Below are 72,089 nucleotides of genomic sequence, written 5' to 3' on the forward strand. Positions count from 1 at the left end.
TCCCATGGTTTTATTCATGCTAGCAAAAGGCAAGTAGTGCAACTGTATCCAGAAAGGTTCTTCGTTGAAAGTTATATCCTTAGGAGCCAAGCAGCCTTCACAGTTAAACAAACAGACCAATGATCTGTCAAAAGACCAGGGTCTAGCCTCTAATACTCGTTCATTTTCCTTAGGACTTTGAAACTCAATTAAAAATCTGTTGGAACCAAGGTTCTTAAATGAAGTCTGGCCCTCCACTTTCCATGCCTTGCTCATAGTAGCCTAAAAAGCTCCCCTGTTAACTTCTTTTTCTACTACAACGAGGGCAGCCAAGCATTTCTTGCTCTTTTCAATGGAGATTTGGACTTCCTCTGATGGTATGCAAACTTCCTATTTTTCCTCCTCCGTGAGGCAAAGGCCCTCATAAAGGCTCGATAACTCTTCCACCATGCACGTTACAAACTAACAGTCAAAATAAAACCACACTAAGCCTCTTCGAACTAAGTTCAAGAGAGAAACCTCTACGTTCTAAAGAACAATAGAGAGAAAACCCCACCTTTTAGAAGAGAGAGGGGAGAGAAGGATCTACTCACCTATTAATCAACCTCATTGACTTTTCTTTATATCTTGAGGAATGTAATGCCAATTTGGAGAAAATATAATATTGTAATTGTTGAGGGTCGGTTAAATGTTGTAATTTTGGTTCGTTAGGAAAGACAAGATATCAGTGTGATATGATAATGATAGAAGAAGTTGAATGTTGTGATTAGGGGTGTAACTGGTCCGGTTCGGTCTAGTTTTGTATAAATTTTAGGATTGAATCGATATGCACCGGTTTTATATTTTTAAGAACTGATCATAGACCGATTACCCTCCTAAACCAGTAATTTCGATTTTACAGTTTCCAGTTCTATTAGGTCTAGTTTTTTAGTTTTAATAATTAATTAAAGTAAAATGTAATTAATATACTAATGTATACTAATTAATTAAAACAAAATTTAATTAATAAACTAATGTATATTAGTCATACTAATGTATTATATATTTATCAAAAGGAATATGTTGAGAATTTAATAGGCTATAAAATATAATTAATATATATTTATATCAATAACATTTGATCAATCAAATGTTCATATTTAAAATTTAAATTTTTTGTTATAAATTATAATATAAAATTATTTTATATATAATTATATATATTATATATAAAAATTATATATATATAATATTTTATATAATATTAGAATTTAATTTTTTGATATATATATATATTTTATAAACCGGTCCAATGTCGAAAATCCAAGAACCAAAGCCAGATAGGATTTAGCCGATTTTTAAAATGTAGGATCCAGTCCCGGACCAACTAGTTCGGTTCTTCGATTTTTTTGTTTAAATTTTTATCCCTAGTTGTGATAATGGAGGAGGATTTATAATTTGAGAAATAGAGGAAGGAGAAACCACCTTAGAATAGGTTGTAATGGTGGTAGTGATCTTCGCATTCTAAGATAACGTGATCCTGCATCCTCGTGAAGCCTTCAAGGTGCCCATATGGCCAAGCCTCATCACGAACATAGAGGGCCTTCCCCAGCTGATTGCTTACCTAGGTGGCAACCTCTTACACCTGAGTCAAGTTGCTCTGAAGGTCATTGATGACCACGTCCTGGGCAGCGATCCTCCTTTAAGCCTTCCCCAACTCTTTCAGTGCCTTTTCCGACCTCGCCTGGGCCTCCCAACAGCGAGTCTTTTCGACCTTTCAAGGCAGCCGATAGGGACGAGCACTCCCCTTCCAACAGCTTGAACTGCCAGGTGTTAGAATCCCAGAGGCCTCTCAGTTCCTCATTCTCCACCTGAAGATGGTTTAATGACTCCTGAGCAGACACAACCCACCTCTTTGCCATTGCTAGCTCCTCCAGGCAACTTCTCTCCTCTCTCTCCCCACTTGCATAGTGGAGAGTTAGAGCGAAGCTCCCGATTCTCCTTCTAGATTGTCTCCTGGCTACTCACAATGAAGTCAGCCAACATGTCAGCTCCCTACAACCTACCATGACAAGCATTTGAAGCGTTAAGACACAAGACAAAGAGAGACGAACAAAACAAGAAAAGAGTTAGTCAGAGTGAAGTAAACCTCATAGAAAAAGCCCCGCAGAGATCTGGCTACCTGCTCCAAAGCCTTCGCTCACGTGCTCTCGACTTCTAGATGAGGGGATGCAGGGATAGCCCTTGCCGAGTCACATGCAAAAGGTGATTGCTAGTCCACCCCACCGCTCCTAGCGTCACCCAAAGCCTCCTTGTTTGGCCCACCAGTTGAAGGGTAGGCGAGACTCCCAGTTGGGGTAAAGAGTCCCCCTAGGAAAGCCAGTGATCCTTCCCTTCCCCCAAGGTGTGCGAGTCAAGCTCCTCAGGCCTCCCAACAGCGATCGCGATCCCCCCGACTGTCTGCAGTGTAGGTATGGAAGACTCAATGATCAGTCGAGAAGCCTCCTTGACAGATCCAACGGTTGGCCCTGCTTGAAGATGAGCAGTAGTGATTGTGACAATGATACCGCCTACAGAAGCTTCCCCCTTAGGAGATCCTCAAATAGACATATTCCCTTCGACAAGGCCAGGCTCCTCTACAGAGTCCCCATAAGCATCTTCAGACTTTAGATCCCTATCTAAAGACCGAGCAGTGGACGCTGAAAAAGGAGTCATCTTCACATTAGCTTAAGGAGGCAGCACCACCACTGATGACTAGCGTGGAGCCGCATCCAGAAGGACCCCCAAGAAGTGCATCTGAAACAAGTTGCCTCTCTGAATCATATCCTGTGGCTCCACAAGCACGATAGGGGCCTCTAAATTGACAACTACCACAGGCTCAATGACTAGAGCAATAGACGAAGGAGGAGCTACAAGCGTACTGAGGCCAAAGAATTCCCCCTCCCCAAACCTGCAACAAGATCCATGGGAGGCACTTAAAGGGCAAGACTCTGGACAAGCATTGCAAGCCTTGACCCCTTGAAGCCAACCGCCCTTGCCAATTGGCTCAACGAGGACGCAGGGTCACTGCTAGCCCTGGTTGCCTCTATGAGAAGCTTCTTCCCCTTACCCTCAAGGGGAAGGCTCGGGAAGCACTTCTTTGGCAAGGCCTCTGGCTGGCAAATGCAAATGCCATGACTGACATGGATGGTGTGACCAATTGAAGGAAGATATGCCGCGAGGTTGTCCTCCTCAAGAAGAATCTCTAAGTGAATAAGAAGGGGGCGTTGTCTTGATCACTCCTTAACAATGACGATGCGGCACAGTTCTTTAGATGTGGTTGTTGGATGCATGACCTTGTCGTTGGGAACAATGCCCTACTGAGCCCTGATCAGGAACTCGGCACAGCCAATTTGCCCAATAGGGAACTCCCATCCTCAACCATAAATGAAGAAGAACTTGCCGGTCCAATCTGCGATCTTGTGGTATCACTCCTTCAGCACAACAAGGGTGCTTATCGCCCTGAAATTGCAAATGTCCCCAACACCCCTCTTTACATTATGGGTCAGGAGGAATTTGTGGTAGGTCAATTTGGTATGCTTTGGGTTAGACTTCAACAGCGCATGCCACCACAAAATGCAGTAACATATCAGAATCTGCCAAGCATTTGGATGGAGTTAGGCAGGAGCTAGCCTGAGGTGGTGCAGAACTTTGCGAACAGGGTGAGGCATTGGTAGCCTCAACCCGTAAGAGAACATGCTGGGAAAAAGAGCGAGCGACATGCGACGCTGAACCATCAGCACTGACGACCCCCGCATGAAGCCTAGGGATTTCAAAGAACCCCATGTCAGGTACGCAGTAAGTGGAGATCAACAATTGCAAAAAGTTGTGAGAAGCCTCCGAGTTCCAGTAGCAGCCAGCGTAGCCCAGCTCTAGAACATCAGCCTCAGGCTGGTTTTGCTCTTCAAAGTTTGTAGGTTCAGCGGACCTTCTAGTAGCCATTTGGAAGTAAGCGCGATAAGGGAGACAAAGAGAGGAATAGAGATGCAGGAAAGAAAATGAAGTGGAAAATGGAGCATCAAAAGTAAGACATAACTTATATAGGGGAGCGACGATTAACTCTTCAACTTCCACAAATGAACGTGGAAGGTAAAATGATTCAAATCCTGCATACGCACGACGTAGTGTGAGGAAGAAGAAATTGTCTGACAACCATTATTGTGGAAGGGACAAAATGATCATCATCGAGTATTGAGATCCAATCTTTGGGGACTACGTCAGAGAGGTTGGAAAGCGGAATATGGCCTGTTGAATCAAGAGGCAGAAAAGGGCATAAAGGTCTAACACGTGGAAGAATCGAGGGGTAGAGGCATCATCTCACCCCGGCCAACTGAGTATAAGGCGACAGAAGCATTGGGAAGAAAGTAAAGAAGGAAAAATTCCAATTGGCCTAACCTAATGAGAATTGGCAGGGTAACTATTAGGGAGTTTTTCCCCTGGCCTAAAAGGCCTAGTGCCTGAGCCCAATGCCTAGGGGCTCGTACCTCCGTGCCATTCGTCAACTAGACTAAAGGGCTCTCGACCCGTATAGCCAGATTCGGGGCTTTGAAGTAGAGGCCAGTTCACTACCCAAGAAGAGTGGAAAACCTACCCCGGTGAAAGAGTAGGGGAACACGCCATCTCAACAAGATTGAACCCAAAGATGAAGCAAAGCAACAAGTCGCAACAAATGCACTCACCAAAAGATCATGCCGCATTAAATGCATTCCTCAAAGTGCCACACCGCATTAAATGGTTTTGGCATAATGAAATTCGGGATGACATCCTTCCTCCCAGCTGCAGGGCACGGTTGCCTGACCCTGCAGACTAAGTATAAAAGGGAACCCACAGGTATCAAAAAGGAGCTACGCTCGACACACTCGTTACACTCTTGACTCTCTGAACTCTCTACTTCTCTCTACTCTCCCGCATACCTACTAGAGCATTACTAACTTTGGCATCGGAGGCTTCCTTGGCCACCACAAGGGCCACCTCCTTTCAATCTTTCTTTGTGTTTGCAAGCCACCAAACCAAAGACCAGTACTACTAAGAGCCCGACCCAAAGGTGTACAAAACATGACATTAACACATTAATTTGAACTGACAAAAGCAGAAAAGGCTTTTCTACTAATGGTATTTCATTTTTCACCAATAAAGAGGGTTCTCAATCCCACGGTGCGTCCATCTCAGTCATTTGAATTATTTTTTACAGCTAAGTCTACAAAATTATAAAAATTATAATTTAAATAATTAAAATATTAAAAATATGTAAATAATCATTTAAAAACATAAAGTTATCTGATTCAAGTCTATAGCTCTTGGCATCAATGATATCTAGTCAATGGGCATTAAACTTAGCCAATTTTGCATGCAAACAAGGGCCTTCACAGTGGTCGAAGCCAATAAACTTCGATAAGCATCCAATACGCGACCTCTAGTACTAAACGCTGACTTAGAGGCAACCATAGTGATAGGAATGGCTAACAGATCCTAGGCTATTCAAAAAAGGACCGGGTAATTTGCATTCCACCAAGTTAATATATGAAATGCATCATTAGGTGTCTCAACATCCCAGGCTGTATACGCTTGTTTTTAGAATATTGACCAATTTAGAGGCAGAGGCTAAAGTATTCAAAGTTTGAGTGCATTCTACAACGATCAAAGTTGAATCATGATGTCTACCAGATTACCATATATATGGCTAAGCTTAATTTGTAATGTAAATATATTGGTATCTGAGCTTAGTTGTTCTCTAAATATTCATGTGCTAGACTTTATGGATAATGATAAGCAAAGTTTCTAACATGATCAATTTTAACAAACAAAAGCTCACAACCACAAATTTGGAAAATTCTGGATCTTGGATATGATATCTATATTCAGGTGTATTCATTAATAGAATTTATCAACTTTTTCTAATTCATGCAAGGATATAATAGATTTACAACATTTTCTCCATATAAACAATAAAATGGTACAATTGGACCCTAAACCTATGAATGAATACGCACGAATTCCCTGCTGCAGAGTTAATACTTAAAGTTATAGCAAAAATGGATCCTACAAGAAAATGGGAGGAAAACCCTAAAAATTTCAATATGGTTAACATAAACAGTCAATCAAAATTCAATATGGCTAACTTCAATTATAATATTTGTGTGCTTACTTATTTGCAAATCAAATTTCAACATGCATGACCACTATACATGAAATCGGAATTGTGAGAAAAACCGTAAAAAATTTCAAACTAAAAATCTAAATTCCACAATAGGGCAACAAAATTAGGTAGCCCTCAAACAACAAAATCACAAATATCATCATATTAGATTTACAGTAAAGTCATGGCAACAAAACTTCCAAACTTTAGGAACCTTAAATTTTGAATTCAACACAAATTAAAAACCAAATACCAATTGTGAATCAAACAAATGGAGGTAATAATATACTTATGGCATCGCGAAGGCTAACGGGAAGAAGTCTATGGTGGGGTTGGGATTGTGATGACCACACGACAACGGCAAACGATGTGGCACGGTATAGGGTAAGAGAGAAGGCTCGTAAAGAGTTATGGGGAGAAAGGAGTTCCTGCATTATGGACTCTTGCCTGGAAAACAACATCTTTTCATTTCAGAAATGACATTGTTTAGTTAGCTTTGTAAAAAAAAAAAAAATCAGATATAAGACCAAGCCATCCGACATGAAATTTCAAAGGAACTCCAATTCTGACTACTTTGAGTCTGTTGGAACTAAGGGTGAGTTCGGTCCAATCCGGGGAGATTTGGTGGACCGGACTGAACCTATCCGGTCTAGGGTTTTCCCACCCTGGACTGGACCGAACTCCCTAAGGGTCGGGACGGTCCGGTAGGTCCATTCGGTCCACAGTTTACTTTTTTTTTTTATAAATCTTATGACATTTTGTTTAATACTTATGTAATTATATTGTGATATATTTAATATACATATATAGTATACTATTATATATATTAATATATATTAGTAATATGCTAATACTATTAGTCTATTAGTATATAGTAAATTAGTAATAGTTATTAACTTATTGGCTATAACTAATAATACACTAATACTAATACTATAACTAATAACTACATGTAATATACTAGTATTACTATATCTCTTCAAACACCACACATTTATTAATACTCTATGTCATACTATATTAAATAATAGTAATACTCTTACTACTAATACTCTATGTAGTTATATTAAATACTATATTACTAATACTTTATGTAGTTATAGTGATTTAATACTAACATATTACATATTAAGTTAACTATACTAATACATTATAAATTTATACAAATTTATACCATAACTCTTATAATATGTTAATATATTAATATATACTAGTACTATATATTATAGTTAATAGTTATACATTAAATAGTATAATAATACATTGATACTAAATATATATAGTAATAGACTTATAATGATTTAGTTATTATGAATTTACGATTAGTTATAGATTATTAGTATGGTCTATATATTATGATTAGTAATATAGAAATACTATAGTCTATACTAATTGTAAATTCATAATAACTAAATCATTATAAGTCTATAACTATATATATTAGTAATATATATAGTTATAGACTTATACTAGTATTAGTAATATTAGTTATGTTGAATCAATCAGTTAGTATAACTATAAGTAATTTGTGTTAGACTATTAGTAATTTAGTATAGCTATATTATATCAGTGATATTAGTTATGTTGAATCAATCAGTTAGTATAACTATTTTCTATATTATTAGTATTAATAATATTAGTATTAGTTATAGCCATATAACCTATATTAGACTTAAGAGTCTTAGACTATACAATAGACTAATAGTATTAGTTTAACTGTATAGCTATATATTAATACTAATTATAGTGAAAAGTATAACTATATAATAGTATTAATAGTAGACTAATAGTATAGTTATATATTAGTATTAGTTATATTGTTATAGTGATTTAGTATATTATAATTTATGTTATAACTCTTATAATACGTTAATATATTAATATATAGTAGTACTAAATATTATAGTTATACATTAAAGAATATAATAATACATTCATACTAAATATATATAGTTATACAATTATACTTATAGTGATTTATCTATATATTAGTATTAGTATTACTTATAGTATTTAATATAACTATATAGTCTATATTAGTATAACTATAGTATATTATAATATTAGACTATTAGTATTATTTTTTTTAACACCATATTAGACTATCAGAATTAGTATAGACATTAGTATTAGTATATAATTATAAATATTAGTATTAGTAAAAAATTATATAATTAATTTATAAAATTATTTATATATATAATTATATATATATTTTTATTTTTTTTTTTCATTCGGTCCAGTCCAGGATGGAAAACCCAAAGACTAGGACTGGACCGAATGAGTTCGATCCTTCTAAAAGTGGATCAGACCGAACCGGACCCAATTTGGTCCGGTCCGGTCTGGTTCAAAAATGGCCAGTCTGATTAGTTTGGCTAGTCCGGACCAGCCGATTCTCACCCTTACTTGGAGCTGGTGGAGTAATTGCACACCCTACTTGTTTGGGAGATGTGAGCTGGGTTTTTGGGCCTTATCTCTGGGTTTTTGGGCCTTATCTACATTTTATGGGTTAGACAAATCTTTGAGTGGGCCATTTTTTTGTCTCACTGTACTTGTGGAGCATACAAAAAGAAAGGGTGCATAAAAAATTCACCCAAAACATGTCCAAGAAAATTAAAAAAAAAAATTCAGTATTTGACCGTACAGTAGAATTAAAAAACTGCATTTGATTTTCAAAGTACACACGCGGTGAAGGTGTCATGTATTTTTTTATGAACTGCTTTTGTGAATTTCTTATGAACCCTTTTATGTGTATCAAGGGTCGCCAATTATATTTTTGAATTATGTTTATATCATGTTAAGTCATTAATATTCAGTTATATAAGTTAATATAAACTTAATTTATTAAACTAAATGTATTAAAATTTTAAATCTTAATATAACCTATTTAGATAACGGGTCGTGTCGTGTCACTCATTTTGATCCGTTAATAATTAATTAAAAATATATTAACATGACACGATGCACTTAAATTCGTTCGTTTCATATAAATGAGTTGAATTAAAATGCATAACTCACTTGACCTTATCGACATAATTTTATATAAAAATTAAAATCAATATTTATTAATAACTACATCTTAAAAAGCACATATAAATATTTTTCAAACTTTAACACATAATTAAATTAATATTACAAATCATACAATACCAAATATGAACATAGGTATAAAATTACAATTTCAACAATAAAAATAATAAAAATATAATCATACTGAGAAATATCAATATTATAAATTAATAATAATAAAATTTTAATTTTAAAATAAATTCTAAATAGGCTTAATTTTATTATATTAAGTAAGTTAATTCGTTATTAATTTATTTATAAATTATTTTAACTAATTATGTTTTGATTCAAACTTATTAATATTAAATTTAAATATTTTAATTTTATATTATATTTATAATTAATTTACGAGTCGTATAAGATATTTCAACTCATAATTTATATGCTCCACAAGTATGGTACCGAGTCAGAAATGAGTTGGAGCCACGCATTTTTTGTTGACTTTACTCTCTCTTTCTGTGACTGTTTCTGTGGTCCTGCGGGTGTGTGTTATTAAATAGGCTATTTCCTGGGAATTATGATTTAGTAATCGTGGAGAGGGTTTGTATGAATAGTAGTAGGTGGTTTTTGGCTTTGGGTTGTGAACATGTGTCTGTTTGTGGGAGGATGAAATCTCTTCTAGAATCCACCAAGGCAAGTGGAGTCATAATTTATATAAAAATAAAATTTTGTTACGAATAAATAAAATTTTATATTAATTTATGTATTAATATTAATTTTTTTAAATTTAAAATTTAAATTAATATTATTTTTAATAAAATTTACTTTTTAATCAATTATATTAAATTAATATACATTACGTAACTATATTTACAAATAGACTTTTCTAAATAATAAACTTAGACCTATCCAACCAAATCATAACTGATTTAAGGGGTCATTTTTCTACATGTTATGGGTCTTTTGGGACCGGTAGAGTATTTGCACAGCCTACGTGTTTGGGAGATGTGCGCTGGGTGTTGGGTCTTATCTACATTTTATGGGTCTGAGTGGGCCATTTTTCTGTCTCACTGTACTTGTGGAGCATACAAATAAAAAGGGTGAATAAAAAACTCACCCAAAAAACTTTCAAGAAAATTAAAAAAAAAAATTAGTATTTGACCGTAAAATAGAATTAAAAATTCAAAAATTCTATATTCAATCACTTTTACTACTCTTTTATACATTTTAGTGATATAATTAATTGTGTATTAAAAAAATTAATTTAGCCAATCATATTAATAGAGTGTACAAAAAATACGTAAAAGTAACTATACGTAACATTACTCTTAAAAACTAGATTTGATTTTTAAAGTCCACACGTGGTGACAGTGTCACGTATTTTTTTATGGAGTGAATTTTTTATGGACCCTTTTATTTGTATCAAGGGTTACCAATTATATTTTTGAATTACGGTTCTATCATGTTAAGTCATCGACATTCAATTATATAAATTAATCTGAACATAATCTATTAAATTAAATGTATTAAACTTTTAAATCTTAATATAATTTATTTAAATAACGGGTCGTGTCGTATCACCTATTTTAACCAATTAATAATTAATTAAAAATATATTAATATGACACGATTGAGTTAAATTCATTTGTTTTATATAAATGAATTGAACTATTATACATAACTCACTTGATGTAATCAACATAATTTTACATAAAAATTAAAGTCTATATTTATTAATAACCACAACATCTTAAAAAATATATATTAATATTTTTCAAATTTCAATATATAATAAAATCAATATTATAAATTATACAATAACAAATATAAACATAAATATAAAATTACAATTTCACTGTACTTGTGGAGCGTACAAATAAAGGGGGGCATAAAAACCTCACCCAAAAAGAGTCCAAGAAAAATAAAAGAATTCAGTATTTGACCGTACAGTAGAATTAAAAACTGCATTTGATTTTCAAAGTACGCACGCGGGGACGGTGTCACGTATTTCTTTATGGACTGCTTTTGTGAATTTTTTATGGACCCTTTTATTTGTATGAAGGGCCGCCGATTATATTTTCAAATTATGTTTAAGTCATTAATATTTAATTATATAAATTAATTTGAGCTTAACCCATTAAATCAAACTTCTTAAATTTTTAAATTTTAATATAATCTATTTAGATAATGAATCGTATCGTATCATCCGTTTTGATCTGTTAATAATTAATTAAAAATATGTTAACATGACACGATTCACTGAAACTCTTTGTTTCATGTAAATGAGTTAAATTAAAATGTATAACTCACTTGACGTAATCAATATAATTTTACATAAAAATTAAAATCTATATTTATTAATAACTACATCTTCAAAAATATATATTAATATTTTTTAAATTTCAACATATAATAAAATCAATATTACAAATCATACAATAACAAATATGAGCATAGGTATAAAAATTACAATTTCAATAATAAAAATATAATTATATTAAAAAATATTAATATTACAACTTAATAATAGTAAAATTTTAATTTTAAAATAAATTCTACGTAGGCCAAAACAAGTTAATTTTATATTAAATAAGTTAACTAGTTATTAATTTATTTATAAATTATTTCTTAATTAATATTTAAATTCGTTAACGTCAAATTCAAATATTTTAATTTTTTATTATATTTATATTTAATTTACGAGTCGTACAAGATATTTCTATTTATAATTTATATGCTCCACAAGTATGGTACTGAGGCAGAAGTGAGTTGGAGCCACGTATTTTTTGTTGACTTTACTCTCTCTTTCTGTGACTGTTTCTGTGGCCCTGTGGATGTGTGTGATTAAACAGGCTATTTCCTGGGAATTATGATTTAGGAATCGTGGAAGAGACGGATTGTATGAATAGTAGTAGGTGGTTTTTAGCTTTGGGTTGTGAACATGTGTCTGTTTGTGGGTGGATGAAATCTCTTTGTATGAATTGGCCTTTGGGTTGTGTACATGTGTCTATTTGTGGGAGGCTGAAATCTCTTTTAGAATCCACTAAGGCAAGGCAAGTGGAGTCATAATTTGTATAAAAATAAAATTTTATTATATATAAATAAAGTCATGTATTGTTTATTAATATTGATATTTTTAAATTTAAAATTTAAATCGATATTATTTTTAATAAAATTTATTTTTTAATTAATTATAATAGATGAATGTATATATTAATATATAATTATATTTATAATTAGATTTTTCTAAATAATAAACACAGACCTTTCAAACCAAATCATAACTGATCAACAGCCACAATTTGTTTATTATTTCTTCTTTCTTGAAGGCCAAGAAATTGAGGAAATTGTTTATTATTTATCTTTTTCTTTTTCTTTTTTTATTTTATTTATAAAAAAGAAAGTGATCTTTCGGGGCCCTTGTCTATGATTCAACGCCATGGTTGTTCCTCTGTCTGTCCAAATCTTGCAGAGAGAGTTAAAATTCAAGTGGCTCAATCTTTCCTGCAGATATGGACATATATTTTTATTTTATTTTATTCTTTGATGGGTCATAAAAAAAATATATCTTTTTACTAGAAGTTGCCAAAGAATTGTGCTCTTGCGTTTCAAAATTTTCTTACCTTTGTTTTTTTTTTTTTTTTTCCCGGAAAAATCAAATGGAGACTTTGAGAACTTGAATGTTGAATTTTCAGGCTTCCATTCACATTCGTGAACAAAACGTGTTTGAGTTAGACTTTGTATATTTATGCATATTGTAGTTATACAGACAATATGACATATGAGTAAATGTTATAGTTATATTCTAAATGTATGTATATATGTTAATAGGTTGTAGACACAATTTATATTTGGGAAATACTTTAATTAGAGAAGGATTATAAAAAAATAAATTTATAAAATGATGTATTTTAATTTGATAAGTTATATTATAAAATTATTTTAAAAAATTTGAAAAATTAAATCAATTTGTGATTTTATTTTTATATAATTAAACAGTTATTTATAATAATCTGCTATTTATGTTATAAGTGTTGCGTCTAGAAAACGTCAAGGAAGTCTTGAATCTCAGTCCGTCCTGCAAGTAGCTCGATCTTGATGGTAACAACAATGTACTCTTTTTTTCAGTATTGGCTTCAACACTGCTATTTTTTTTTTAATATATTCCACCTCACCTGATAACGACAATTTGCTTGAACATAAATGCAGAATGACAAACAATACTTGGCACAGATTCGTTCTAATCCTCTTTTGTTTTTATTTGATCCAAAAAAAAAAAAAAACAAAAGACTCGTTCTAATCCTCTGACCAATGTAAATTTCCTTTGAACAGTATAGTCTTGCTTACATGCACCACCAGCTTTTCCATGGAAGGAATAGGAATAATCCCTAATAGCAGAAATATATTGTACAAGATTGGCCTTTTATAGTGTAATAAAGGAAATACAAAATATTCTGACCTGGAATGAATATATCCTGTGGAAGGAATAGGGTAAATGGCTATAAATAGTTCAACACTTTGAAATATCAATTGTCCTAAAAATTTAAGGGGATGGGAACATTCCAAGAAAATTATAGCAAGGAAGATTCTGTATATTCAATGTGTATTGAAATTGTACGGAAATAACGTGTCTATAACGGAATAAGGCTTTCATATACTTACATATACTTATCATGGCTTCTTTTAGAAACAGCCAAACACCCCAGATTAACCATTTATTAATAGAGACAAAAGTAATCCTTTTGCAGACAAAAGGTAAGCCAACATCTTCTTAATTGCTTGTAAACGATGGTTATGATGCAAGACAACTTGTTTATATATCATATGATATCTTACTTCAAGAAGGTTGAAGAAACGGGGAACCTTCTCTAATCACTCATTTTAATAAACGTTATGGACTTTGATGGGTCAACTCGCTGTCAGCCAACGATTAGGATTGAAACGCGGGAGGAAAAAAAAAAAAAAAAAAGAATATATGACCATAGGAGCAGAGTTTAGCAAAACTCTATGAACACAAACACTTGAAATAGAAAAAAGTACTTGAAAGTTAAAAGTGACGATGTCTTAAGAATTTTGGAGGAATTGATTAGGCTGCCAAAAAGGAAAGGAAAGAAAAAAAAAAACAAAATGGCAGCAGAGTCTCTAGTGACCTTTCTGCTTGACAAGCTTGCTAGCTTTGTTGAAAATGAAATCTTGAGGGGGGATCGGGCAGAAGCTGTGTTTCTGAGAGGAGAATTAGAGCGCATGAGGGCTTTCCTGAAGATTGCAGATGCGTTGGAAGAAAGTGATGAGGAACTCAAAGTGTGGCTCAAGCAAGTAAGAGAGATTGTTTATGAAACAGAAGATGCCCTTGATGAATACAGACTTATTCAAGCTCATCAATGTCATGGGTCTGGACTCTATGGTTGTCTCCACAAATTTTCATGTTGTATCAAAAGCATGAAGGCTCGTTCTCGTATTATTTCAGAATTACATAGCATCAACTCCAGAATCAAAAATATTTCCGAGGTTCATGAGAGGCTGCTTCCCAAATTCACTAGAGCCGAACAAGGTTCAGGCAGCACATGTGCAGGAAATACATGCGAGTATCGTCGAGGGGATGCTCTTCTTCTCGACAAGACTGATTTAGTAGGGATAGATGAGCGTAAGCAGCAGCTGGTGGAGTGGCTGGTAAAGGGTGGTTATGGACGTGAAGTGGTTTCTGTGGCAGCAATGGGTGGAATGGGGAAAACTACCTTGGCAAAGCAAGTATATGATGATCCAGAAGTGAAGAAACACTTCAAAAGACGTGCATGGATCACTGTTTCTCAATCTTTCGAGATGGAAGAACTCCTTAGAGACATGATCCGTCAAATCTTCAGTGTAGTCAGCAGACCAGTTCCAGAAGGTTTAGACAGCATGAACAAAGACCGGCTGAGAAGAACAGTCAAGGATTTGCTCCAGAAAAGGAGGTACTTGATTGTTTTGGACGATGTATGGCGCTTGTGTGCATGGGATGCTCTCAAACATGCCATGCCTAACAATAACTGTGGCAGCCGGGTAATCCTCACCACACGTAATACTGATGTGGCCTCCTCCTCTGGGGTCGAATCCGTAGGTAAGGTCTATAACTTGAAGCCCTTAAGCCCAGAAGAATCTTGGCAACTTTTCAGCAGGAAGACCTTTCAAGGGAATGAATGCCCTATTTATCTCAAGGAAATCTGTCAATCTACTTTAAGAAAGTGCGAGGGACTTCCCCTTGCAATTGTGGCAATCAGTGGCGTTTTGGCTACAAAAAACAAGCGCAGGATTGATGAGTGGGATATGGTTGGCCGCAGTCTTGGGGCTGAAATTGATGGAAATGATAAACTACAGGATCTGAAGAAAGTACTTTCACTCAGTTTCAATGATTTGCCACCCTACCTAAGATCTTGTTTTCTATACTTGAGCATATTTCCAGAGGACTATTATATTGAGCAAATGAGAGTAATACGATTATGGATAGCAGAGGGATTCATTGAAGCCAGAGAAGGGAAAACACTGGAAGAAGTTGCAGAGGACTACCTCAATGAACTGTTGAATAGAGGCCTACTTCAAGTGGCAGCCACAACCACCGACGGAAGGGTCAAACTGTATCGCGTCCATGACCTGCTGCGGGAGATCATTGTGTCAAAGGCTAGAGATCAGAACTTCACCTTCATAGCTAAGGACCAGAACATGACAAGACCTGATAAGGTTAGACGCCTTTCTATACATAATTCATTGCAAAATCTACAAGAAAACAGGTCTGTTTCTCGTCTACGTTCTTTGTTCATCTTTCGGGTGGTAGAAAAGCTGTACATACAAGGATTGTTTCCTGGAGGTTTTAAGCTGCTAAATGTGTTGGATTTGCAAAATGCACGTTTAAACAAGTTTCCAATTGATGTTGTCAACCTCTACTACTTGAAATATCTAAGCTTGAGACGTACCAAGGTTAAAACCATTCCAAAACTCATAGGGAAGCTCCAGAACCTAGAGACTTTGGATCTTAAACATTCTCGAGTCACTGAATTGCCTGTTGAGATCTTGAAGCTCCAACGACTGCGGCATCTCCTTGTATATCATTTTGAACATGAATCTTATGAATATTTTCACTCGAGATATGGTTTTAAGGTCCAAGGAAATATTGGGGCTCTGAGATCCCTACAGAAGCTGTGTTTCATAGAAGCAGACGAAGGCGGTGACACTTTAATGCTAGAGCTGGGGAAACTGTATCAACTAAGGAGGCTAGGCATTGTAAAGCTGAGAAAAGAAGACGGGAAGTCTCTGTGTTCATCCCTTACAAAGCTGACTAACCTGCGTGCACTGTCTTTAACTTCAATAGAGGAGGAAGAGATTCTTGATTTGCAGCACCTTTCTTCTCCACCTCCATTGATTCAGCGGGTCTATTTGCGAGGACGTTTGGAAGCATTACCTCACTGGATTCCATCACTCCATGGTCTGGTCAGATTGTCCTTGAAATGGAGTAGATTAATGGATGATCCACTTGTGCTCCTGCAAAAATTACCCAATCTGGTTCACCTCGAATTACTTCAAGCTTTTGGGGGAGACACACTGTATTTTAGGACTGGTGGGTTCAAGAAGCTCAAGGTTTTAGGCCTTGATGAATTCAGTGAACTTAGATGCATGCAAGTGGAGGCCGGAGCAATGCCTTGTGTTGAAAAGCTAATTATCCAGCGGTGTGAATTGCTGAAGAGGGTGCCAATAGGCATTGAATATCTCACCAACTTGAAAGTTCTTGAATTTTTTGACATGCCTGAAGAATTCATACAGACACTTCGCCCAGATGAAAAACAAAGTGATTATTGGAAAGTTTCTCACATCCCAGAAGTCTATTCTACCTACTGGAGAGAAGGTGGATGGGAGGTCAATCCTTTGGATCTGGGTGATGGAGAACATTTCCCCCGGCCCGGTACTATCACTATGAGGGACGAGGAACTTCAATCACGTTGGAAGTGATGCATTCACAGGCGTGGGCTCGATATTTCATGATCTCACTTGTAAATGACAGTTTGTATATGTGTAACTTCTCACTGCAGTTGGATCATAGGTGATATCTATATATATGGTTCTGCTGTGGTTCGCGAGGTCTATGATGCTCAGAGCGCGCCTGCACTAAACCAGGTTGTGAATATGATGGGGGATCAGAGTTTGTAAATATTGTAAATGATTGTGTATAGTCATTGTATATAAATAAGCTGCTTGGAGTACTCTTGCAAAAGAGCCACTAGGTTTTGAGTGGTGAATTGCACATTGTAAATATGTGATGATGACTGTCTTTAAGTACTCCAGCAGTATTGGGAATCATATAAAAATTGTAAAAATTGTCTGTAAATGGATCATGTAAAAATTGTAACTACTCTTTTATCAATGGATCAGAGATAACCTCTGGTTGTCTGTAAATGCTTACCTGTTTTCTAAGATTTCATTTTCCTTTGACACTACGCATATTCTCCAATCCCCAGTCAGTTTATTTTACCTTTACACGTTTGTAGCGTATAACATCTCCACCACACTCTTCGGAGAACAGACCACTTAATCCTCCATCCAACTCTTCCATCATCCACATCAAGCTGTTCTCCTCAGCTTCAACATTTTTTCCTCCATGCCCAATAGCAATTCCCTTCAAAACTAAGTCCCTAAAAGTTTTTGTTTTTAGCTAAGTTCTTAATCAATTTTTCTAGATAGACAGCTCCTCATCAGTGCCACCTGTTTAAGCATCTTGGCTTGATTCTAGATTTCCATGTGACACATAATTCTACTATCACAATCACACAAAACGCAGCCTCCAAATGCTTTATGGACACTTAAAGCTATAACTATCAACTTGGTAAACCAAAATCTGTATTTTTTGACTTGCCATGATTTTATTTGAAAGAGAGATAAAATAAAATAAAATGAATCATGCTAATCAAATTTGGTTGTCATCACTATAAAGTGTGTGTTCTCCATACCAGCTTGCAAGTAGAATGACTTATTTGGAAAACTTATTGGCTCCAACTAATTGGGAAAATAGGAGTTTCAGGATATCCCTTGTTTCATCATAACAACAGTGGCCATGAAGATAAAAAGCACATTACCTAGTGTTTAAGGATGCAAACGGGCCAAAACTAGAAAGAAGAATACAGAGCGTATATATTCCCTTATGGCAGTAGGGAAAAGATCGGAGTTTTAACCCCAAAACACAGCAAAATTCTTCTCCAAAAGGTAGCTATCGAACTCAGTTGGAATCCTACATTTTTTAAGACAATTTTTTTTTTTGATAAAAGTATAAATTAAGGTTTTAATCAGCAGGGATTCGAGATTGTAAAAAACCTATAATTTGTGTTTGGATGGATGAAAAATATATATATATTTTTTATTGGTAAACAAATTTTTATTGATCAAGAGAGTAGGTAAAAGCTCAAGTAAACAGGATATATACAAGAGCAACGCCTAAGCATGCTAGTTTAGTGATACAAAGAATTCATGGAAGGTCACGTCATGAAAATCAATTAAAATTGGCCAATGAAGTAGATTATTAAAAAAAATTCTAAGCTTATCCATTGACTGCTCTTGGTCTTCAAAGCTTCTTTTATTCATCTCCTTTTCAAATACACCACTATTGACATATTGGTACCATCCTCCATATGGATGCAATTTGAGAGTTACCTCAAATGCCTCTCCAAGAAGCTAGGAGGTCGCTTACCCTTCTCGGCATCCCCCAAGCTAATCCCAACTAAGCAAAAACTTCATTCCACAAAGTTATGACAATCTCACAATGAAGTAATAGATGGTCATTGGACTCTCTGCTCTTCTTGCACAGACAACACTAATCAATGATTATGATTCGATGTTTCCTCAAATTGTCTAGAGTATGAATCTTCCCCAAAGAAGCCATCCATACAAAAAGTGTTGTCTTTAGAGGTGTCTTTGTCTTCCAAATGCTCTTCCATGGGAATGGATTTGTGTTGTGCATGGTCATGGTTTGGTAGAAAGACCAGTGAATATCCCTTTCTTACAAGAGCACCAAGAGATCTTGTCTTTAACTCCCCCCAACAAACGGGTGGAGTAGACAAGGTCAAAGAACGTTGAAAAAAAATCAATTTCTCAATCTTGTACATCTCTGAGAAATGTAACATTCCATTGGTGAGACCATTGGAGATGATTAACAAATCCGCAATGGAGGCTTCTTTCATTTTTATTTTTTTTTTAGAAGTAAAAGATATTTGTATTAATATGAATAGACATAGCCCAAGTTACAAGGGATATACAAGAGTTTGCATATAGCTAAGAGGGAGAGATAAAAACAAACAAATTATGAAAATTTAGGTCATTATAATTTACAACACTTGTCCAAAGGAACAAAGTTTTAACAAAGAACACTATAATCTCCTTGTTCGCTCCTTATCTTCAAAAGGCCGATCATTTTGTTCCTGTCATAGGCACCAAAGAGTACATATAAGAATCATCTTCCACATGGTTGAGATTTGTGGAATCCTGTCCAAAATTCTTCCAACTAGCCAAGAGCTCAACCACTGTAGCAAGCATAACCCATGCTAACTCCAATCCTCTAAAGACATCATCCCACAGTGATCTAGCGGCCTCACAATGCAGTAGAAGAGGATCCATAATCTCACCATTCTTTCTGCACATACAACACCAATCTACAACAATTATCCGACGTTTTCGTAGATTATCCATATTCAAGATCTTGTCCAATGAAGCTGTCCAAGCAAAAAATTTCATCTTAAACTTCTTTCATTCTTCCATTCTTACTAAGCCGTAACTTCCTTGAGTGCCTTATCGCCGCATCATACATTATGCTAAAATTTGACCTACAATCCATTACCCACAATAAAGCGAGTATTTGTTGTATATGTGTCCCAACCTCTTCTTATATGCCTATATAGCCTCCACTCCATTACTCCCACTCACCTTAGAGCACCATCCTCCCCATGTTTCCCCATGCTTCAATGTGATAAGACGAATTCCCATAACCATTGCCAAGCATGGCTTTGTTGAAAGATGTCAAGTTCCAAATTCCCAAACCTCCTTTAATGGGAGAGCAAATTGTGGCCCAATTCACCAAGTAAAATTTAAACTCATCTTTTATCAAATAGAAGAAATCATGTTGGAGTTTCTCCATGCAATGGGCCACCTTAGCAGGGAGAGGAAATAAGTTGGCAAATTGAAAACATTATTTTTTATTAGGGCCACCCTACTCCCTTGGGAACTTTCCACATTAGGAACATTTCCCATTGACACTGCTTCTAATTTGACCAAGTTCACCTTCAACCCTAATGCAGCTTCAAAGCATAATAGGAGAGCCCTCATAGCTCAAATTTGATCATGTATGGCCCCACAAAAGATTAAGGTATCATTGGCGAATAATAAATGAGACATGTTGAGCGAACCAGTGATTGCCTCCCCCACTAAGGATCCAGATATGAACCCACCCTCCACGACACCTGAAATCATCTTACTAAAAGCTTTTATCACAAAAACCAACAATAGCGAAGATAGATAATCACCTTATCTCAATACTCGTAAGCTTTTAAAGAAGCCTTTTGGCATTTCATTCACCAATATAGAGAAACAAGCTGTATAGATACTATGATAGATCCATGTACACCATTTCATACCAAAGCCACATCTCTCAAGCATGTAAAGTAAAAATCTCCAATTGACACGATCGTAGGCACGCGGTGGGCATGCATCTTACCAGTTCATAGGCACTCCTAACTTTATACTAGCTGGGAAACTAAAAGTTTTGAAAAATGATCTAAGAAAATGGAACCTGGAAGTCTTCGGGAACATCAATGACCAGCAGAACAGACTCTTCATGAAACTACAGCAATTTGATGAAAAAGAAGTAGAAATGACATTATCAGATAATGATAGGGCAAGAAAATTGATTGTTGTTGCTGAACAGGAAAAAGTTACTGCTATGGACGAGATTATGTGGAGACAAAAATCACGGGCCCCTTGGTTGAATGAAGGCGATAGGAGCACAAAGTTTTTTCATAGAATTGCAAATTTCCATCTAAGAATAATGATATAGAGGTCCTCCATGCGGACGGCAGAGTTTTACTAGGTAGAGATGTCAATAAGGAGCATATCGTCCATTTTTTATGAGAAGTTTTTGACAGAGCAATACACTTGGAGGCCCAAGGTTGACGAACTAACCTTTGATTCCATTGACCACTCAAGCGCGGCTTGGTTGGAGAGGCCTTTTGATGAAAACGAGGTTCTTGGAGTGTTAAAAGGTATGAATAAAGATAAATCCCCGGGACTTGATGGTTTTCCGATGGTTTCTTTTATGCTTGTTGGGACATTGTTAAGGAGAATCTTATGAAGGTTTTTATTGAATTTCATACCCTTACGAGATTCAAGAAGAGCCTCAATGCCTCTTTCATCACCCTCATTCCCAAGAGGGTACGGTCAGTGGAAGTGAATGATTTCCTTCCCATAAGTTTAATAAGTGGGGTCTACAAGATCATTTCTAAATTTTTAGCGAAGCGGTTGAGCGAAGTCTTGGGGAAGATCATCTTGAAGTCCCAAAATACTTTTGTGAAAGGAAGGCAAATTATTGACTCAGTCCTCATCGCCAACGAGTGCCTGGAGAGTAGAGTCCGATCTGGCATTCCAGGTATCTTATGTAAACTAGACATGGAAAAGGCTTTTGATCATGTGCATTGGGATTTTTTGTTGTATATCCTTGGTAGGTACGGCTTTGGGGAACGATGATGCCAGTAGATAAAGCACTGTATTACAACAGCTAGATTCTCTGTTTTGGTCAATGGCACTCCTGAAAGCTTTTTCAACAATTCTCAGGGTTTGAGACAAAGGGATCCTCTCTCCCTGCTTTTATTTATTCTTGTCATAGATGTGTTGAGTAGGATGCTAAGAAGGGCGGTGGAAGGAGGTTTTCTCTTTGGTTTCACGATGGGCGGTTCCACACATGGCAGCTTGACAGTCTCCTACCTTCTCTTCGCTGACGATACATTGATTTTCTGTGACCTAGACCAGGAACAATTCTACTCTTTACGAGCACTTCTTCTTTGTTTTGAAATTGTATTAGGCCTTAAGGTGAATTTATCCAAGTCGGAAGTAATCCTCGTTGGCTCGGTCAACAACGTAAGTATGGTGGCAGCCATCCTGGGTTGCAAGGTTTCATCCTTGCCTATGAAGTATCTTGGACTCCCCTTGGGCGTCCCTCATAAATCTAAGACAGTGTGGGAAGGGATTATCTAGAAGTTTGAAGGAAACTGGCAAGGTGGAAGAGAATCTACTTGTCTAGGGGGGAGAATCACACTTATTAAAAGTACGTTATCTAACCTTCCAATGTACTCTCTCTCTTTATTCCCTATGCCAGTCGGGATGGCGAATAGACTAGAGAAGATTTTTCGGAATTTCTTATGGGGAGGTTTAGAGGATACAAAGAAATTCCATTTGATCAAATGGAATAAAGTATGCACCCCTCTGTCTTGCGGTGGCTTGGGCATAAGGAATTTGAAGACTTTCAACAAGGCTCTTCTTGGTAAATGGTTATGGCGGTATCATCTTGAGGGAGACGCTCTTTGGAAGAATATCTTAGAATGCAAATATGGAAGCATGTGGGGTGGCTGGTGCACAAAAGAAAGTAAGAGGAGCTTATGGTGTGGAAGTTTGAAAACTTATCTAGAACGAATGGGACGATTTTCGTGGTAATTGTAGGTTTGTGGTGGGAAGGGGCACACAAATTAGATTTTGGCATGACATTTGGTGTGGTGATGTCGCTTTTAAAAACGCTTTCCCTTCTATTTATAGGATAGCGTTTGATCAAAATTCCTCAGTGGCTGACAATATGTGCCCTACCGCTGATTCCATCCATTGGTCTGTGAGATTCACTAGAGCGGCACAGGATTGGGAGGTGGGCACCATCACTGACTTCTACAGTGCGCTACATGAGTTGAAGATCAGGGCTGGAGGGGAAGATAGACTATTATGGACATGCACAGGGAATAAGAAATTTTCAGCCCGTTCTTACTACAAGGCCTTGACGAATCACTCCCCCAATGCCTTTCCCTGAAAGAGCATCTGGAGGAGCAAGGTTCCCCTCAAGGTTGCTTTCTTTGGGTGGGTGGCGTCTCATGGTAAAATACTAACTATAGACAAGTTAAGGAAGCGTGGACTCTTCATAATGGATTGGTGTTTCATGTGCAAACACAATGGTGAATCAATAGACCACCTTCTCCTTCATTGCGACGTAGTTAAGATATTGTGGGATGAGATCCTCTCGAGACTTGGCATTGCTTGGGCCATGCCACAGAGGGTGATCGATTTACTATCTTGTTGGCAAGGGCTAAAGAGGGAATCGACATATTGCTGTTATATGGAAGATGGTACCTTTATGCTTAATATGGTGCACGTGGACTGAAAGAAATAGCCTCTGTTTTGAGAATAAGGAACGTTCTCTGGATGGTTTTCGAGCTTTTTTCTTTCACACTCTATTCCTTTGGGCATCTACCATCGTTTTGAATGGAACAAGTCTTAATGACTTTTATGCTACTATCCGTAGCACTTAGATTGTAAATACGCTCTTCTTGGATACTCTCTATGTACTCAGGCTTGGCCTATTTACGTGGATCAATAAAATTTATTTACTTATAAAAAAAAAAAACTTTTTCCACATCTAGCTTACACAAAAGCCCCTGCTCTCCCGACTTGATTCTAGTATTGAAACATTAATTAGAAATAAGTACCAAGTCGAGGATTTGCCTACATTTGAAAAAAGGCATTTTGATGCTTCAATATTAATTTCTCCAACACCTTGCTTAACCTATTCGCTAATACTTTAGTTAGAATTTTGTATAACCCGCCCACCAAGCTGATGGGACAATAATCTTTTACCTCTACAACATCAAGCTTTTTTTATGTGAGCATTATAAAAGTTGTATTTAGGTTTTTTTTTTTTTTTAAACCTTCCATTTTCATGAAATTCATGGAAGACCTCCATGATGTCTTCTTTAAGCACTCCCCAGCATGTTTGAAAAAAATCCATAGATAATGCCACCCCACTTGATTACAACCACACAAACTCTGAATAATGCAAAGGGGGATAAATGCCAATTTCGTTTCTTGCAAACATGCAATGTCTACCTTTCATTTATGAAGCTGATTTCTAACTTTAAGGGGTTTTTCCTTCTCATTCAGCCCTCTTATCTTCCAAGAAACAATTTTTGGTTTCATAAAACCTCCATTGCCCTTCCCTTCGATCTTCCACAATTGGAGCTTTTCTCTCTTGCTCTATCATTTATTGTCCAATCAAGTCTTTTAAGTTCTCTTGCTCTTTTCTTAACTGATGTGAGTTTCCTGTTGATGCAGAATGAGTCTTTCCAGCGTCTATGGCTGCAAGGAGAACTATGAATTAATCCTCAAAACCATCACACAAAATCCACACACAGTGTTGAATCTCCTTTGCCTTTTGTACAACCCAATCTGTGGGGATATCGATCGTCGGCTCACCTTCCTCCATCAGTCGATTTGTGGTGAACCCATTCGGTGCTTGACAGCCACTGGTGAGTTTTGTGTAGCTTTGAAAGAAGACTTAAGCTCGAAAGTGGAGTTGCCCACATTTTTTACCTACCATCACTGGCTTTGGTGCCCTGCGTGGGCTTTCTACTTACCCTTCTTGGCCAAGACTTTCTTGTTTCCCCCAAGCCCATATGTGAGCCCAATGACTTAGAGACATATCAGGCCACTTCTGCGCATTGGCCCAAGCCCATATCCTAGTTAATTCTGTTTATTAAACTAGTGAGCCTTTCCCTTAAATCTATCAATTCCTCCTCTATGCCAAGTATGGAAGTCTCCTCTGCAGCACACTCCCTTGAATAGAGAGCCACATCCCTTCTTATGTAAACAATCTTGACTAGCAGCGCATCAAGAACTTATCTCTTCTTCAATATTTCGATACTGCCCCCCAAATCTTGGTTCAACCTGGCTCTTCACGGTATTGCTTTTGTTCAAATAGCATCACCTCTAGTGGTTGGAGCATAGCCCACGACTACTTTTATGTATGTCTTAACAACAGTTGCACCGCGTGTGGCTATCTTCAGAGGTCGTTGGATGAGACCAACACTCATGAATTTACCCACACATCTCACGAAGTTCCATAGCCATCTTTCTCCAACTTTGACCTTCAACTTCTTTGGGTATGATGATTATACTTGTCCTGCCACCACCTCTATACTTTACTATGGTCAAATATCTTCCATAAGCATTAGACGACCGTCGTGCAATATAAGCACTACTACTGAAGCTAGAAGTTTTGATAAATCCCTTATTACCATCCGATCAAGAGCATTCTTCCAAAGTCTACACAACCCAAATCACTGTTATAGAACTTATTACTAACTCTTTAGTCACCTTCCTTTCCCTCTCTATGATGCGTAATGCTCAACTTTTTGCTTGCGAATCTTGAGTAACTCTGTCTCCTTAACAATTACACCTCCTAATATCTTGGATGAAAAATATAAGGCAAATGAAAAGAAATACAAGAAACCAACTTTGAGGGTGACCCTGCCACCGAGAGAGAGAGAGAGAGAGAGAAAGAGAGAGACTTGATTATTTTTATCAATCTTCCAAAATGCCCCTTGTTATATTTATACACATACTTGGACTCAACTAGTACTAACTGTCAAGTGGATTCAATACCTCCTTAGTGAGGATTTCCTTTCATTATATAGGCACAAGTGTGCAAGATACAAGGCTGGAATCAAGGCTAAATTACAGGAATTAAATCTATTTACAAGAAAGGAAACTATGACTATGTACAAAATCTATCTAAGCATGGAAGGTCTGCTATCTAAATAAGGAAGTAGATATATACAACTCATAACAGATAAATAAGGAAAGTGGAAACGTATCATGCTGTCACTAACTACATAGGTAAATTCATGGGCCTAAAACTACTAAATTCCACAAGCCCAACACAGCCATTGGGTTTGTTACATTGTCATCCCAATGGCTGTTTGTTACATTGCCATCCCCTTGAGAAGTTACTTGACATAAGTTGGATCCCTTTTCAATCTTCAAAAATCTTTCCCCTATCGAAAGGCCCATCAATTGATAATGCATATAACAAAGATTGGGCCGCAAAATGTACATATGGATCACATTTAATTCACCTAAAAAAGTTACTTTTTATCTTCATTGATAATTCTGTCTTGAGCATCCAAACATCTTAGGTTTTAGAATTCACCATTCCAACTATAACCACATATAACACAATGGATTTTCTGAGGAAGAGTTGCACAATATTTTTCAAATGATTAAGTATTTTTACCAATTCACAAGATAAGAAATAAGAGTAAATACAAAATACTAAAGAGAAAAGGAAAGACCTGTCACCTATGCATCATCTTATGTATAAGCCGGGAACCAGACTGTTATTGCTATTTTCTAAACGGAATACTTTCCCCTAAACACTTCTTTACAATGTCGAGGAACTTACATGCTACAATCAGCAACTGCAGCGAAACACAGAATTTTGGAAGCACTTTGCTTTCGTGGCAATCTTTCTAATGCCTGTTTCATTGTGAGAGGATCTAAACCTACCAGGAGATATGTGGATTCCGTCCTTTATATTGATCTTAGGGCCCTCAGGAATTGCCTTGGGCAGTGACAATGATAATGCATGCTGCATACCCCAAATTGCGAGTGGCCTCATATACATGAGAGATCGAAAATGTCCGTCAATTGTCCACCCCTCTGGAGTCTGGAACCAATATCTGCATGTGACAGAAAGGAAGATGTCTCAATAACCAAATTAGATACACACACACACCCATCAGAAAAGATAGAACAGCCCTGATATATGCAGTTCCAAACTGTGTGGTCTTTGTATCTCACACGAGATACTAATAGGTGTACATTTTGTTATGTTGATAAATTTCAAATGGTCATTTGGTTGAGGACAAGGCACATGCAACCGAAGAAAATCAACCCAGGTTGTAAAATTTTCCATCTCCAGGTCAGCTAAAGTAACACAACACAAAATTTGAAAATCTTGGACCCTGTTTTATATCATTGTTGTCGGCAAGTGACATGATATATACTTATTGTTCGTCTCATACCGTAAGTTATCCTTGATATACTTGATACAGTCCAATGCAGCAATCTCAATACAAATATCTAAAGCATATGTATGGAACTCACCCATATCCATCTTCCGACCAGCCTGCAATAAAAATACCTTCAGCAGTTTTAAATGCCTCCTCCTCCATTCCAGTGAGGATCATTGTAGCTGCCACAGCATAGGTTATACCAGACCATATTTCACGTGATTGCATGCAAGACTCATCTACTTTTCCACTGGGATGCATCCCATTTACAGCACCCATTCTGCCTCCTTTAACTTTCATTACATTGAAATCATAGATTTTCTGAAGGGCATTTCTGATTTTAAAGCCATCAAAAAGTGAAGGCAGCCCTGAGGATGCTGTATACCATTGCCCTGCCAGTTGATCTGCTTGTATGGATTTACTGTTGCTACTTGACCCACTGTCATAGTTAAAATAAGAACCATTCCATAATTTTTTCTCAAAAGATGGTTTGGCTTTCAAAAATTTGCTTTTGCACCTTTCAGCAAAACTGCTGTCCCCAATTTCAACAGCCATTGCAGCTGCAGCTTGGAGTGCGGCAAGCCACAGGCACCCACAGTAAGCACTTACACCATGAACTGTCCATGTATCATATGTTTGATCTGGGAACCCATCATTCTCAATGAGGCCATCATCATCCCGATCAAACTGTTCCATGTATTCCATGGCAGCACGAACTGCTGGCCAAACATCAACTCCAAATGACATATCCCTTGTTGCAGCGAAGTCTCTATACACTTGAAGCACAAACTTCGGGTTCAGATCCTTCCATTTGCTTGAATCATGAATATTATATGCATTCAGTTCATTCCATGGATCATGTGTTCCTAGATCATGAGGAACCGCTCCTCTAACCTTACGTATTCCACATTTGCCCTCTGCCAGAAACTTTACTTTCCTAACATCCTCAGATAAGACAGCCTTCGCAAAATCGCGCTGAATGTTGAGTTCAATCTTGGGAAACAGCTCAAGAAGTGCAAATGAAGCATAGAAGTGAACATCATATGTGCACCACATGATGTACTCCACTCCTTCCAAGTACAGAAACCTTCCAACATCATCATTTTTAATTGAGTCTTGTCTGCAGTCCGCCTCGGTTTCAGTTACTTTGACATCTGCATTTTCCACTTCTACTAATTGATGGTGATCATTTCTCATGTTTGGAGTTGACAACGGAGATTCTGTACAAAAATATCAAAGCATTCTCACTGTTATTTCTAACCTTTCTGACGAAGTTGTGGCCCCAAGCAAAAGACATTGTCAATATTATCCTCTTTAGGGAACCAAATTTTACTTGTAAAATATCAAGATGTAAAAGATGGCACAGATGATTACCAATCCAAACTGTTCCACCAGCAACTAAAAAGTACAGCTCATTAAATAATGTGAATTTGTACCTGCCAATAGTGGACATAGCATTATGTATCTCCAACAAAAGACTCAAGAAAATCCAGAAAAAATAGCATATGTGCCAAAATCACCAATTGCTAGAGCAAATTACTGGGCATGGATTTCACAACCCTTAAAAGCTCAACCAAATGGTATTCATGTGTTTTTAAGACCAATATCTATTAGATGACCAGTTGGGGAGTGTTTATCGAGAATAGGCTTGACACCAAGGGTCCCTTGGAGCTCACCAGGCCCATGAATGGTTCCTCGGAGAGACCCACACAAGTTTTGGAATTATAAATGAATTGGAGGGATTAAATTCATATATAAGGCCAGCCCTTCAGTATATGCAATCTAGACAGGAACTCTGAAGAACTTCAAAAGATGGGGGTAATTACATTGCAACCCCCAAACTACCACCCATTTACAATGTGCACAATAAACTACCAGTAGTTCGAGGGTATAAAGTCTAATTTTAACATCTAAGCTTGCTTTGAAAGACGTGAATATCCAACTTATCAGACTTAAAAGGCAACTACTGATGGGCCTTGTGAATCTTTTCACATATTTAATACACCAGGTGAAATCTTTGTTAGAATATGATATTAGTATGACTTCAAACATCTAAGCCTACTTTGAGAGAATTGAATGTCCAACATATAGGACTTAAAGGCTTCTGCGGATGGGCCTTGTGAAGGTTTTCATATATTTAAGATACCAAGTGAAATTTTTGTTAGAATATGATATTAGTTTGACTAAGTATTACCATTCTGGTAGCCTTTCATCATTCAGGATAGGACTTTGCCAATTCTCTATCTCTTCTTCCCACCGCTTATAATCTGTTCAAGATTCCAAGTAATACCATGGAATAAGATGCATTACATTCTCATACATACAAAACCCATTTGAAGCTTATAACAAAAACAAAAAGCACAAACTACAATATACCAGTAGCTTGGGACTAAAAACACCGCACATGATGGCCTAATAAATTGGACAATTTTTTATGCCTTTAAAATAGTTCCTTTTTCTCTCTCCTGAGTTTTTTTTTTTCTCTCTGTACTATTGAGAAAAAACGATGGTTTCTCCTTGTGATCATTCACAGTGGTGTCTAGATTAGTCTTTCTATTTGTTTAACGAGTTACGGCATTCTTATGGAGCTGTGTAGAAATGTTATTATTGAAAAGAAGTGTTTTGAATTGAAAAAGGTTAATGAAAGATGGTGGAGGTTCCCTGATATTAGTTGTCGAGCTGTGAGATTTATTTCCTTAGGGAGTTTTTTCTCCCTTTCAGAGTTTGGTCCAATGAAACGGCGTGGAATGTTAATGATCCCAGAGGGGAGGAAAGGAGAAGGGTGGAGGTTTCTTGGGGAGTTGCTGTTGGAGCTCACTACATCTTCCTCTGGTTTGGGGGGGAAAAACCGAGGTCGTTCATGGCTGCCATCCTCTCAGTCTCAGAGGGCCCAACCAGTCGCGTCATACAAAGAGGTCCTGTCTCGAGCTCCAAAAATCAAAGAGAGGGCAGAAGCTTTACCTTCTTTGGAGATGGCTTAGCACTGCGAAGGGGTTGGCAGGGACGTGTCAGGGCCAAAAATGGATTACTTGCTGCATGCCTTGGAGGAGATGGAGAAACAAGTCGAAAGCTTGCAGTTTAATATGCTAGTTATGAAACGGTGCATTCTGGAGGGTTTGACAAGTGAAAGGGGTGTGGGCCAAGAAAAGGGCTTGGGTTTTGGGCTTAGGGAAGCTGAAGGCATGGTCTTAGGTGGTCTGGAGAAGGGTAAGGGTGTGGTGGGTGTTGGGTCACAAGGTTTTAAGGATTCGGCTCAGGTGGCCCAGAGGCCCGGCCCAGAGGCTCAGCCTGTGAAGGCAGATGCAGGACCAGCTCACAAAGGCAGCGGGATAGCGAAGGCAAGACCAAGTGTTGACGTCCCGTCGTCGTCGGGTGGGCCTCAGCCACCATCGACGGCGATGGGTTAGGCGTCGTCGACAAGTCTTGGGGTGGTGGATTCGCCGATGAGTCTTGTGGTGCCAGAAAGTATATCCGTTGGCTTTTGTGGTAGTTTTGAGTTAGATCCGGCTGTGAGAAGTGCCGAGAGTGGCACGTTGGTGATGGAAATTGCACAGAAAAAGTCGCACGAGATAGATGGAGTTCCCATCGGCCCTTCCTTGCCGGTTGCAACGTCAAAGCAAGGCCTGGCTTTAGATGGTCCTTCGATAAACTCTCTGGGAAGCATCAAGAGTTGCACTCTGTTGCTGGAGGTTGCACAGAGCACATCGTACAAGGTGTCTGGTGCCCCTTCCGTGCCAGTTGAAAGGTCGAAGATAGGTCTATCCTTTGGTGGTTCTCCGATAAACAGGCTGTCTGTGGAATCTGAGGCGTGTGAGGTGAGGCCTCCTGCTATTGGGGCCACTGAAGTCTCTTCTTCACATAATTTAATGAGGACTCTGTTATGTGCTCCTTCATTGGGGGTGGGGTGCAACATCCTAGAGAAGGTGAGGCCCTTTGAATCTTTAGTGGCTTCCAGAGGTGATGCTGATTTGCAAGTGGCTCTGTTTGTAGATGATTGTGCCGGCGGTGAGGGGGTCATCCTTACTCCCTTGTGCACACTGGCACAATCGGTGAGGGGGTCATCCTTACTCCCTTGTGCACACTTCCGCCCAGAATTGAAGAGGGGAATTATTTCTCATCGTGGGTTTTTAAGAAAGTGAAGGAGATTCAAGCTGTTATTGGGATCTCTTGTGTAGGCAAGGAGGAACAATTTAAGGCTCTTCTTGTGGCTTTGGAAGAAAGCCATTCAAAATCATCTATAAAGAGGGATAGGAAACTTAAAAGGCTAATTTGTTCCATTAATTATGATGTGAAGGAAGGGAGTGGCCGAAGGGAGAGATCGAAATGGAGGGGCAATTCAGGTTTAAATGACCTAAGATTATATCCTGGAATGTGTAGGGGCTTAATGATCGCAATAAACGCTTTCGTATAAAATCTTTATTTCGGATGTGGAAGGGTGATGTGGTGTGTTTTCAAGAAACAAAGTTGTGGAGCATTGATAGAAGCATTGTGCGTAGTTTATGGGGGTGCTCGTATGTGGGTTGGTCTCATTTGGCCTCGATAGGAGCCTTAGGCGGTGTATTACTTATTTGGGATAAAAGAGTGGTTGAGGCGAGAGAAGAGTTTATTGGAGATTATTTGGCAGCAACTATGTTTAAAAACGTGGAGGATGGATGGGAATGGGCATTTGTAGGTACCTACCGTCCTAATGTGGATAGGGATAGGAGAAGGTTATGGGAGGAGCTGGTGGGAATTTATTCTTTATGGGATGTGCCGTGGTGTATGGGGGGCAAGTTTTAACATTACTCGCTTTTAGAGCGAGCAATCAGGGTAGTATCGAAATTCTGTGGCTATGGAGGAATTTTCAGAGTTTATTTTTGACTTGAACCTCATGGATCTCCCCCTGGTAGGGGGTGAGTACACTTGGTTAAATGGTCAGGTTTGGTCGAAATTGGATAGATTCCTTGTCTCTGCAGAATGGGAAGCCCATTTTCCGGAGGTTTGTCAGAAACGGCTACCTCGAGTCAGCTCTGATCATTTTCCTATTCTTTTAGATTGTGGGGGTATTCACAGCGGTCGATGGCATTTTAAATTTGAAAATGTGGCTTACAGCAGATGGGTTTGTATAGTTGGTGAGTGCTTGGTGGTCGTCATACTAGTTCTTTGGTACTCCAAGTTTCATCCTTGCAGAAGTCAGTCCTTTTGGAGGAATCGCAGGAAATAGAGGGACAGGAATTACAGGAAGACATCTCAGAGGAGTGGTTGATGAGGAAGGGCACATTTATAACAAATTTGGAGAGAGTTTTGTTGGCAGAGGAGTAGGACTGTCTACCCGGATTGCAAAACCTGGACCTATGTGGTTGGGGTACCGGATTAAAAACTCAGTACCCGGTTTCCATTAATTCCCCCCCCCCCCCCCCCGGGCATAATCTCGTCCTCTCTCTCTCTCTCTCTCTCTCTCTCTCTCTCTCTCTCTCTCTCTCTCTCTCTCTCTCTCTCTCATTCATTTAAGATTATAAAACCCTAGATGCCGGCTGCCCTTCATTCTTTCCCTCTCCATCTTCTCGTTCTCTTCCTCCTGCCTATCTCCATCTTCTTCTTCTAGTACTCTTGCTTCCTCTTGACCAGTGAAAGATCTTTGAAGGTAGTGATATTTTTGGGTTGTTCGAAGATTTTGGTGCCATATTTTGCGATTCTTCACCATCACTCCGGCCTTTTTTTTTTTTTTTTTTTTTCTTTTTCCAGATTTGCAAGGGTCCCAAACCAGTGGATGCTGGTGGCTATCGGGGAGATCTAACAAAGGGAGAAACCCTTTGCTTTCTGTCAGGGGGTGCACAACTGTTGGGTGCTCTTTCTGGATTTTCTTCATTCGTAGGTATGTTTTCTTTTCTCTGTTTTTTTGTTCTCTCTTTGGTGATTTTGAGTTTTTTTTTTTTTTTAAGGGAATGTTTGAATGTTTGAGAAGTATTCGGTTGTAATGGGTTTTATAGTTTGGGTTTTAGAGCTTGAGTTTGTCAAGTACTGGTTTATAAGGAAAATCTGAAACTTTAAGGACAACATATGAGTCTAGAAGAAGATTCTCAGGCTGCAAATGATGCAAAACACTACATTAATGATCATACTAAATCAATACTTGCAAAAAGGTAAACTTGGTATCGGTGAAAAAGTAACATTTCTTTTATGCAACTTCTTGGAAGCTGCAAGTAACATTTCTTTAATTATGCAACTTCCTGGAAACTGCAAGTACCTTTCTCGGAAGGCAAGGGGCAGCCCATTTCAAGTAGGGATCAGCCATGTCTTTCATGGAGTACAAAGTTCATATACTTCATTTAGAATGGGGAAAAGTTCAATCTAGTATTCACTATAAATGACATTATGTGGGTCAGGTTTGGGATCCTGAGAAATTCCACTAATTTAGATTTTCTTTTTTATAAGGGATCAGCTCAGAGTTATTTATTATGTGTGATGCTTTGAAACGTCTCTCTATGATCCTATTTCGGCTAACAAGTTTAAACATAAAATTATAGTACCATAAGTCAGTTTAGTTTACCCTGGAGAATTATTGCCTGTTGTCAATCAATGTATCTATGTTCTGTGTATATGTATTTTTTTTCTCTTGATAAGGAGAAAATGTTTGCTTGAATTTGGTTGTCTCGAATTGATTTATGGTGTTATATAGATGGTTTAGTGAATTTTGTTCTGATTGATAGGGTGTTAAACTTTATATTTTAAATAAAGTTACACAAAATGCCGATGCTACACAACTTTATATATTTTAAATAAAGTTACACAAAATGCCGATAGTTACACAAAATGCCAATCCATCTGTCATAATACTACACAAAATAAAGTTATCAAATTATATTCAATTAAACAAAAAATCATAGATCCATCCATCCTTGGGAACACCATTATACAGAGGAAGATCACTTCCTCTGAATATCATGTTAAACTCTCCCCTCTTCGGCACCTCCCTTTCCAGACCCATGTAACCTGTTTTTCATATTTTGGATTTCCATTTTGAGTGTGCTAAGCTTTATCAGAGCCAAGCACTGTCGGCATTTTCATAAGCTTCTTCAGCCCCCACACTTTGTATATCTTACTGTAGTACTGTGTATTGCCGCACAAAACAGCGTCAGAGAAGAAAGCGAAAATGAACAATATTCATCCCGATGGGTTAGTACATATACTTTAATTTGCAATACATTTCCCTCTTTGGTTAATGAGAAGTTGTAGGAATCATTTTATTGTACTAAGCTGCATCATAATCATTGGCTCTGTTTTTTTAAGCAACCAACAACCCAACTACATATGATCATTCATTTTTGTTTGTTTTCCTAAATAGACTTCAATGGATGTTTCATTCATCTTCCTGATACATAAGAGACACTGGTGGATCTCAAAAACGAGATGGTTCTTGCTTATATTTTTCGTTTCTTCAGGCACCCAGTTTGTTTTATAAAAATTATCATGTAACCTTGCTTATAGAAAGGATAGCTAAGCTTCTACCCAAAAAATCTGAATTCCCATGATAACCTCTATATAGGCAGCAAACGATACACGCTTCTAAAGACTAGAGATACATGTTAGGGGAAAAAGAAGAAAAGGAAAAAGAAAAAAAGAAACCATAGACAAGAGACAGAGACTGTGTCTCTGTAAAAGATGATATTCATCACTCACTGCTAAAAAGGGATATTTAAACACGAAATTATAGTACTATAAGTTAGTTTAGCTTACCATGGAGAATTATTGCCTGTTGTTAATCAATGTATCTATATTCTGTGTATGTATCTTTTTTTTTCTCTTGATAAGGAGGAAATATTTGTTTGAATTTGGTTTTGTCTCGAAATATTTCTCGTGCTATATGGATGGTTTAGTGAATTTTGTTTGTCACTAGTTCAGCCTTTGTTTGTCGCTAGTTTTGATCCACATGTATTAAGGATGGAATAGGAAAGCTACATCCAATGACTCTAAAATCAAGCTTACAAAACTTTAGCTAGATAACTCTTAACAAATCAACTACGCTTTGTACATACTGAAGGAGGGAAAAAAACTGATGTTTTAGCGAATCAATGGCTCCAAACAAAGGAACCCGCAGGAATCTTTACTCAGTGCCAGTGGAAAATATAAAGTTTGATATTTAAGAATTCTTTTGTTGTTGAAAAGCTAGGTTTCACATGTCTCTCTCTAATGCCTTGAACATGCAGTTGTTTAATTACATTTCTTTGGTTTCCTTTCTCAAAACTTTTTCAGAATTGCTTCTGAACACACTGCAGAGAGCTTAGGAGTTGTTAACATGTCTCAAAACTTTTAATTTCCTCTTTGCTTCCAGATATATGTAATAGTGGAGCCCAAGAGGCAGAGAACAATGAGATGCATTCCTTTATCTTAATCTGATATGGGTTAATATAATTCTGCTTGCTTTCATATTTATGTCATTTTCATTCTATTTTGTTCTTTGCAGGATCTCTTTTGGGCCAATCACTTTGTAGTTGCTATTTGGTGTGGAAATTAAATCATTGATCGACATGTTACTGATTTTGTAATTCATATATTGTAATTTAGTATTTCGTAATGTAATGTATAAATAACAAATAATATAATATGTAGTGGATTGTATTGTGATGCATGCATACTTGCATAGATGAATATTGGAATTTTTTTTCTGGGTTTTACATGCATTTATATTACAAGGCAAATTAAGTGGAATTTTGATAAAGGAGTTGATGATATTTTTCAATCCTCTATATTGCACATGTGAAAATATAGGATTACATTTAGGCTTAAAAAAAAAAAAAAAGAGTTCAGGCCCTTGTCTGACCTGTGCTAACCCGGTCCAGGTTCCGGTTCAGGTATACCAAGTTTCCAAGTTGGAACCCAGATGAACAGGCCTACAAAGGAGACCTCATGGCGCCAAAAATCTAGGGCACTCTGGTTGAAAGAAGGAGATAGGTGCACAAAGTACTTTCATAAAGTGGCAAACTCTCATTGGGGGTAGTAATGCCATTGAGGCATTATACTCAGGTTCCGAGGTGTTGTCTTCGCCTTCTGATATAGAGAATCACATTGTGCATTATTATGAGTCCCTTCTCACCGAATGGTTGAATGGAGGCCGAAGCTTGATGGCCTGCGTTTTGAGACTGACTCTCAAAGTGTGAATGTGCTGGAGAGACCTTTTGATGAAGATGAGATTTACAAGGTCATTTCTAGTATGACTAAGGATAAAGCACCGGGACCAGATGGCTTTTCTACGGGTTTCTTTCAAACTTGGGACATAGTGAAAGGTGATGTTATGCAAGTCTTCAATGAGATTCATTCTTTTCAAAAGTTTGAAAGATCTCTTAATGCAACTTTTACTGCTCTTATTCCCACGAAACAAGGGGCGTTGATTATTGAGGATTTTCGCCCTATAAGCCTAGTTAGTGGTATATACAAAATAATTTCGAAGGTGCTTGCCAACAGGTTAAGCCCCGTGATGGAACAGATTATCTCCAAGTCATAAACTGCATTTATTCGTGGGAGACAAATTCTTGACTCAGTGCTCATAGCTAATGAGTGCTTGGATCACAGGTTGAGGGAGGGAGTTCCAAGTATTCTTTGCAAGTTAGACATGGAAAAGGCTTATGATCATGTGAACTGGGAATTCTTATTATATCTGCTTGGGAGGTGTGGGTTTGGTGAGAGGTGGATCTCCTAGATGAGTCACTACATTTCTATTGCACGGTTCTCAGTGCTTGTTAACGGTTCACCTGTTGGTTTCTTTAATAGTTCTCAGGGTTTGCGACAAGGAGATCCATTATCTTTGCTTCTGTTTGTTATATAGTCAAGGAGGCTCTTAGTCAAATGGTAAATGCGGCAGTGGATGGTAGTCTCTTATCGGGTTATCAGGTGGGCAATGGCACGAGTGACTCTATTATCATTTCACATCTTTTATTTGCAGACGATACCCTTCTCTTTTGTGATGCGGATGCTAGCCAGATTCAAACTCTACGAGCACTATTACGATGCTTTGAAGCAATGTCGGAACTCAAGGTGAATCTTGGGAAGTCCAAGATGGTTCCAATGGGTGCGGTCTCAAATATTCTCAGTTAGCAAGCATTTTGGATTGTTAGGTGTCCTCTTTGCCAATGAAATATTTGGGCCTACTGTTGGGCGCAACTTTTATGGCTAGAGCTATATGGGAGACAAAATTTTGATAGCACAAGATCATATTCTGTTCCCTTGGAAAAATATATGGAGGTCCCGGGTGACCTCTAAAGTTGCTTTTTTTGTATGGAGTGCTACTCTTGGGAAGATCTTGACTACGAACAACTTGAGGAAGAGGGGTTGTGTCGTATTGGATTGGTGTTATATGTGCAAAAAGAATGGAGAATCTGTGGACCATCTTCTATTGCATTGTGAGGTAGCAAGGGGGTTGTGGCATGAGATTTTTCAAATGATTGATGTTTCTTGGGTGATGCCCTCGAGGGTGGTGGATTCGTTGGGTTGTTGGAGGAAGCTGCAAGGTTGTCATTAAGTGGCTGCAGTGTGGAAGATGATTCCGCTATGTATCATGTGGTGTCTTTGGTTAGAAAGGAATGCTCATTGTTTTGATGATAAGGAACGTACAAGAGAGGAGCTGAAGAATTTTTTTCTCCACACTTAATTGTTTTGGTTTTCCGCTATTGTACTAAATGGGGATAACGCTCATGATTTTTTGTCTTTAATTCAGCGCAGTTAGAATGTATTTAGGTGTTCTTTTGTACACTTCCGGTGTACATGGCTTATGCCTTTTTCATTCATATCAATAATATTTATCTCTTACCTATTAAAAAAAAAAAATTGGATACCAGCTTCAACAGAATATGAAACAAATATAAACAAAAAGATACATACTAGTTAGTGCATCATGCACCAAGTCCACAGCAGCTCTTTCAGATGTGCCATAAAATTTTGTGTACCTCCTACAACCAATAAGGCAAAAATTGAAAAAAAAAAAAAAAAAAAATGAAGTCAAGAGTAGAGAAAACGAGGAAGATGCTTAGGAAACAATTATTGTGACATATATATTGCCACATCAAAAGGCAACAAGACAATCTCCAACCATTACATAAAACTGCAATGGAGAGCAGGAATACACACCTTTTGATTTTTAACCGTCAAGGACTTGTCACATGTTGTAAATTCATATTCTGATACAAAAGATGAAAGCATCTATTCCTAAACCCTTTACTCAAAAGATTACAAAAAGGTCCAAAAGCAACTTCTGAAAATTACTACGGCATTAATAATGCTACCTAGACATGTTTGTAAATTTAGATTCCAGTGAAGGGTTTCAAGTGTAACTTAAACAAACAAAGTTCAAACAGACATGTACATGCAGACTAGGACAGGGGAGCATCAAACCTATGATATGAGCTGCCCTTCAAGAATTTTACTTTTGGAGATGACCATGCAAGAGCAAATGCGACAGTGCACTTCCCATGAGCTTCCACCCATGTTGAGGCTGAAACTGCAGCACATACTGTCTCTCCAGGTGAGGAGGGAATGCTTGGTCCAGTACCAAAGTTTGCTCGATCAAACTGCCCATCCTAAAGATACAAGCAAGAGAGTTAAAGAGTTAATTATTGTTAGCACCAGAGCCTTTTTGTCGATACTTAGTCACAAACTTGAAAGTTGAAAGGAAGCCGAGACTTCTACAACCACAGAAACTCTATTATAAACAAAATTCAAAAATAATTGAATATGATCACCATCAACCAGTCCAAAGCTCTACATAGCAAAAAAAAAAAAAAAAACATAAAACTATATGAGACTCCTTATGCAAAAGAAGGCTCAAAGAAAAGTAGAAACCTCCCCCCAACAAGAAAAAAAGTAATAAGTTTATGGTAAGTAACAAAAAAAAAAAAAAAAGCAAATAACTACCTCAACCATTCCACCCCACATGTCCTTTGCAGTAATGCGACTTCCTTCAGACAGCCCAAAAGATGGAAGAACAGTCACACTCACATTCTGAGATTCACAGGCAGCTATTGCAAAAGTAACAGGAGGATTCCCTCTTGCAGTCCTGAAATATTGACCTAATACTATGAAACAATTGAAAGCTAGATGTGGAGTAAACAAATTCATTTAACAAAAAACATACTTTGTGAATGACCTGAAAGAAACTAACTTTCAAATCTTCTGTCTAATAAAAACATTTCTCCGCAGGCTTTAAAGGCTTCTCCTTTTACTTATAAATAATTAATATTTCTCCTCATGTGTAACAAATGAACAGTGAAAATGTTAAATTAAAAAGAAACAAAATTGAAATAATTCAAAATGCTACGCTGGTTAAGTAAGAACTTGAATGAAAAAAAGAATAACATGAACGAGAAGGAAACATTGTCTGCATAAAACAATGCAGGAAGCTTGGATCTTTCAACATGTTAACCAAATACTGACATATAGAAAAAAGTAAAATGAACAAGAAGGCAATTACGCAACTATCTCACTCTCTCTCTAACCCTTCGTGCTCTGCAGATATAGAAGCTTGATTGTTGAGATTTAAAACTTCCAAGAATAGGCACGTTTTTTTAATAGCACATATAATAAAATACAACTAATACAATTTTGTCCTAGATATTAAGATAATTTCAGTTGATTCATTAAAATTCTAGTCCAAATGTCTAACAAAATACTCAATATGGGATAATAATTTATATATGGATTCATATTTTGGAACAAAAGACACCCAGATGAATTAAAAATAAATAAATATCCGTCCGAAGTGCCTTAACCTGCTAGATATGGAAAACTTAGCTTATAGGCAGTTAAATCAGGAGCCTTTACTTATCTAAAAAAAAAAAATCAGGCGCTTATATAAGGCATGTGCCTTAAATTCGTGACATTTGAAATTGATGAGAACCAAATTTTGCATGTTCCAATCATTTTCTGACTTGCTTCGGTGAGAAAAGCTTTTAGAATGCAAAGTGGCATAATACATTAGCCCATGATCTCATCAGGTGTGTGCAATGAATATGACAGAAAAAGGCAGATGCCGGGTAGAACTACCATGGATGCTTTCATATCATCTCATTATGCTAATGCATTCCTAATATTTCATTGAAATGTTTCAGCTATCTAAATTAGGTTGTTACATAACTATCCATTTTTCTTGCTTTACTGATTTGAGTTAGGTTTTCCCAAATAATTTTAGTACAAATACCAAAGCAGCAAAGTGCAAACACAATTTCATTTTTGAATTAGGCATATTTTCTAAGACATAGGATGCTGTAGAGTAGTGGCACGTGTGAAATTAAGTTTTTCTCACTTGTATATGGATATTCAGACAAGAAATAGCATACATATTCCAGTTTTTACCTTCTGGACTTCATTCCAATCAATCGGAAGAAATGCTCATATTTTACCTAAAAAAAAAATTAGCCCACTACCTAAACAGTATATAGGACCCTTTGAACTGTCTTTTGAGTGAGTTAGATAAATGTTTGGCGTCCAAACTTTTAGCGAATCCATAGTCTTTGAAGCCCCAGCACATACACACACACACATATATCTTTCTTACCATCAGTTCTCAATCTCTTTCAATTTGGTTTGTTACTGACAAACTGAAATACAAACGAAGGTATTCCTTTGTGCCTCCCTCTCTCTACTGTTTTCTCTGTTGTTCTTCTGGCTGGGGGCGTGTCCTTTTTTACTTTTGTGTATGGGTGGGTGGGTGGGTGGGTGTGTGGGTGGGTGGGACGCGGGTTTAAATACCTTGTAAACATTGAAATGGCCAAGAGAACTTATGCAAACCAACCATCATATACATATATATTAAGGTAAAATGACTTGCTTGTGATGTAGAAGTACGCCAGAGACTCCATCTTTGCCTCTATCAAAAGAAAGAGAAGAAAGTTAAATCATATGGATAAAATGCTGGGCATAAAAGGCAACAAACAAAAACTATACCATATACTAACATAAATGGTTCATTCACATGATCTCCCGAGAAATGGGAGATTCCACCAATTGAATTCTGCACAAGAGGAAACAATGACTGAATATCCATGAAACCATGCTATATCTTTCAATTGCTTGGAACAAAGGTAATACAACCCTGACAGGAAAAAGTAATCTCACCGCCCATGTAAATAGAAGGCTGACTTTAGCCCTTTCTCGACCAGTGTTAACCAACTACAACATAAACAAGTACCAGTATCAAAAACCAGATATTCAAAATCACCAAAAAAGTTTTTTGATAAGTAAAATCACCAAAAAAGTTACTTACCAGAAAATACACGAAATTGGAATATCTCTCAAAAATGAGTCACAGAGGTCACCATTCATCAGACTACAGAATTTTGGTTCCTTTAACTACCATTGGCTGAATGAGTGACGGGATTTAATTAAACCTCTACCACAGAAGGTTTTTGGCTTTATCTACAGTTTACTAAGATGAGTGACAGGATTTAGCTATAATTCTTATGACAAAAGCTGTAATGCAAACAGCACAAATTTTTCTTTTATTGGCAAGCTACATGGGCACCAGTTGATCTTGAAACAATGACCTCAACCTCATCTTGTTCTTACAAGGTTGAAGATGTCATTTGAGCTAGAGCCTCATTTACAGATGCAACAGACTGAAGGCAAAGTGAAGTTCAATTTATTGAAACACATTATATGTGCATATTTGAAATACTGGAGAACCAGCCATGAGTTAGTGGTTCTGTTTATGATTGAGGCACACACGAGCCCTTTCAAATGGGATCCCTCCCTTCAAAAAGCACATCTGGTTAGAGCACAAGAAGCCACTCCACATCAGTAAATATGCTAATAGCATGCATACTGTTTTCAGGTCAAGGAATGCAAACAATTAATTGAATGGGGTCAACCAAAAGATTTACATGGAAAGGGATCAGCCATATGGATATGAACCATACTATTAATGCAAAAATATACTGGAGTTCGCATTTTTTAAAATCAGCAGCACCTATTAGCTGACGAGGCTACATATTAGTTTGATGTGACTGAGGGCAGTACTCAGGTTAGCGATAACACTGACAGTCATACGAGGTACATCTCTTGAAGAAAAATGCTATACCTATACTTTCCAGCGTATGCACATACATCTTGAATTAGTAAAGTTCAACCAACAACACAATTAGATGCTAGAAGTTTCAGTCAGGATGGCTCTTGCCGACATCAGTGGTTACGAAGCTAGGAACCATGTCACCAAACTGTTATCTTTTTATTTTTTTCAATACTGTCATCTGAAATGAGAAGTTGAACAAACATACCGTGTAAACAAAAACAGCAGTAGGAAGACTGCTATCCCCGTAATTATGTGGTATGAATGGTGATATTTGTCGACAAGATATTTTCAGTTCTGGGTCTGGTTCACCTACAAGAGATGTAGGTTTTTTAAAACAATAATCCAAGATAAACTATAATTTTACATTTTGCCCCATTGTCAGTTCAACCCAAAAATTTGACGCAATGCCCATGGGGCCCTAACATGAAATTTTCAGTGCAAGTTACCATCCTCTGTACAAAAGTCTATCATTTTAATGGACCAAAAAGAAGAAATTTCCCTTTGTGGATTTGAAAGACTTAGTTTTAATTTTAAGCGTAATGGTGTCTTTTTATAGTTGTCTATCCAAATTAGTGGTCGTTTGTAATGGATAAGGCAAACTGAGCCCAAAAGTTTAAAATAGGGTCCAAGTTGCACTTCGTCAAATTCTAAGGGTGCAATTGAAAATTGAGTGGTATTTCCTATGGTAAAATTTATAAATACCCCCAAAATAGATTTACATTTGGCAAACAGAATTAATGAAATGGAATGATACCATCATATATTGTCCATGCTCTAGGAAACAAAGCATGGTATGTAGAATGCTGACCATTCAAATTCCAGCCCCATGACGATATACCCTGATCGCCAGCTTTCCTGTCAATGCATGACACCAATCACCACCACATCTAATTTCTACTTTTAAAACCTCAAAATCAGAGAAAATGAGTGAATTTGACGTTCTTTCCTCACCAAATCACTCAATAATTAACTACAAAACAGTCACTCTCAGTTACGAAGTTGAAAAGAAATCTTCAGAATCCTTCTAGTAGAGGTATAAAATCTTAATGGCATATCCATTAGAATGCAAGGACCTTATTTGACTGTTGAAATCTGCCCATGCCTACTCAACTTAGATCACCACCCAACAGTCATCCACAATATATTTCATTCCCTTGATAAAAGGCAAACAGACTACCTATTTGACATTATGATTGGAAGGCATAATTCTAAATTTTTGTTTTTGGTAGCAATTACATTAGATTATCTCCAACCCATTTGACTCAAGACTCAATATTCCATAGTGATGCCCACAATCACCTAGAATCCAGATGCATGGGATCAACCCAGGGGAAATCAAACCTGAGACATCCAATGAGCAAGCATGATTTTAATACGTGGTTGCAGTTTGAATTTACCTCCTGTAATTCTATATATTATGACTGAAATATTACAATAAAATGTAAATAACTGATTTATTTGCAGAAGTGTTCAAATTTCCTGGTTTTTTCTTACCCCAGCCTTTCATGTTGGCCTGGAGCCAAAACAGATGCAATTTTTTTGTTTCCACCATCTCTTGATATAAAAATCTGCACCAGCACAAAAACAGAATTCAGAAGTACATCCTTGGCTCCAAATTCACGTGTCAAGTTTGTAAATAGGACATCAACTTATTTCTTCTTTCACATTAACTAAGATGACATATAAATATCTAGTCTTTATAAATTATGCAGAGCCGCAGAATGAGAAGGCAAAAAAGCTTTTCTTTATGTAGCTGAGTGCATAGTCACAGATTTAACATCCCTGGTGCTACAAGCAATGAAATTAATCTACAGAGATGCAGCCCAAGCATAAGATAGGAAATAGAAGGGCGGAGAAACCAGAAATCAACTTATTATTTCAAAGTCAAGATCACCAGACACTTCAGGCATATCGAGCGTGTTAAGAGCTTCTTCATCAGTTCATTGTTCTATTTCCAAAAAAGGTCATCATTAGAATATTTGACACTAGAAATTGGAAAATATTTTAATATTTCTGGATAAGTGTCAGTAAACTTTTTTTTTTTTTTTTTTTTTTTTGTGATAGGTAAAGGTAAGTTTTATTAATAAAAGAGGCATAGCCTGCGTACACTAGATGTATACAAAGAACATGCCAGGTTAAAACTAAGTACTAGTGAGAGTTACAAGCAAAGTATGAAGATCATTTGTGTTACAAATAATGGCCAAAGCCCAGGAAAGCAGTGTACTGTAGAAAAAAGGCTTCAGTTCAGCCATAGAGTGCTCCATATTTTCGAAGCACCTCTTGTTTCTCTCCCACCACACACACCACATAATGCAGTGAGGTATCATTCTCCACACAGCAGCGATTTGAGCATTTCCCTGGATACCTTTCCAACAGCACATAAGATCCGAAACACTTCTAGACATGACCCATGCAACCCCTATCCTATTAAAAACTTCATACCATAAACACTGGGCCACTTCTCAGTGTAACAAGAGATGATCAACTGATTCCCCATCACACTTACACATATAACACCAATCTGAAATAATGAACCCACGTTTTCTCAAGTTATCCAAGGTAAGAATCCGCCCAATAGATGCTGTCCAAACAAAGAATGCAATTTTGAAAGGTACCTTGCACTTCCAAATAGCCTTCCAAGGACAGCTATGACCATGGTATAAACCCAAAAGAGCCGAATAAAAGGACTGCACCAAGAATTTTTTATTTCCACTTGGATTCCACGACAGCCTATCCCTCATCTCATTTCCAAATGATATTCCATATAAAGAGTCAAAAAAAACCAGAAAACATGTCCAGCTCCCAATCTTGAGCCGCTCTTGAAAATCTCACATTCCAATGAACAGCACCATTAAAGCGTATCAATAAATCAGCCACAACAGCCTCTTTATCAAATGCAATTTTGTAAAGCATAGGAAACACCTGCTTAAGAGCCATGTCCCCGCATCAAACATCATGCCAAAATAAAACATTGTTGCTGCTACCAATTGTAACTCTGAAAAATTGAGAAAATTTGTCCCAACCAGCTCTTATGTTTTTCCACAATCCCACTCCATGTGCACCCCTGACTTCATTAGAGCACCAACCCCCCCGAAGACTCCCATACATAGACTCTATCACTTCTCTGCACAAGCCCTCTCCTTCACTATGATACCTCCACAACCATTTCCCCAATAATGCTTTGTTGAAAACCCTTACATTACGCACCCCCAATCCTCCCCATCGAATTGAAGAACAAACTTTATCCCAACCCACAAGATGGATTTTAGCTGTCACATTAGCAACAGCCACTTTGTCAGTCTTGCACAGAGAACAAGCCATTATTAGTGGCTTCAAAATGTGATATTGCTGCTTCAATGGAAAGGAACGATGGCTAAACAACAAGAGCATCTGGCAACTATTATATTTTGAAATATAATATGTCAAGGGGCCTCTAACCTCTTGTTTTCATTTGCTCACTCAACTTTCTTATTTAGTTTAAATGGACATCTTTCTAATCAGAACTAAGGATCCAGCTAAGGGTTCTCTCTTGCTCTTATTGTTATCTGTATTTTTATTTCAGTATCCAATAATTATCTCAATTGTCTATTTCCAAAGTACAAAGCACTCTTAGAATATGTGCTATGTAAGCTCGATTTAGAGAAGGCTTATGATCATGTTAATTAGGAATCTTTGTTGTCTTTGTTATGGAGATATGGATTTGGAGAGAAATGGTGTGTGTGGATTAATGGATCTCCCTCAGTTTTTTTAACAACTCTTGAGATCAGAGACATAGAGAACACCTATCAAGATTTTTGGCAAGCCACAGGAGCTTTGATGAATTGCTTGTGCCACATCTCCTTTTCGCTTATGATACGATGATATTCCATCATGCGAACTCAGATAACTTCTACCACTTAAATCGTCTCTTCTTATGTTTTGAAGTTACTTTTGGATTGAAGATTAATTTGTCCAAGTCATATTTAGTTCTTGCGGGGGGATTGTTGTAGATATCACTGGTTTGTATTTTGGGGTGTGGGGTGGCAGATCCACCTATGAGGTACTTGAGTCTCCCTTTTGGGCCATCATTAAAGGCCAAAAAAGATGTGGAATGACATCACTAAAAAGATAGAACACCGATTGCTAGATTATAATGGACTCTATATATCAAAAGGATGCAAGTTGACTTTGACCAAAACACTTCGTATAATTTGTCCAGCGATTAGTTCAAGCAATATCTAGTTAGCTGGCCCAAGAGTTGTCCTCAGTTTCCTAGAGGTTCTTGTGAAGAAATTTATATGACTCCACCTCTTGGCATGTTTACTACACCTTCCTCCGAGGTTTGTCGACTAAAACGATCTTTGTATGGACTGAAACATGCTCCGCGTGCATGGTTTGATAAATTTCTTTCTACTCTACTTGCCTTTCATTTTGCTCAGAGTCAGTTTGATTTCTCCCTTTTTCTTTGCAAGACTTCTACAGCAATTGTGCTGCTTCTGGGGTATGTTGATGACATTGTGATTACTGGCTCTGATACTGATTTAATTCAACAATTGCAACGGCATCTCAAGGCCTCCTTTCACATGAAACTCCTTGGTTCCCTGTAATATTTTCTTGGTCTTGAGGTGCAGCTTACTCCGACTGGTATCTTGTTACACCAACACAAATACATGCAGGAAATGATTTCTTTGGTTGGTCTTCAATCGGGTAATTCTGTTCTTACTCTTTTTGAAGTTAATCTCAAGCTTTGTCAGGAAGAAGGCGAGCTTCTATCAGATCCATCCTTGTATCGGCAGCTTGTTGGGAGTTTGAACTACTTGACAATTACTCGTCTTGACATTTCTTTTATTGTGCAACAGGTCAATCAATTCATGCATGCCCCCAAACATCTTCATTTAGCAACTGTCTGCCACATTAACCAATATTTGAAGGACACTTCTACTTGGGAGTTATTCTTTCCTAAGGAGTCTTCCTTACAGTTGGTAGGGTATAGTGATGCTGATTGGGTTGGTTGTGCGGATGCTCATTGTTCTGTTACCGGGTGGTGCATGTTCTTAGGTAATGCTCTCATTTCTTGGAAGAGTAAGAAGCAAAATAGAGTTTCCAAGTCCTCCACCGAGTCTGAGTATTGTGCTATGTCTTCCGCATGCTTTGAGATCACATGGCTTCGTGGGCTATTTGAGTGAACTTGGCTTTCCTCATCTTCATTCCACTCCTCTCCATGCTGATAATACTAGTACTATTCAGATTGCCGCTAATCCTGTTTTCATAAACATACGGAGCACATAGAAGTTGATAGTCATTCCATCCATGAAGCTTTTGACAAGCATGTGATTACTTTTCCTCACATTTCCACCACAATTCAAATGGTTGACATCTTCACTAAAGATCTTGGCATCGGCATCAGTTCTTGATTGACAAATTGATGCTTCATGATCTTCTAGCATCAATTTGAGGGGGGATGTTATAGATATGGTTTAGGTCAATTACCTGTATTTAGTTAGCTTATATTTAGCTGTTAATTAGTATCAATTAGGATGTACATACTTACCTTGTATAGCATACCATACACTGGAAATCTGGCATTTAGGATGTAATTACACTTCTATATAATGAAGACAAACCCTCTGAAAAGGGTATTCAGACCAATTTGACAGTTTGTGGGAATAGAGTGTAATTTTTCCTCTCACATTTTAGCTTCTTCTTCTTCTTCTTCTTCTTTTTAAGTTTTTCAAGCAACAATCAAAACCCAAACCATCCAACTAAAAATTTCCATATTTAGTTTTATGTCTATACTGCTTGTCACATTGATTTGTAGGTTTCTAAAAATGTTCTAGTCCGAAATCCTTTATTTTTTTTAACCCATAAGCTCTAACCACTTCGATTCATTCATAGCATTTCAGGAACATCTTTGACAAATGTTGATTTCTAACAACTTCTATTAGTCAGTACCACAAATTTTATGAGCCTAACTCAGACTGCCATATTTTATCATCTAAATGCAAAGCTTTCTTTCAACCTCTAGACTTATCCTAGTAAATCCAAACAAAAAGCATTTAGCAACAATTTTTTTTATAGAATCACTTCAACAGACAATATGCTTGATATAATAATATATTAACATTTTTTTATAAGTTAATAATATATTAACATTTATGGACCACCTAAACTATTTTTTGGTTACATACTCACCTAGAGAGTTTACTGCATGCAATTCTTCTCTGAGATTGCATACAAAAGAAAAACAAACACCGTGGCTTATAATGCTAGTTAAGTTAAGAAAGTAATAAGCACCGAAAATGTCAAAACGCATAGCGCATATTTATATTGAAAATAGAAAGCATATAGCAAGTATAGGATAAAGTTAAGTCAGAACATTACAGAGAATTGATTCTCCATGACAGGTGAAGGTTCACATATACCAGGAACAATTTGCCATTGCCTAAAGTCCCCTCTAAAACCTCTAGATATGCTGCCACTTCTGTGATGCAAATAGAGGTAGACCCTGTCAAATTAATAGGTGGTTTTACAGAACAAGGAAATGAAGTATTATAATTGACACACTACATACCCCATCCCTCCAAGAGGAACCCCTTGAGACGCTGATGGCTTGCAACTTTCTCGAGTGAAAGGATCAATAGGTGCTTTCTGCACATATAATATCTAATGCAATTCAGGTTCTTGGAGCTAAGGTTCAATGGTCTCAAATTACAACAATTAAGAAGGTCAAATCGACAACACTAGCAAAAGATCATAACATGAATGACCTCTGCATTCAGGAAAATAGGGAAATACCCGTCCATAAGCAGCCTCTTTCCTGATATAAGACCACAATCGTATACCTAGTCGAACCTTGAAATTCAAAATTCAAAACCAGTGAGAGGGAGACAACTAATAAGTAATTTGGAGGGAGAAAAAAAAAAAAAAAAAAAGCTAAATAAATAAAGAATCAGATGCGTACAATATGATATGTGGCACTCATCTGTTTCAACTTTCCACAATAAGTGAACTAATGTGAAAAGAGCATTCACTTACCATCCTGATTGCTTCCATAAATGTGATACTAAATTCTTTGAGAATATTAGCATGGCTGTTCAGTCTCCTTCTCCAGGCTTGTGCTGGAGGAGCAGAACTATCAAAATCAAACTACATAAAAGTATCAGGGAAAACAAAACATTAGCCAGCGTGCAATATTCAAAACGGATGTCCTAACTATTATCAACTTTTATGTAAAGGACAATAATCATTTTGGCAAAACCAAAGTATCATTTACGAACTGCATCACTACCATTAAAATCGCCGGCAATATTAATGGATATTGTTACTTATCCAAAAATTTCTTCTAATCTGAATTGTGATAAAGCTAACTTGGATTCTCCTTTTTTTTTTTTTGGGTATTTGAATTTCCAAGTAAAGAATAAATTATAATTTAAAGAGCTTTGCTACGTACAAGCGAACTTGCATACCAATATGCATACGAATGCTAATAGCTTCATATTCAATATTCAAATTAGTACTATTTTTAATTAAATCTACTTTCTGATCAATCACGTTAGATGGGTACATGTATTGGTGCGCTAAATCGCTTATAACTAGATTTTTCCTAGTTTAAATATCCTTGTTGCAATTTCTCAGCAACCAAATAGAGTCCAAGAAATATTAGAAATTAATTTTAGAAAGAAGGGGAAAAAAACAACGGAATACACAAGCAGCATAAAAGCTTACCAACTGCAGAGTGGTCCTGCTGATATACTCCTCAGGCGGCCACGAATTCTTTCTACAGAGGAACAAAGTTCCACTAACCATGTCGACTAACTCTGTATAATATTCACTACACAACAAAAGGCAAAAACCTACACAAATCCCAACCAAAAAATTAAAAATTTATAAAGGCCAATTAAATGTTTTGCACAATTCGCCGAAATATCAAGACCGACTTCCGCTCCAAACAACAACGCCCAAAACGAAAAAGGGAAAGCCCAAGCAAGCTTGATTCACCTTCAAATCAAAGATCTAAAAAATTTTGCACAATTCGCCGAAATACCAAAACCGAGTCTCAATTACACGAGCCGAAACCAAACTCCAAACAATCCCAAAAGGGTCGGATCAAATTTCTCGGGAATCGGATTACAGTAACAAAAAAGAAAAAACGACAGGACCAATGATCAAAGGAGCCTCGAGTGATCTGGAATTGATCGGACAGAGCGTAATTCTTAAAAAAGCGGTTGTGTCGTGGCGTGCACAGAATCTACTACCTTTACCTTGAACCCCCGCAACTTTCTTCTTCCTGTCTCACTCTGGGAAATAGTTCTCTCTATGTGGAGATATATGCCGGTATCTGTTTCTGGCTCCACACGGAAAGAGAGTGGAGTTGAAAAGATTGCCGTTGCAGTGTGTATACACATTCTTTCTAAATTCATTTGTTTTATATAATCGCATAGGTTTTTTATTGATTTTATTTTGACTTCAGATTCCATGTTGTTTTATTTTTCTGCAGATTATTTTGTCTGCGTAATGCGATCAAGAGGGACTCCGAGGACTTGTTTGGAAGGTTAGGGGAGGGAAGGGTATAGAATATCCTAAACCCTTATAACAGGCCAGCCCATCATAAGGTCTATATTAGAAGATAAAAGAATGAGAGAGAAGACATATAACAAGATGACGAGAAAAAAAAAATGTCAGGAGGAAGAGAAAGTGGACACACAAAGAAAAATGAAAATATATATATATATATATAAAAAAAAAAAGCACTTAGTTGAACAATAGAAAGATTGCCAATCATCACCATTATTGAAGGACATGCGAAATGAGGAGTCAAATAAAAGAAAATAATCAGACAACTCTTAGGGGACTTCTTCCCAAGCTTCTTCAACCTCACAATGAGACCTCCAGTGTGAATATCTTTTCCAGTAAATAAATTCCAGGCTTTCATTATATAGTGAGAAATAAGAAGTTATGAGAGATTATAAAATACTCATATTTTAGTAGATCTCTCATTCCCAAATGCTCATAGACTTAGCTATCATGCTAAAACAAGTAAATATGTATGTCTCATTCTCTATTTATTTTTAATGCACTTACTTCATATTCACCATTATGGAAGTATGCACTGACATTATACAACTGCACTGGACCATTGCCTAGGGTCCCAAACAACACCGATTGAAGTCCGAATCGTTATAACAGGCCAGGAATGACTTTTTCTCCTTTTATGACCTATTGTACAATTTTCTAGGTATCAACAGTTAGAGTCGTCTGTGGGATTTTATTCACTTTTTACATTAGAGGTGGGGAGAATGATGATTTTCCGGCACGCTAAATAATCTCAAAGAAAAATGAAGTTTTCTCCAAATAAGTATTCTCGATTTTCCCACTTTTATTTTTATAAACAACATTATCACAAAAATGAGCGAGTGAACCTTTTCTCGCTAGGGGAAAACCTAGTTACTCACCACTTAAGTGGCAAATCCTTAGTACACTTTGGATGCACAATGCAAAAGAAGAAAGTGCATGGGCAAGTACTGCACACCTTAGTGCATTCTACGCATAAACATGCACATCTCAAGTCACAGGCATTGTGCATTTGCCCAAACGCAACCCAGAGTAGAGTTCCATCCATGTCCATGGCACGCACTCACGGTGCAAGAACACATCAGCTCAACACTGTGCACTTTAAGTGCACAGTGATGCCATGCACGTCCACTGCACAGTTATATGCACAATGCGCCGTGGGTGCACGAAAGGCTCACGGTGTCCCCCCGTAAGCCCAATTGACCCATCGAAAGTAGGGGTATCAAATCGTATTCATATCGTGTCAAAGTATGTATATTATACTATATATATCAACCCAAATACGACTCGTTAAGATTATTATATCAAAATCTCAAACAAACATGAACAATTGACATGATGGATTAACATGACACGACTCATTTTGACCCATTAGTGAATACTATAGAATAGGTTAACACAACCTGATCCGTTTCAGCCCATTTGTTGATATGAGAATTTATTTCACACATTTTTTTAGTCCTAATTGTTTTGATTCAGAATGTTTTATATATTTCTTAGCTCGTTTATCTAGAATTTTAGGTGTCTTTTACATTTATTTAATTCTTGAAAATTCTTGGTATTTTGAATATATTTAATTAGTGAATTAGGTTGAAATTAGAATGATGTGAATGGGCAAAAATGGGGCTAGGCCTAGAGAGCAAATCCTAGTTGGTCTGGTATAGTCAAACCAGAACATTGTTTTGTTTTTGGGTTCTAACTAGAGCTACATACTTCCATTTTAGGTGTTGTTTAGCTTGTTGGAAATCTAAGATATAGGACTAAAACTTTTATGAAGAGCCAAAAATCCAGTTCTACCGTTTTGAAGTTCAGAACTTAGCAGAAACGTAGAAGTCTGAATCTGTCCGGAAGTTTACTGCAGGCTAGACCATATTTTAGTTTTCAGCCTATATTTAGAGTTCTAAAAGTCAGAATAAAGCAGGCTTAGGTGCGTTGGAAAGCTAAAAATGAGATCTAAAACTTTCATGGGAGTCCAATGCCAAATTGTTTCGTTTTAATGCTCTAAATCTAGTTAGAATTCGGTTAGTAAAGAATTCTAGATTTTCAGCAATAGATATGGGGGAAATCTATTTTAAAATTTAAAAGAAAAATTGGTTTTAAATTGATTGAATTTTCAGCTGCAAATATGGATGGCAGGTAACAAAAACATTTTAAAATGAAAAATAGATTAGGTGCAAGCAGCCGTTCAGTAGGATTAAAATGTCATCAACTGATACATAATGAGCTGAAGGCATCATTACGTGACTTTTCAAGGACGGGAGATGTCTAAGCTTGTAAATCTACTCAGAAAGCATTTAGTGGTTTGTTGAAACATCTTTCAAAAGATTTGAAGCCCTTGCTAGCATATTTGCAAGCTTTACCGCATGCAACTCAGATCTTTCCCAAGAAAGGGGAATTGTAATTTCAAGAGGAAGAGCAAAGCTCACAATTTCTGCAATTATAAAATTCTTTTTTCTTTCTCTAACTTTTCAGTTGATAAATTGTTATTAAGGATATTGAATTTGAATTTATATTTGGAAGATAATTAAATTATTTTTTTAGTTATAATTTACTAGTTTTCTTATTCTGGGGCTACGATGTAGTCATTGAATTTTTTATATGATTTGAGTATAGTATAGTTGTATTGAATATATTTTGTTGATTGTAATGGGATGATTTCAATTTTTATTTTTGCAATTTACAGGCTATGATTTGCATGTTTAAGATATTGAATGAAGTAACGAAAGTTGAAGTTCAATATTAGTTTGTGAATTCATCGAACCTTGACAATGTAGTTTAGAAACAAATACACATATTTGTGACCTACATGCAAGAATTTCACAAAGCATAATGAATTTATATTAATTTCTGTGATCACGACAGTAGACATAGGATTAATATAGTAGTAGGTGTTATATATTGAAAGAGGATATCACATAAATAAATTAAAACAAAGAATTCAGTCATTATAATTAGTAAAATATTAATGCAAGCAACCTAATTTAAACTCATTAAAGGAATTCAATTGATGAAATCCAAGCCCTAAGAACCTTTCAAATTTGATTTTTCAGGTTATGATTTTGCATTCAATCACAATAATTTAAGATTGTCTAAATAATATAGGAAATTTTAAAAATTGGTATTTGAATCTCCTCCTTGTAGAAACAATACTTTTTTTTTTGCCTTGTTCTATTTGTCAAGATCCATGCACTTGTGGTAGAGTTTAGAGACCCATGCACAAATGGGTTGAATAGACCTGAAATTAACCCGTTTAACTTAATTAAGTTTAATATAATTTTATATAAATGTTAAAATCACAATATCTATAAAATAAAAAAATAAAAAACCTAACTACAAGTCCAAAATTACAATCCAAACAATAAAAATATCTAAATTAAAATTCTAATAATTTTACTTTTAGGTATAAAAGTATAATTGTAACTTTAACTTTCTTAACGTCATAATGGGTTATAACGAGTCAAAACAGGTTAACCCGTTAACAGCTAGTTAAGCAACCATGTTATAACAGATAATCTATTTTGACCCGAACCCATTAAGACTAAAACAAAATCTACTATTATCGTGTCGTATTCTTATTGGGTTAAAGGTCTTGTCACATATTGTCAACCCTAACCAGCGGCCACCATGTGGACCTTTGGCAGTTTCTAGGGTTACCATTACAGCTCCCACCACGAGCCTAGTTGACCTCCCAGCGGTCACCATGTGGACCACCTACAGTTTCTGGCTCTATCGCTATGGCCCCCATCCACGGGGGTCATTAACTCTACACCCCGTGAGCAATTCTCCATGCACACATGACAACAACTGACCCTAGCCTTAGCATGACTAGGTAAGGGCGCTGATGGCCACCTTGGGGCTCGCCGGCATCAACTGTCTTCGCCTATGTGGTCCCTAACCACCACAACTGGCTCGCAAGGTCCTCGACCATTACTCACCCACGACCACATAGTAAGCCGCTCAGCCACCCCAATGGCAGGCACATCCCCCATGACCAGGCATATTTCTCGTCCCACAAAGGGCCCACACTTCTCGACCACTAGTTTCCCGATCATGCACGTCTCAGCCATGAAGCATGTTGCCCGACCACCTGCTGGCGGGCACCACTCCCTCCATCCACAAAGCACCTCATCTCAGCCAATAATGTGTTGCCCGACCACCTAGTGGCTGGCACCCCACCTACTCGGCCACCCACTAAAGGGCACAAATGCTTGGCTAGAAAAGGTTCCTCGACCATATGTATCTTGGTTACTGGCTTCTCGGTCCTAACTTCCTCGACCACTGGCTTCTCACCCCTGGGTTCACCAGTCAACGCTATCATAGCCCTCCTCGGCCCCTAGCTTCCTTGGCTCTATTAGCTTCTCGCCCGAGTACTCTACCACGTTGCCCCATACTTTGATGAACAAGTTGGTCAGCCACCACTAACGAACAACCATATATATGGCCTGAGATCATGCTTAGTCACCCATTGGAGGGCAACCAGGTCCTCAACTATGCCAGGCCACATGCTCCTCACGTTGCTTGGCCACATTTCTTTACACAATCATCCTTCTCGGTCAAGACCCAAGCTCCTTGGCAATAGGTAGCTCCTCGCCAATTAAGCCCACCAGTTGGTAGCTCCTCGCCAACCTTGCTCAGGAGGTACACTTCTCCAAGACGATGCTTAGCGAAGGTGAAGTTGCTCGGTGCGTTGCATGGGACGTGCAACGGCAGCTCCTTGCCAATCGAGCTCACCCAATTGTTAGCTCCTTGCCAACCTTGCTTAGTCAGTGCATTGCCTGGCCAAGTCTCCTTGCTCACAAGGAGGTACTCGGATCCAAGAAAATGCTTAGTCGTAGAGAAGTTGCTCACCCATAATGAAGGTTCCTTAGACACAAAATTATGCAAAATTACTCGACCTCACCAACCCAGGCACAGTCACAAGGCTTAGACTTGCCCACTGAGCCTCATCGGTCAATCCCAGTCATGGGCTCAAAAAAAAATGGAGAAGAGAGAAATCAACCAACAATGGACAATTTCAATCAAGCAAAAAAAAAAAGGCTACAACCACTAAAACACTCCAGTTTATCTCTCTTAGAATTTGCGTGAATTTTATTTTTACTAACAAAATTGCTTCTTTTTTTTTTTCGTGTGGAAAACCAGCTACATAGCCTCACTCGAGCATTGTTCGAGCATCTTAATATATCTCCATTAGAATAAATTGACTAGTATCATGGGCACCCAAGTTTTCTTCATTGCTGAAATATGGCTGCCTACTGGCATCATTGACACGCCTCCAACCTTGGCCACACATAGCGATTCAGGTTTGCAAACTTCACATTTTTTATTCAGATTATCTACACTAACTAATTTTGCTTTTTTAGCATGGACAAGCTCTCCTTCTACAAAGTCAAGTCCCTTAACTCATCACGACACAATAATTACAACACAAGTCCCTTGGATTGTCAACCCTCACGCCAGCAAAAGTCGAGTCCCTTGACCTTTTGTGACACAACGACCAGACACAAGTCCCTTGACTTGCCGACCCTCACGCTAGCCAAGCCAGGTCTGTTGACTCGCCACAATACATTGGTCGGGCTGGAGTCCCAATGCTCACCCACACGACCAGTTGGACACATGTCCCTTGACTTACCGACCTTCGTGCCACCACACCACAATGCATTGGTCGAGCTAGAGCCATAGGGCTCACCCACATGTCCAGTAGAACACAAGTCCCTTGACTTGCCGATTGACTTGCCAACCTTTGTGCCGCCAAGCCAAATATCTAAACTCGCCGTTAAGTTTGGGCCAACACTAATTGCAAGACCTGCCCAGATGGCCATTTGAATACAAGTCCCTTAACTTGATGACCATCGCGCTGATACGAGTCCCTATACTCATGCCAAGTGTTACATTCGTGCCTAACCACTGCTAGTAGGTTACCTCCGGGAACAAGCCTTTAGAGTTAATAGGCCTCCGAGCTCCACAACTACCTTGCTATGGTTATATTTGGAAACGAGTCAATGGGCTCAACAACTGCCTAAGGTGATCCAAGGGATCGACGAGCCTCTAACCACTTTGTGTGGGTTACTACATACAAACTCCAACATTATAGCAATTTAGAAACAATAATAATGACTCACATTGGAAGGGAAAAATACGCCAACAAACTTGAAAATAAAAACAACGGATGAATATACACTTTTCAATAACGACAACCATGCATGAAAACGAACTGCCCGACTATGCATCTTATGGGGGTCGTGTACACTCCCGTCACATCCGAGCTCTGGGCTCGCATCTTATACGGTGGAGCACACCTCCCGCCACATTTGAGCTTCGCACTCACATCATATGGGTAAAGTAAACTCCTGCCGCATCCGAGCTCTGCACTCATATCTTATGTGGTCGAGTACACCTCCCGCCACTTTCAAGCTCCATGATTTCATCATACACGGTCAAGTACACTTTGCCACATCCAAGCTTTGCACTCACATCTTACGTGATCGAGTATACCTCCCACCACATTCGAGTTCCGCGCTCGCATCATACACGGTTGAGTATACTCCAGCCACATTCGATCTCAGCGCTCGCATCTTATGCAGTGTAGTATACATGCCACGGTCGAGTACATCTCCCACCTCATCCAAGCTCAATGCTCACAACTTACGCAGTCGAGTTTGCCTCCTGCCACATCTGAGCTTTGTGCTCGCATCTTATGCAGTTAAGTACCCCTCCTGCGAAATTCGAGCTCCGAGCTTGCATCTTATGAGGTAGAGTATTCCTCCCACCACATTGGAGCTTTGTGCTCACATATTATGTGGTCGAGTAAATCTTCCTCCACATCCGAGCTCTGCACTCGCATCTTATGGTTTGAGTATGCTGCTCACCACATTTGAGCTTCGTGCTCACATTTTACGAGGTCGAGTACACCTCTTTCCTAACTCCGCGCTCTGAAATTTTTATTGCTTAATGCAAGTGAAACGGATAACTAGGAACCCGCTCCTAGGATTTATTTTTCTACGAACCTCAATGGATTATTTCGATTACATATTTTATCTTTGAATATTATCAATCTCTTTTTTGGAACAAATCAACCTTAAGAATCGTGGTCAACTGAAGGGGATAAAATATCTCAGACCCAGCCCATCAAAAAGTCCCTACCAAAAGACAAAAGAATGAGAGAGGAAGTGGAAATAAGGAGGGGACAAAGAAAAAGAGAGGGTGTTAGGAGGAAGGGAAGGTGGACACGAAAAGGAAAATGAGAAAGTGAAGAAAAGAAAGGTGCATAGTCACACACGCAAGGGAAATACTATCAATCATCACCACTCCTTAGAGGCATGCGAAATGAGACGTCTAATAAAAGGATATAGCTAGACGAATCCCAGGAGACTTCTTCTTCTCTAGATTCTTCAACCTCACGACGAGAGCTCCAACGTAAATATCTCCTCTAGCAAATAGATCCTCAGCTTCCATTTTATAGTGAGAAATAAAAAGTTATGAGAGACTATAAAATACTCATATTATAGTTGATCTCCTCTTCTCAAATGCTTGTGAACATAGGCATCATAGTGATCCGTGTAAATTTGTGTATCTCCTTTTCCATTTATTTTCCTTGCACTTCATATTTATTGTTATGGATGTACACACCGACATCGGACCACTGATCGGGGCTCCAAAAAACACCGATCAAGGTTCTAATCATCATAGCGGACCAAGAATGACTCTTTTTTCCTTCTGGCCTATTATGCAATTTTTTAGATATCAACAGGAAGGTTTGGATAGTGAGTTGAGATAATTTATAAATAGTAGTGAAATTGTTGAGTTGAGATGAGTTGAGTTGATTTTTAAAAATTTGTGTGTTTGAATTTAGAACGGTGATAAGATGGTTTTTACTTTTTGAGGAATTTGATAGTTATGAGTCCCACCAGTTATTGCATAGTATTTATAATGATTGGGTATTACTTATAAATATATTCAATGAGATGGATAGAGGTGGAGCCTTAGGAGGGTGCAAGATGGGAAAGTGGGGGTTCTGCTTATGTCGGGATGAGGCTTGCTTTTTAAGCTTGCCTTTTAGGCCATGTTGCTTTTGTCAATGCATGTTTTATGCACAGTTATTACATGAGATGAGATGGAATGAGTTCAATCAGATGAGATTAATCAAAACGTATTTTGTGCATTTGGATAATGGAATGCCTTTACCGTGCAATATGAGATAAGAGGCTTTTGTCTCAACTCATTAACCAAACCTATAATGATATCATTCTATCTCGTCTTATCTTAAAATCTTTCATAATTTTTTTTAAACATCAATCAAATACAATACTTTTCATTTTTAATTTTTAATTTTTTCAATTAATTATTACCTAATCATTACAAATTTTTCAAACTTTCAAATAAGACACAAAAAATAACATTACTTTTTCAAATCTTAAAATAAAAGTTATTTTAAAAAATTATATTACAAAAATAGTTTAAATGTATAACATTTTTATTCAATTTTTTCTCTATTTTTCTAAAATCTAATAAAATATCTTAACACAAATTATTTCATTACTATTTACGTAATTTTTATTATATCTTATCTTGCTTTCCAAAGGAACTCATAGGAAATAGGTACAATTATGGGCATGGTCAAGCCAAGCTAATTCCCGAGAGAAATAATGGATCTCCACCATTATTTATTAGTATAATGATAGGTTTACTACCTCCTATCATCAATTCACTACTCCATAATGTATTTGAAATTTTAATTTTTTATTATTTTCTTTTAAGTATTTTTTTTTAACATCCATAATCATTAAGAAAAATTTTAAAAAGATACAATTTTACTAATAGTCATTTCCTTAACCATTATATGTGGTGGGAGGAGGTAGTAAGTCTATCATTATCTTATTTATTGTAGGCTTAAATGTGAAAATAACTTTTATATTTTAGTTTATTGTATGGATTTTTTTATTTTTATATTTCCAATTTTAGTCCTTATTATTTTTTTATATGTTACGTATATTTAGAAAAATACTACAATGGTAAAGAGATCTTATAAAAATAAACTTACAAATTGATATTGATTCATACAATACTTGAGATGTATTTTATAATAAAAGTAGTTTTACAATCTAACATATCAAGTCAAGCCACGTTAGTTTATATATTTAATTTTGTGAAATTTTTTTATGACTAAAACATTTCTCATATATTTATTAATGGAATTTTGCCGCACGAGCCACATCACCATATATATAAAGAGCATTTCTATACATCATCCTTATATCACACACCACACTTAATTTTTTAATTTTTTTATTCCTACGAAACCAAAGGAATTGTTCTACTCATTATCCATATACCACATATTTACTAAGAGAAGAAAATAAAAAGGTAAAAAATCAAGTGTAATGTATGGTGTATGAATGATGAGTAAAATTTTTCATATATAAATGTATCATATTTAGCTAAGTATATATATACACACATTTTAATAAATAAAAAATAGTTAAAATAATTAAAAAAACTAGAAATTAAATTTAAAAATAGTTATTCTCCATGGTTCTTTTTAGTTTTAGTGATATCTTCTTTATAAAAAAATTCTTATAAATAATATAAATATTTATTATTATTACTATCCATGGTACATAATTTTCGAGGTAGGAACTGAGTTACTTCATCTAATTATATATTAGATGATGGTGAATTTATTCATTTAAATAAAAATAATAATTTGAAAGGTTAGCTCAATAATACTTTTTTCTGTATATAATTTATTATAGTTGGTAATTAAAAATACCAAATTTCGAAAACTCAAGAATCAAGCTATAAAAAAAATTAAAAATTTTCAGTATACAAGATTGTTATTTACATACCATATATTTTTCAAAACAAAAGTCTTCCATCATGAAATCTCATTACCCACTATCTCATTTTATTGTCACTAAATGAAAATGATTCCTTTATAGTCACATCATTTCTCCAATTATATGCAAAAGTCATGTCACTAATGCTTTTTTTTTTTCCAGTTTCCACCTTAAGTGGAACTTTTTTTTAATTGCAAAATTAAATCCCTTCAATCCAATTGGAGTGGTGATTTCATCCTCTATCTAGAATACCCGTCTCACTCTGCATCTCCCATAACCTCTTATCTGAATAAACATCAACAAAATATCTCCATCAAATGCAAATATAATCACATCGTTGAGACGAGATCATCCCTTCTTTATCATAGCCATACTCCATTGAGTTTTGGGATGATGTCTTTCATATTGTCTGTTATCTCATCAATCATACGCCTACACCTCATTTGCACCATGTCGCTCTATTTCAATTTTTGTTCAAGTCTTCTCTGTAATACTCTTTTTTAAGGATCTTCAATTTTGCTTGTTGGCTCAACCTCCGTCCGTACAATAGGCACAAACTCCAACCCCGTTCCACTCACTGTATCTTTCTTGGATATAGTTTGAAATATAAAGGTTATAAACGTTACAATCTTCAAATTGGAAAAATAATAATTTCGAAACGTAGTCTTTCAAGAGCACAATTTTCTTTTCTAACTCAAATCCAAATCTAAATTTAACCTAGGTCTTGATTTGTCTCTCATCTTCATTCAATTGGTCTAGCCCATACAACTACATTCAACTCATGCGATACGTAACTCTCTACAATTAGCCCCCCAACTGATAGTGTCGATACTTCTAATATCCTACTTAATGTGCTTTTGTCCCGAGACGACTTATCATAGATAATATCCTACTTGCTTTTGAGGTTGCCCATTCTATCAGAAAAAGGTAGGGTAAAATTAGTGTTATGTCTATTAAGTTAGACATAAGTAAAGCTTATGATAGGATAGAATGAAAGTTTACTAAAATATTTGGCTGGGTTTCTTTGATTCTCTCGTGTTTATCTTCAGTTTCTTATCAAATTATCCTTAATGGTGTGCCTATATCATCTATTTTGCCTTGTCGGGGTTTAAGAAAGGTGATATGTTATCTCCATATTTGTTTGTTTTATATGCGGAAGGTCTATTCTCTCTCATTCAAGAAGCTTAGAAGAGAAGACTGATAAATGGTTTATTTTTTGCTGATGATAGTTTATTGTTTTGTTGACCAAATATAGCTGAAAATTTTGCACTGAAAAAATTAATCAATATGTCTGCAACTGCATTTGGTCAAAAAGTAAATTTGGAAAAAATTGAGTTATTACTTAATAAAAATGTTGGTGAGGAAGAGGCAATTGCTATTAAGGTACTTTGGAATGTATAGTCCATCCAACACCTTACGCGCTATTTAGGGTTACCATCTTTTGTTGGGCATTCTCGTTGTTCTACTTTTCAACATATAAAATCAAGAGTTTGGAATAAGTTACAAGGGTGGAAGGAGAAACTTCTATCACAGTCATGAAATTCTAATTACAATAGTGGCGCAAGCATTACCTACATACACCATGGGTTGTTTTCAATTACCAAAGTCATTTTTTAGGGACTTGGAAAGTATGTTTGCAAGATTTTAGTGGGGACAATGTGGGGATGTGCGTAAAGTTCATTGGGTTAGTTGGAAACAAATTTGTGAATCCAAGTTGGTTGGTGGTTTTGTAACTTGGAGATTTTTAATTTGCCCTTACTTGCTAAACAAGGATGGATATTATTACAAAATTTTGATTCCTTGTTGTTTAAGGTTTTTAAAGTTTTTTTAAAGTTAAGTATTTTCCCAAAACAACTTTTGTACAGTCACAACTTGGATATCACCCTTCCTATATGTGGAGAAGCATTTTTTCATCTAAGAAAATTCTTATTCATGGTTATATATGGAGAGTTAGGACTGGGGAAAACATTAATGTATGGATAGATCACCGGGTGTTAGCAAGTTTGGAGCCTTCTAGCTCTTAGTCTTCTCAACTATTACCTTTGAATGCTACTATTAATATGTTATTTAACTCTTTTTCTAGAACTTGGAATGACGATTTGATTAGAAATATTTTTTCATCTTATATGGCTGAATAGATTCTCCATATTCCTCTTCCTTATTGGGTAGTTGATTAGCTTGTGTGGGGTGCAAATAAATTAGATATGTATTATATAAAATCTGAATATCATTTTACTATGAAGATGGTACATAGGAGTGGTGATGTTGGAAGTTCACACTCATAATGTCATATGGATTTATGGAGGAAGTTATGGAATTTGTCTCTTCCTAATCAAGTGAAAAATTTTACTTGAAGGGCTTGTAATAACTTACCTACAAAGGTTAATTTACAGAAAATGAGTATAGTGGTTGAAGGGATCTCTGCTCTTTTTCACTTGGAGAATGAAGATGTAATCCATGTTTTGTGTTCATGTTCTTATGTTTCTAAAGTGTGGGAGGTTAGAAACATAAAACTTTTTCAATTATTAGGTGATGCTAATATGTTTGATACGTTATTATGGAAAGTCATGAAAATTGATTTGTTTTTAGTTCCTATGTTCAATACAATTTGTTGGGACGTGTGAAAATATAGAAATCTATGTTTGTTTGAAGTTAGTATGAGTTCAATGTTGGAAGTTGTTGACCATTGTTGTGAGTGTGTAATTAGTTTTGGAGAAAGGCATTAACTACAAAGAAATTCCACAAAAGTAAACTTATAAACTAATGTGACTTAATGTGATAGGTTAGATTGCAAAATTACTTTTATTATAAAATAGATATAACATATTATATAAAGTAATGTTAGTCTGTGAGTTTACTTTTGTGAGATCTCTTGTAGTTATAGCACTTCTCTTAGTTTTAATGCTATTCAAACATCTACACAGATGGTGAAAAAGGAGAAAATACTAAAGTGGCAACCAGTTTAATATAATAAGGTCAAACTGAATGTTGATGAGACTTGTTTAAGGATGAAGCTATTACTGGGGTGGGTATTATTCTTAGAGATAATATTGAAAGGGTGTTGTTTGCTTTAAGTAGAAAGGAAGTGAGGTGAATGAGATTGAATCTTTGGCGGCAGTATTTAGATGCTTGCATATAGTGTTGGGCATGGGTTTATGCAACTTAATCATGAAAGGTGACTCGTGGAATTTTGTTGCAGATAGGGCTGTAAATGAACCAGTCTGTTCGATAGCTCACTCGATACTCGCTCGGTTAAACTCGAATCGAACTCGACTAGTGAAAAAAAAAAACTCGTTCATTAAAGCAAATACCCGCTCGATTTGTAAATGATACATACTCGACAAAACTCGACTCGACTCGACTAAGGCTCGTTTAGGCTCGTGCGTTTATGCTTGAGTCGACTCGTTAGCTCGACTCTATTAAAACTCATTCATATATTAATCAATATATACATACACCTATGCATATATATATATTAACTAATAATATAAGCATACCACTTTTATAATTAAATATATAATATGTATTCTAATTACTTATGTCTATATAGTAAATATACTTCATAGGTATATTTTATAATTTGTATAATAATTAGTTGATAAAATTTAATAATTTCATATACTAGTATGTGGAAATCATATATGAAATAGATATATTCTATCATATTAAGTGCATGTATTAATAATATATTTAGGCATATAATATATTGTTATTTTGGATAAATATCAACTAGTTATATATTAATTATTTATAAATTTTTTTAAAATTTTATAATTTAATAGAGATTCTACTTATTAGTTATATAAATTTAATATTAGTTCTTTTTTATTTATTTATTTAATTTATTAATTATTAAATCTTATTAAAAAAAAGCAATTCAAGTTCGAGCTCGACTCGACTCGAACTCGTTTGTGGGGAGCTCGAGCTCAAGCTCGAGTTGAGATTTTAGCTTATCGAGTCGAGCTCGAACAAAGAATTAAAAAAAATCTCGAACTCGAGTATTTTGAGTCGATCTCGGCTCGACAAGCCAAAACTCGACTCGGCTCGGCTCGACTCGACTCGATTACATCCCTAGTTGCAGCCATTAAAACTAGGAATGTCTCTTTCTTATCAAATGGGCCTCTAATTTTGGAAATAAATCGTATTCTCCATCTTCTTTCATATTTTGAAATTTCACATGTATGACAACAGGGTAATGAAGTAGCATATATGTTAGCACAGAATTCCAATAACATTGAGGCCTCAATGGAATAATTGTCCAAATTTTATTTTTAATAGGATTTTAGTAGATGTAGCACCTTAATTAAGTTGTATTGTATTGTTTATCATTAGGTTGACAAAGGACTTATCTTGTATTTTGTATTCGATGGTTTTTGGTCTAAATGAAGTTCAAATGTTATTAAAAAAAAAAAACTTCTAATGGAAGTGTTAATATAAATGTGAATGTGACGCCCCCAAATTCCGTTTGGGATCGGACGGACATTTGAAGCGTCGAGACATGCAACACAAGGTTATCTGTCCCCGTTCATGACATATAAGATGCAATATTCCTAACATGCATCTAACAATATGCAATATTCGCAGCGGATAAATTTTTTCTTTAGCAATACTATGCACCAAATTGAAAATATCACAAATGCTTAAAACATACTTTATACATAAAAATCCATTGAACAACTAAGATCACAACACTAGTCCAAAATGGTTATGATCCAAAAAGTACTAGAGATGCAATTCAATCGTACAAGTAGTAATTTACGTTAATTACTATATTAACATTGATGTCGCACCGTCACTTAGTCAACTGTGTCTAGTTGATCAACTCCTGATTCTCTTTCAGGTCCTGTAACAAGATCTACCATTCGGGGGGAATGGTAGTTGGGACTACCAAAGTGAGATTTGATTACAAATCTCAGTAAGTTAACAAAAAAACTTCCACACAAGCTAATGATGCATGGATGACAGTAAAAGTATAAATGCATAATCAAATTCATAAGTAATTAAAGCATAACTTGGTGTACAACATAGTATAATTGACATAACTTAAATTGACTTAACATGAACATGATATAAAACTTAACTTATGGCGAACTTATTCTGAAACTTAACTTGACATGAACTTGATCTGAAACTTGACTTAACATGAAAAATACATACTCCACAGTTGTTGTGGCCCCATGTATTCTACACAAACTTGATTTAACATGAAAAATACATACTCCACAGTTGTTGTGGCCCCATGTATTTTACGTGTAAATACATACTCCACAATTATTGTGGCCCCATGTATTTTACAGAAACTTATTCTTTAACTGCTTAAATACATACTCCACAGTTGTTGTGGCCCCATGTATTCTACGTGTCACAATTGATGTGTCTCACGTAGTGTATGCGTAACAATTGCTGTGACCTCATACATAAGTAATCAAGATGAAACGTGACTGGAATACGAAATGATTGAAGCCTTGACGTAACATAACGTGACTTGAATATAACTTGAAATACATGACCAACTTGAGATAAAAACATTTCGTAACATGGCATAACATATAATAGACAACATATTTAACATGACATACTTACAACAGTGAATATTACATGACTTGACATACATGTAATATATGGCATACTTAGCATGACGTACTTGTAAGGTACATTAATACATGACAGAATATATTATGTAACAGACAAAAATTGATGACAGAATAAATTCTGTATAATAGACAATTACGTGATAACTTGGCATGACATGACATATATGATAACACACATATATACACTGTAGTTCCTTTACTTAGCACACATACACAGTAGACTGTTAGTAAGTTAAAAGCTAACTTACCTCGATCTCCGCGTTTCTTATAAAACTTCAAGTGCGATCACGAGAAACTGTAATTAGTGATTCTAAAAGTTAGAACTAAATCACTAATAATTTGAAATAAGGGAAAATATTAACTCAAAGAGTAAAATTTTCATTTTACTCTCTACATGTGGGAAAATGACCGTTTTACCCATAACTTAAGGATTTTGTATACTAACTCCAAAAGTTTCCAAAATTTACATTCCTCATGTAAATTTTGTCCTAAACTTAAATATCAACTCAGAAAAATTTAAAACAAAACACAACTATGGAAAACACACTATGGTCGAAACATCCATAGGTCATTTCCTTTGATTTTTGTTGCAATTCCTTCCAACTTCAAAACTCATGCTTAAACCAAAATTTTACAACAAACATCTTCCAATCCTAAGTTCAAAACCATACTTAAAACATCCATTTAGAAAAAGCTAATAATCAACACCAAAATTTTTTGTAAAAAGATCCAAGCACTTGAATCACAAGTTTTGACCTTAAATCAAAACATCTCCAAGAATTTCAAAAATCAAATCTTACTTCTAACATATTCATAATATCATCCTAACATCAACCATGCTTTAAATCATCAAACTAAAGTCACCAAAATCACAAAATAACATTTGAAATTTTTGGTTTTACACTTAGTTTAAAAATAAAAACGTTTTCCTCAACTAGTTTTGATAAATCTCTTGATCAATGGCTTAAGAAGGTGAGATCTTCGAAATAAAGCATCACATGGTTTAATGATATGTCTTAAATAGGATCCAACCATCAAACTTAAAATCACATAGTTAGAAAAAAAATAAACATGGATCTAATCCAAAAACATCAAATCTTAGGCCTAACTGAAATCCTCTTGCATAGAAAAATCATATATTTGAAACTAATACTAAATATCTCCAAAATAATATTCTAACATGAAAATAAGAGACTTAGGATCATCATATAAAAATATCAAAGCCTTTAGAGTAAGATCAAACCTCGAAATATTCAAACTTTCTCCAAATAAAAACTGTTTTGCCACTTCCAGTTTTTAAGTTTCTAGATCTAAGAAAATCTATCATCAAAAGCTTTAGTCATGTAACAAAACCTCAATGAAAACTCTTAAACACATGCTAAGAACACTCCATAAAATTTTCGGACCAAGATATGTCCATTAGATTGGTCAAAAACTCCAAAACATAACATACTCTCCAGATTCACGCCTAGAATGACCTTTTTATGGTTAAAAATACTTTTTACTGACCAAATGACCATGGAATGATACGAAAAATACATTTACGGAAACTAGACTCAAAGAGGAACAACTTTGATGAAGGAGTTATCGTGTGAAAATACTTACAAATGGTTGAAAATCTCCACACAAAAAGACCCATAAATCTGTCCGAGAGCTCTTTTGCGTTTCTCTCTAAGAACGGGGTGAAAAAATTATTAAAGTGAAATAAAAGTGTCTTGCACGACTCAAGACTTCTGTAGGGGGATTATTTGGACCTTAATGATCATTGAGTAGAGGTATACGTGTGACATGAAGTGAAGGATAGTGGGGGGCAAAGGACAAAAGCTATGGAGCATGGTGCTTGATGGGGTGGGTTTCTCCATACTATTGAGTGCAGCTTGTGGCAATGAATGATCTGCCAAGTTGGGGAGGAAACTTCTCCAAGAAGCCTTGCCAAGGTGGCCAAATTCGTGGGCCTTAGTGGGCCTCAATTTAGTTGATCAGATGAAAAAAATTTTGCTTAGGTATCATGATCTCACACCTTGATTTCCTTTACAATTCCATCTAATGGTTTCTTTTTGTGCCAAGTATCTAATACTATTAATTATGTGTGGTTAAGATCTTGCCAAGTGTCCAAATAAAATTTCACTAACCTAATTTGGACATTACACACTGTGATTTTGAAAACACTGCGCTTAGTACGTTTACCGAGGTTACTATTCACTCCAAAAATAAACGTAATAAACTTAGTACTGAAAAATCCTAAATATTCAATTAAGCCTAGTGATGTAGACTATAATGTATTTTGACACTTCTAACTTTTTCAAATAATTAAAATCGTATTTCTGGCACCAAAGTGAGTGATAACACTAACTATGTTGACAGGCTAAAACCTATACGATTAGTCGATTCGTGAAAACTTATGGGGTCTTCACGAGGTTCCTAAAGCTAATAGAAATTTCACAATTAAATTTCTAGTGGGCTGTTACAGTGAACCAGTTTGTAATATAATGGAAATTGAAAGTGAAGGGGAGAGAGAGAGAGAGAGAGAGAGAGAGAGAGAGAGAGAATACTCTATTTTCAGGTAGTTTGGAATTATATACCTAGATAAGAGGCCTAAGGGCTAAGTTTTGATCCTATTTCTTATTGATTTGCATTACAAATGACATGTACTTATTGGCAATATTTTAAATTCTATTCTAGTGATTATTACATTTAATTACTATAATGAAATATTTTAATACCAATACATTCCAGTGTACCATTCTGAGATTAATTATATATATTATATATGGGAGCGATTGGCAACCAGTCTTGGTGTATATACAAGTTTTACACCAATCAATCAAGAGATGACACATAAAGATTTCTTTAAAAGTGAAATAAATTTGGATGTAGTGAATATATAGGCTTTTCAGATCTTTTCACATACCTCCAGACTGATACATTTCTCTCTCAGACTTTTTACACCCATTCCCTTTGGCCCCCCTTCTCTCTCTCTCTCTCTCTCTCTCTCTCTCTCTCTCTCTCTGGATAAACTGGAACCCAATTCTCAACCTTCCCCTTTCTCGCACTATCGCATTCTATCGCTCTCTTCAAGCCAAAGCAATGAAATCGCAACCCAAACTACCCAATCGACATAGCATACATAACATCCCAAGTCGACGAAATTGACAAAAATTAAGAATCATCAACCCATCTTTCAGACATAACAGCTCATCTTTCACGAAATCGAAGAAGATTGGTTCCAAATCACCTGTTGAGAATCATCAACCCAAATTACATTTTCTATTTCATGATTTCTATCAACCCAACCCAGACAAATTGATCTACTGCTTCCGTTGGATAGAGAGACAGAGTGCGAGAGAAGTTTGTACAAGATACTTCATAAGAGAAGTCTACTGTTGTTGCTTCCGAATGGTAGAGAAATACTACTATTATGAGACGAGAGAGAGAGAGAGAGAGAGAGAGAGAGAGAGAGAGAGAGAGAGAGTGCGAGAGAGGAAGAGAGACAAGACTGAAACGTGGAAGCCTCTTTTGCAGATTGAGAAACAATACTCTGAGCATGCATCTATGATATTTTAAGTGAGTCTCGTACGTGTCTATTATTTATTGGCTAGTGTGATTCTAAAATTTGCACCACTTCCGACTTGAAGCTTTTATCATTATATATATGTAAACTAATAACTAATAGAATAAGTACATATATATATATAAGTGTGCATCATGTATATGTAGACTAGTACTACAAAAGTGTCATACAAACTTAAAAGAAATACAAAACTATCATTAAAATAGTTAGGAATTGACTAAGGTCTAGAATGGCCGAAACTTGACCGGAATGGCCAGTACGGGTTGGAATGGTCCAAAATTTGACATGAAAAGGTATAGTTTATCGAGTAATATACCAAGATTGTCAAAACAGAATGAAATTGAAAACTATGCTTATAGGAGAATTAAGTTAGGTAAAATTAAAACAAACATGAAGGAAATATCATGAGTGAGCGTCTAAGATGGCATAGTTGGCAAGGTTGGAATTTACTTTGTGAGGAATTGAGTGAAAAAAAAAAAAAATCAAAATTGTTGTCCAAACTTAAAAATCTCAAGTGAGAAAGGAATAAACATATTAAATAGACCCTCCTACATTTATTATTAACCATATAATAAATAGTAATATAAAAAATAGATAATAATAGTGAAATGCAGCACTGTATGGCGTTTGTATCTCACTACTTCTGCATATGGCTTAATTCATGATATTTTTAAAGGACACTGCTAGGGGTACTGAAGATGGTGCTGCTCCCTGGTTTTGACTGATGAATAGGGTTGTAAATGAACCAGTCTGTTTGATAGCTTGCTCGGTACTCGCTCGGTTAAACTCGAATCGAACTCGACTCGTGAAAAAAAAAGCTCGTTCGTTAAAGCAGATGCTCGCTCGATTTGTAAATGACACATACTCGACAAAACTCGACTCGACTCGACTAAGGCTCGTTTAGGCTCGCTCGTTTATACTCGAGTCGACTCGTTAGCTCGACTCGATTAAAACTCATTCATATATTAATAAATATATACATACACCTATGCATGTATATATGTATTAGCTAATAATATAAGCATACCATTTTTATAATTAAATATATAATATGTATTCTAATTACTTATGTCTATATAGTAAATATACTTCATAGGTATATTTTATAATTTGTATAATAATTAGTTGATAAAATTTAATAATTTCATATACTAGTATGTGGAAACCATATGTGAAATAGATATATTCTATCATATTAAGTATATGTATTAATAATATATGTAGGCATATAATATATTGTTATTTTGGATAAATATCAACTAGTTAGATATTAATTATTTATAAATTTTTTAAAATTTTATAATTTAATAGAGGTTCTACTTGTTAATTGTATAAATTCAATATTAATTCTTTTTTATTTATTTATTTAATTTATTACTTTGTAAATCTTATTAAAAAAAATAATTCAAGTTCGAGCTCGAGCTTGAGCTCGACTCGGCTCGAGCTCGACTCGACTCGAACTCGTTTGTGGGACGAACTCAAGCTCGAGCTCGAGCTCGAGTTGAGATTTCAACTTATCGAGTCGAGCTCGAATAAAGAATTAAAAAAAATCTCGAGCTCGGGCTCGGGCTCGAGCTCGAGTATTTTGAGTCGAGCTCGAGTTCGGCAAGCCAAAGCTCGGCTCGACTCGGCTCGATTACAGCCCTACTGATGAACAATGCTAAGGTCATCGAAATAGGTGATTCTGCATTGTATCGATAGTGTAAATTACACTTTTATTTTTGAATAATGCTATTATGTCCTCTCATTTTGTCCTCTTATTTTGACAGTTAATGTATTTAATTTTTTTTAATTTTCTTTTTTATTTTCTGATTAAGAAAGTGATTATTAGTGTATTTGTATTTTTATATTATTTTTTAAAAATACTTAAATATGTTTAAAAAAATATTTGAAATAAAAAGTAAGAAAAGTAAAAGTGTAATTTGCACCAACGGACACACCAAATGGGCAATTTGAGAAAACATAGTAGCACTAGTGGGAGAAGCATTTTCCTTTGACCGATAAGTGCAATTGCACTTTTTTTATTTTTTCCTTTTATTTCAAACATTTTTAAATATATTAAGTATGTAAAAATTTATATAAATTTACTAATATAGACTTCTTTAATCATTTAAGAAATAATAAAAGAATAAAAATAAATAATCAGTCAAATCTAAGGACACGATCATAAGTAAGTATTATCCTATTTTAAAATATCCCAAGAATTCAATTTATCTTAGCTAACACTACCAACCGATTATGTTAAAAAGGGAAATGATATT

At 36.3% G+C, this 72,089-nt stretch overlaps 3 protein-coding genes across 6 annotated transcripts; 2 read left to right on the forward strand and 1 right to left on the reverse strand.

The window, feature by feature from the left end:
• Nucleotides 1–14,091: 14,091 nt before the first annotated feature.
• Nucleotides 14,092–17,563, forward strand: LOC122300288 (disease resistance protein RPM1-like). Its single transcript, XM_043110813.1, has one exon. It carries the CDS (start codon nt 14,270–14,272, stop codon nt 17,117–17,119), a length of 2,850 nt encoding a protein of 949 aa, XP_042966747.1. The 5' UTR covers nt 14,092–14,269; the 3' UTR covers nt 17,120–17,563.
• Nucleotides 17,564–21,242: 3,679 nt separating this feature from the next.
• On the forward strand, nt 21,243–22,396 carry LOC122301777. The gene is made up of 3 exons (XM_043113159.1): nt 21,243–21,408; nt 21,657–21,791; nt 21,921–22,396. Exons 1-3 carry the CDS (start codon nt 21,243–21,245, stop codon nt 22,394–22,396), a joined length of 777 nt encoding a protein of 258 aa, XP_042969093.1.
• Nucleotides 22,397–26,417: 4,021 nt separating this feature from the next.
• LOC122300289 (non-lysosomal glucosylceramidase-like) lies at nt 26,418–50,925 on the reverse strand. Of its 4 annotated transcripts, none has more exons than XM_043110815.1 (19): nt 50,521–50,925; nt 49,985–50,112; nt 49,295–49,405; nt 49,055–49,111; nt 48,831–48,922; nt 48,641–48,740; nt 43,775–43,848; nt 43,035–43,135; nt 42,486–42,589; nt 41,329–41,382; nt 41,169–41,224; nt 41,042–41,080; nt 39,130–39,271; nt 38,611–38,795; nt 38,101–38,168; nt 29,441–29,513; nt 28,621–28,682; nt 27,341–28,466; nt 26,418–26,913 (listed from the first exon to the last, which is right to left on the reverse strand). In XM_043110815.1, the coding sequence occupies exons 2-19, from the start codon at nt 50,063–50,065 to the stop codon at nt 26,646–26,648; spliced, it is 2,793 nt and encodes a 930-aa protein (XP_042966749.1). In that variant the 5' UTR covers nt 50,066–50,112; nt 50,521–50,925; the 3' UTR covers nt 26,418–26,645. The 4 variants fall into 4 exon arrangements, with proteins under 4 accessions (XP_042966749.1, XP_042966748.1, XP_042966750.1 ...); XM_043110814.1 differs by having other exon boundaries at nt 50,258–50,925; XM_043110816.1 differs by having other exon boundaries at nt 48,831–48,907; nt 49,985–50,924.
• Nucleotides 50,926–72,089: the final 21,164 nt, after the last annotated feature.

The sequence above is a fragment of the Carya illinoinensis genome, chromosome 2, assembly GCF_018687715.1.
Source record: "Carya illinoinensis cultivar Pawnee chromosome 2, C.illinoinensisPawnee_v1, whole genome shotgun sequence".
Lineage (NCBI taxonomy): Eukaryota > Viridiplantae > Streptophyta > Magnoliopsida > Fagales > Juglandaceae > Carya > Carya illinoinensis.

What these genes read in the sequence shown, in the direction of transcription:
- LOC122300288 (XM_043110813.1), top strand. Translation starts at nt 14,270, where the DNA reads ATGGCAGCAGAGTCTCTAGTGACCTTTCTGCTTGACAAGCTTGCTAGC.
- LOC122300289 (XM_043110815.1), bottom strand. Translation starts at nt 50,065, where the DNA reads ATGGTTAGTGGAACTTTGTTCCTCTGTAGAAAGAATTCGTGGCCGCCT. An exon ending in GCAGGACCACTCTGCAGTTG is followed by an intron (nt 49,406 to 49,984) that starts GTAAGCTTTTAT and finishes ACTTTTATGTAG; the next exon opens with TTTGATTTTGATAGTTCTGC. An exon ending in AAGAGGCTGCTTATGGACGG is followed by an intron (nt 48,923 to 49,054) that starts GTATTTCCCTAT and finishes GAATTGCATTAG; the next exon opens with ATATTATATGTGCAGAAAGC.
- LOC122301777 (XM_043113159.1), top strand. Translation starts at nt 21,243, where the DNA reads ATGTCAATAAGGAGCATATCGTCCATTTTTTATGAGAAGTTTTTGACA. An exon ending in GGTTCTTGGAGTGTTAAAAG is followed by an intron (nt 21,409 to 21,656) that starts GTATGAATAAAG and finishes CTAAATTTTTAG; the next exon opens with CGAAGCGGTTGAGCGAAGTC. An exon ending in AGTCCGATCTGGCATTCCAG is followed by an intron (nt 21,792 to 21,920) that starts GTATCTTATGTA and finishes GTATTACAACAG; the next exon opens with CTAGATTCTCTGTTTTGGTC.